At 42.7% G+C, this 71,864-nt stretch overlaps 4 protein-coding genes across 5 annotated transcripts in view; 3 read left to right on the forward strand and 1 right to left on the reverse strand.

Annotated features, from left to right (window-relative positions):
• LOC108786902 (glyoxylate/hydroxypyruvate reductase B-like) overlaps nucleotides 1–3,726 on the forward strand; it is a 10,072-nt gene extending 6,346 nt beyond the window's left edge. Inside the window, exons 4-5 of the mRNA XM_018556300.1 lie at nucleotides 609–705; nucleotides 3,560–3,726. Of these exons, the coding sequence (XP_018411802.1) occupies nucleotides 609–705; nucleotides 3,560–3,716 (254 nt within the window). The 3' untranslated portion in view covers nucleotides 3,717–3,726. The remainder of the gene's footprint in view (nucleotides 1–608; nucleotides 706–3,559) is intronic.
• Nucleotides 3,727–9,989: 6,263 nt separating this feature from the next.
• Nucleotides 9,990–22,933, forward strand: LOC108786899 (glyoxylate/hydroxypyruvate reductase B-like). Its single transcript, XM_018556297.1, has 6 exons — nucleotides 9,990–10,071; nucleotides 11,741–12,121; nucleotides 15,441–15,612; nucleotides 15,893–16,071; nucleotides 19,551–19,647; nucleotides 22,777–22,933. Exons 2-6 carry the CDS (start codon nucleotides 11,746–11,748, stop codon nucleotides 22,931–22,933), a joined length of 981 nt encoding a protein of 326 aa, XP_018411799.1. The 5' UTR covers nucleotides 9,990–10,071; nucleotides 11,741–11,745.
• A 1,932-nt stretch (nucleotides 22,934–24,865) lies between these two features.
• LOC108786905 (probable 2-ketogluconate reductase) lies at nucleotides 24,866–44,590 on the reverse strand. 2 transcript variants are annotated; one of them, XM_018556302.1, is made up of 6 exons: nucleotides 44,503–44,590; nucleotides 39,793–40,184; nucleotides 39,065–39,239; nucleotides 34,966–35,141; nucleotides 33,409–33,505; nucleotides 24,866–25,089 (listed from the first exon to the last, which is right to left on the reverse strand). In XM_018556302.1, the coding sequence occupies exons 2-6, from the start codon at nucleotides 40,175–40,177 to the stop codon at nucleotides 24,933–24,935; spliced, it is 990 nt and encodes a 329-aa protein (XP_018411804.1). In that variant the 5' UTR covers nucleotides 40,178–40,184; nucleotides 44,503–44,590; the 3' UTR covers nucleotides 24,866–24,932. The 2 variants fall into 2 exon arrangements, with proteins under 2 accessions (XP_018411804.1, XP_018411805.1); XM_018556303.1 differs by lacking the exon at nucleotides 24,866–25,089 and adding an exon at nucleotides 28,832–29,013.
• A 1,051-nt stretch (nucleotides 44,591–45,641) lies between these two features.
• On the forward strand, nucleotides 45,642–55,187 carry TXNL4A (thioredoxin like 4A). Its single transcript, XM_018556309.1, has 4 exons — nucleotides 45,642–45,669; nucleotides 48,672–48,845; nucleotides 52,696–52,799; nucleotides 54,944–55,187. Exons 2-4 carry the CDS (start codon nucleotides 48,693–48,695, stop codon nucleotides 55,113–55,115), a joined length of 429 nt encoding a protein of 142 aa, XP_018411811.1. The 5' UTR covers nucleotides 45,642–45,669; nucleotides 48,672–48,692; the 3' UTR covers nucleotides 55,116–55,187.
• Nucleotides 55,188–71,864: the final 16,677 nt, after the last annotated feature.

The raw sequence follows: 71,864 nt of genomic DNA on the forward strand, positions 1-71,864 counted from the left end.
CATCCCAGCCCAAGCATATAGACTGGACACGTGTGTATGTTCTTAGTGTTCATCTAAAGTTTATCTGAATCTCTGTATAAAGTTCATGTGTGTCTATATACAGCTGCTTAACTTCTCGGACTAAATAACTCTAACTATTACATAATAATAATGTACTGTATATGCTAATATCAGCAACATGAAGTGTATGAGTTAATGTCAAAATTCCACTACAGCAGTGGGATCGAACATATGCAAATTTAATATAGAAATACATATTAATTTTTCTTTTTTGGCCAATGATACCATTTAATGTGTTACAGGTGCATTTTGGGTGTTTCACATGTGGTTTAATGCACAGCGCTTCTAAAGGAAAATACATTCCTGTTTTATTAAAGTCTTTGTTTAATACCATTTAGTGTTTTTTTCCTGATAATGGGCACTTCAAATGCTGTAAACAACATTTGTACAAACCACATTGCACTTAAAGATGGGCATGGCTCCATTCAGAAGAATGGTACAGAACTCACCATACATGTTTAACGTGTTAAAACATATGAAATTGTGCAGGTGTGATTGCACCTTATTGGATTATTAGTATGTACTAGAAAATCATATGTTTATTTCAGGCCAAGTCGTTGACCAGGATGCTTTGGTAGATGCCTTGAAATGTGGAGTTATCAAATCTGCAGCTTTAGATGTCACGTATCCACAACCTCTACCAAGGTGAGGTACCGGAATGTTACATTAAATGCAGTTATTATTTCAGCGCCCATTTACACCAATTGTGGTGCGTTCCAGAGCCCCCTCCCTACCCCAGAACAAAGGGGAACGTTTTGTGAGCGATTGCTTTGCGTTCCAGCAGCTGCTACTCTGGAAGTACCCGAGTTGGTGTGAATGGGTACCCACAAGTGGCTTCCTCTGGCTACATTTTAGGCTGGGTTCACATTTTATGCTAGTTTTTTAAGCCCGTTTTAAGCACATTTTTTTGTTCACTGAAACGTGCGTTCGACTCTCTGGCTCCATTGATTTTCTGATAGAAGGATGCTGGATAGAAGGATGTCTACGTGGGTACCTACTGTGTGAACTTCAGCCGTTTCATCAAGAACCGTCCGAAATTCACACAGTGTATGGCCAGCTTTAGATTGTTCCCTAACCAGGATTTCCCCTCTATACCCTAAGGGGCTTTGGATTAAACGTGGAGGTAAGGAAGAAAAAAAAGGAGCAACAAAAGATCTAATAAATTGTGTAGTTAGATGCAAATAATTGTCTTTTATGATCTTCTTATTCAACTGATAACAAAAGACAATCATTTAAATCTAAATGAATATAAAAAATTCTGCGCTATGGAAGCTGTCTCAAAGTGATAAATATAAAATATAAAAGATGAAAAGCTGCCATGCTAAACATATAAATAAATTAGATCAAACAGATGCACTGTGCTAATCAATAATCATAATACGTGAATAATAAAGTGCTAAATATCAAATAAATCACATATAACCAATCTAATTAATAAATACTCATAAATAGTAACATGTGTCTCTCATTGTAGAGATTAGGTGCACATTGGGAATTATAAAGTCCACCATAAATTGATGCAAAAAAGAACAATTGTGACAAAGTGCCAAGATGTAAATAACCATGAGTGCTAAGTCCTTCTTAAGGTGCCCATACACTTTACAACCCTCGCAAGACTTTTGTCTTGCGAGGGTTGTAAAGTACTTAAAAAAACGTACGATCTGCCCATCTTGGACAGGCAGATCGTACTTGCGATGACTGCAATGAGGGGCGGGCTTGCAAGGACGGCAAACGGGCAGTGTGCGCGTGCGCACACCGGCCCCTTTCGTCAGTTGTCGAACAAGCAGGCCACAAACTCGTACGAATCGTACGATTCCCGGCGGGTTTTCCAGCCTGCTTGTTCGATGGAAGACGTGCGACCGTAGAGTAGAAACGGTCGCACGCCTTCCATACACTGTACGATTCTCTTACGATCGCGGGATTTCCCGCGATTCTCGTACGAGAATCGTACAGTGTATGGGCACCTTTATAGCTGTAGTGGGCAAACTCCCGGTGCCTGTGAAACACACCGCACTCACCAGACTTCCATATTCAAAGAGGCATAACAATCCCGGATCGCAATCACAGTGAACGTTTGCTCCTCCACTCGCAATAGGAACTTCCTCCTCCACTCTGTGCTCTTTCACTAGAAAGTTTCAGGTTCAGGTGTGGTCGTTTAAAAAACGTATCCGTTCCCCAGAGAGGATAATAAACACATAGTGTAATATGCCAAAACAGGTTTTTATTTAAAAAACATTTAAAAACACTTACAAGATTCCCAGAAAAAATCGCTTTTTCAAAAAATATTCAATTCGTCATGAACAAGCCAGTCGAATAATCACACAATTAAAATCCTTCCAACTCAGCGTGTCCCAACCTCAGAGCGTGTCCTCTTCTTTCTTAGAAATAATATTTTTTGAAAAAGCGATTGTTTATGGGAATCACCTGTCAGTGTGTTCTGCTCGTGCACGCGTGAGGGGACAGCGGAGCCCGGAATAGAAGGTACCAGTGGTGGAGGGGGGGGTGCACACTGCAGGGCAGCACATACAAGCGGTTGGACGGCTATAGAGCCGCCGATCGCTTGTATGTGCAACAGCCATTACCGGCTGTTTACACCTGCTAGTGTGGTCTGCTCGTGCGTGCGTGACTGGAAAATAAAAAGCCGTGTATTTACATCGCCCCGCCGGAAGGAGCTTGCTGTCCGTCCGTTTTTTTTCAATGGCGGACGGCAAGTGGGTAAGAACAGTGATGCTAAGTAAAGTGAGGCAATGGTGGCTCTTTTATAACAAAGCTGACAGATTGTACATAGTTCTGAAGCACAACAGGGTACAAATACTTTACAGCAAATAACTGCCTCCCCCAGTGTCCACCCAAAACAAAAACTAAAATAGTTTTAGGTTGACCCACATCTGACCCTTTAATGTGCCCTCTTGTCACAGTGTATGAAGCAGTGAGCACTCCATTTAACAAGTCCACCTTGTTGTAAGATATAGATAGCTGTAGCTGCACAGTGCGTCCACACATAGTGAGCCATCCCCTCGCTGTTGCTATCATTATTTGGGAACTCCTAGTACCTTGGAACTAGTAATTGGAAGTGAAGCTGATTGAGGCAGCACCTGCCATTTCCTGATATTTCTCGCCATTTCACTGTACACTCCGCAGCTACACCCACCCACCCACCTCACAGACAGCAGGCACGTCACCACTGCCTATACCATTGATGGCGAACGTTTTTGAACCCAAGTGCCCATACTGCGACGCAAAATCAATTTATTTATCTCAAAGTGCCAGCGGTGAAAATAAGTATAGTATTGTATTGCAGCTTGGGCGCTGGGCTTTAAAAACATTCAACATCACTGCCTTAGGCAAAACTGAATAGCGCTGTGTATGTTTTATTATGTCTTTTATTAATATGGTTATTATTACTACAACAACTGCTGCTATTAAAAAGTATTAACCCCATCATTACATTACTGCTAGTTGCTATTAAATAATTCTTACTATTTTTATTTGTCTGCAGAGATCATCCTTTGCTAAAGATGAAGAATCTAACTCTGACACCACATATAGGAATTGCAACAGATAAGACAAAAAGACGAGTAGCTGAAAAGGTTGTACTGAGTGCAATAGGCATCATAAAAGGTCTGCCTGTAACCGACATAGTGGATGTCCTGTAACAGCCTTTCATTTTTACAGAATACACTCAGAAAATAAAAAAATGGTGAATACTTCCCACTGTTGTGTAAAATTCTTAAAGCGGACCTTTACCCATATCTTTAAAATAACAACAAACACACCTTTAGAACTGTTTAGTAATGACAATATACAACTTCTATACTTCTAGATAATAGCAGGCTTTGTAGATAATTGCCGGCTTTGTATTCTTTGCATACCTTATTTCTCTTTTCTTCCCCAGTCTTCTGGCAGTGCCCATGTTTACTAAGGGCAGATTACCTCCATTTACCTCCTGGATTTCCAGCACATGTGATTAGGACATGTGACCATGCACATCATCTCAGGGGAGGAAAATGCTTTTTCCCGAGATCTCCTGAGATTACAGATGAGATTTCCGAGCAATGATCTGCTGATGACACAGCAATCCGAGTGTGCATTGCTTTGACAATCTGAAGTAATTTTGCCCTTATAAAACAGGAAGTGAATGCTCTGCAAGTGTAAGTATTTCAAAATCACAGCATTTTACACCTGACATGTCTATGTTATTATTAATCATCATACATAAAGGGATGCATTGGTAGAATTGGATTTTTGGAGTGTAAAGGTCCGCTTTAAAAGGAAACACGTACTAATAGAGGCTCCTAGTGCTGATCACGCTTATGAAAATATTGGTTCTATGGTCATGTTGATCCAGTGGCTTAATACTTTCTAATACACAGAATATATGTGCAGAAAAGTGCTCTGACTTAACTTTCTTGTTTTCTTTGCTTGTTTTGGGTCAGTGACACAGAAAATATGAAAGCCAGTAGGGTTTTTGAAGAGGTTCCCATACTGTAGTATCTGTACTCCAGGGGTATTTCTGCTTATGGAATGAACCACTTTGTTACCAGAGCATTTTTTGGGTAGAAAAAAAACAGTTATTTTTTTTCTGAAAGCAGAAGTTCTGTAGATATATATGTCGTGCAATATTTACACAAATTGATATTTTTAGGAAAACAAATACACTAAAATGAACTTTAGTGCACAAAATCACAATTTACTACCCAATTTTTTATAAAATGTAAAAGAGGGTTGTGGTGGGTAAACGGATACCAAAGTGCTGGTGTCCATTCTTCTACTTATGTTTCAAGGCAGTAGCCATCCGTCGACAACCGTTGCACCCACCAATGCAACAGCAGCTCTGAGTGCGGTGGGTATATGGACTGTAGCCTAATGGAAATGACAACTCCTTTTTATGAAGACATTGGGGGTTATTGTCCCTAGTGTCAGCTATGAATCCCACTGAAGCTGATGAATCACATAGCATGCTTCAACTGCTTCTTCTCTGGCCACAGCAGCCGGAAGAATGACAGCCCGAAACCAGAAGACAAAATCATCGTTGCTTCTGGGTTCATTCACTGGAGGTGCCACAGAAAGCACCAAGAATGTCTGAGCCAAGTCCAAACTGCATTGTTGCCAAACATGGACAGGAATCTAGATCCAATTTCCTTGAGTGCCCAAATGCTCAGGAAAATGCGTAGGTTTAAACTACCCTTAACCACTTTGGGGCCGCAATACGTCTATAGACGGCGGCCTGCAGAAGTGGTTAAAACAAGCCAATGATGTCTGTTAAAGTACAAGCGATCCGGCGTCTGTACAGCTGCCGGATCGTTTGTACCGAACGCCGCTGTCCCCTCTCCAGACCCACGCCGGGGCCCGCCGCTGGCTTCCCCGGGACCGGCTCTGCGGATCTCCCTGCAATGATCGGAGAAAGATCCAGCGGCTTCTAGCTGCTGATCTCTCCTCCGATTACTGGACCCAGAAGTGATGCGTATTACATTACTTCCGGTGTCACTATTTACATTCTCCTCCTTCTTAGAGTCAGGAGAAGAAGCTGGGGAAGTAGATCTCTGCTTCCTCAGCTTCTTTGGGGTCCCTTGGTGACATTAGGGGTCTTATAGACCCCTGAATTCTCCATAAAGGGGACCGGTCACACCCTATCTGCTATTACATAGGGTGCTTGTTAGCTCCCTATGTGATAGCAATAGGAAGCTAACAATCACTTACATTTTTTTTGAGTCCCCACATACACACGCAAACACGCATCGGTGCGCATACGTGCGAAACCGACAATTGTGGTACACGTTACATATCGCCGCGAACGTCGGAGTTCTAGCCCTGTCAATCACTGTTAGCACTAAACTGATGAGTGGTTAAAGTGTTTAAAGTGTTGCCTATGGGAAATTTTGGGTATTGAAGTTTTTTGCGGCTTCACGGGCGAACGCAGTTTTAACCTTCCTGGCGGTATTCCCTGGTGTGGTTTGGGGTTGATTTTCAGTACCAAGAGCGGTAACCCCGAGCCACACTCGGGATTGCGCAAAAGTGTCACTTACCTTGTCCCTGCGAGCCCGCGGTGTCCCCTGCTGGGTGCGCCCGGCCGATGCCGGCTTTCAGTTTCGTTTTCAGGTGTCACAAAATACACAGAATACAATGTGATCTGCCAAAATTACATATATGTATCAAACTATTTCACTTAAATTTTGCCCCTAGAGCTTTGTCCAGTGCCCTGCCTGCACTTTTACTGTACTCTATTGACTGAGGTATGGATCAGGCAGCGCCCCCAGAATTATTTGGCATGCTAAAATCCTGCATAATCATACCGCCCGGGAGGTTAAGGCTTGACATGTTTGGTATCTAATTACCCTACATGATCCCATCTTTCATATTTTACCAAAAAATTGGGTATTATATTCTGTTTCTATGCACTAACTTTTTATTTAGTTTATTTTATCCTAAAAATATTGGTTTGATAAACATTTGCGCAAATACCGTGCGACATAAAAAAATTCAACTAGCATCTTTTTATTCTACATGGCCTTGGCTTTCAGAAAATATATAATTGTTTTGGAGTCTGGAGCTGTTTTCTAGCCAAAAATGTATATTGTTTCATGTGTGCGCAAGTAGTAAGAAATTGCTCCAGACAGCAAGTGGTTAATAATCTGCAACATAGCTTTTGCTGCCTCATAAAATGTTTTTGAACATTGATCTTCTATATATTTAAAAATACATTTTCGTGCTGGAAAAAATATGAGAGCATGAGATATGTCAAAACATAGAAAGGTAACAGAATTGGCCACCAGTAGTCAGAACAATTTGATATTTTATGAAAAATTACATAAATCACAAAGGCTTTAAGCACTAAAAATATATATTGTACAAAGTAGGTATGCACCGATACCAAGTACCGTAATCGGTACAAGTATAGACACTTTTCCAGCTCCAAGACTAGACTAGAGACAAATTCAACAGTTAGTAGGCAGCTGTCATTTGTAAGGAGCACACGGAGCTCCTGGGATTTGTACATCTCTGTTTTAAAATGTAATATTGTGTATATATAAATATAGGGATGCACCGATACCATTTTTCCAAGTACAAGTACTAATACTAGCCCAAGTATTTACAGATACAAGTACTGATACATTTTTGTTTATTGTGACACTTTCTCTAAAACAATACAGACTAATGATTTCAGGACAGTGGTGGAGTGCCAGAGCCAGAGCTGCAACCTCTGCAACCCCGGTAGTTCTCGTGAAAATGCCAAGTATCGGCACTGGTATCTGAACATCCATATCCTGTATATTAATAATATGTAAATGTTTTGTAAGAGTTAATAAAATACACACACATTTTAGATTTATCAGGCATCACACATCTGGACCCCATGCCTTGTACTCACACCGAGACAAAATGAAAAGTCACACAAGAGCAATGAGTTTACAGCTTCATACAATAAGTGTAAATATGGGAGCACTGTCGTGAATCACTTTTGCTGATCTAAACTGGTCATAGTTACTGATTCTATGCTGAATGCAGAACTTGTCTCACATGAGAAGGTTTGTCAAAGGACAGAAGGATGTACTCAGAGCCAGGAGGCTGCAGGCCGTATTGCTGAAAACAGAACTTTAAACAGCGCCCCCTAGTGGTAGCCAGGAGAAGCTTGTGCATAGCAAAGACAGATTCACTTACTCGGCAAGGCCATACTGCGGGAAACTGCATTCATTATTATACAGAATGTACTATAGTGCCAACAGTTTGCGTAGCGCTTTACAATATAAGGAAGACATTACAATCACAATACAATTCAAGACAAGATGGTAAGGAGGGCCCTGCCCTTGAGAGCTTACAATGTAAAATTCTGTAAAGGGTAGCCCATTACATTGCCATTGTTTTATTGGCTGCACGACTACAAAAAAATGTTTTTTTGAAAAACTGTACAGTGGCTGTGCTTTAAAAAGGAAATAAAGCTAAACCTTTTATTTGGCTTTAATTCTCTTTTGGGTCACAGGTGTAGATTCACTAATGTACTCCTATGACCCAAACTCAGCATATAGTGGCCTACTGCACGCTATATGCTGACAGCGCAGAGCCACAGTGCAGCCGGGAAGGATCCTGACAATATTGTCGGGATCCACATGGCTGCCTGATTGACAGCTGGCTCTGCCTCTTTAGAGCCAGAGCCAGCTGTGCCCACCCCTTCCCTGTCTGTATCTCCAATGAGCGCTGGAGGAACAGAGAGGGAAGGAGGGAATCTCTCCGAGGAGTGATGACTGACAGTGACTGCTCCCATCATAGAAGAGACAGCGAGCCGAGTGATTATCAGTTACATGACCGCTCAGATCTCAGTATAAAGAGCCAACGTGTGACTGCAATGTCCTATGCCAATACTTTTTTAATATTTATCTACTGTTTAACACTCTTGTGCACCCCACAATTGCAGAGTAACAGCATACCTTTACTATTCCACCACCTGCAATAACAGGAAAGGACTAATTTCGGTGTATGTAGGAAGTACTGAGAGTCCCAAAGTCAGTATGCGGTGGCATAGAGAGACTTCCCTATCAGTCTCATCCCTCTCCATACACTGCCCCATTGTTCACTTATCAGTACAGGTGATGGAACAATAAAAATGTGCTGGCTATAGGATGCGGTAAGAGAACACTTTATTTTCATTATATATTAGCACTTTTGTCTACAAATCTATTCAACTAGTGGCCATGTTTACTGATTTTAGTTAAAAAGTGGGAGTCGGCAACCCTACTTACTCATCACAAAGTCCGAGGCCTTCTCCTAGGTCCATAAGCATGCACTCTACCATGAAGAAAACCTCCACCAGCCCCGAAATGTTTCTTGCAATCCAGGCAGGCTGCCCCATAACAGACAATGGATGTCACTGCATAAAACATAAAAAACAAAAACACCGGGCGCCTTTCCTATCATAAAATAATCATTTTATTGTGCAAAAAGAAATGTGTAAAATGATTGTACTCACAATGGAGGCAGGTTAAAAACGTATTGGACATCAAATCCTAGAAGGCATTCCAAGTGGGGAAATCAAAGAAGCAGTTCGAAGGCAATCCAAACGCTCTGCTTGAACCAGCAGGAACAAGCTGACACAGCTGAATGCGTTTTCGGAGACAACCCTTCTTCAGAGCTGGACCAGCCTGTGGCTAGCAGAGTCTTGCAATGCCTCGTGGGTCTTGTAGTTCCACAACAGCTGGAGTGTCAAGGTTGCCTATCCCTGCCCTTGAGACATGATCCCTTGAAGTACCTTCACAGATAGCACTTAAAGAGACCCCGCTGGCAGACTATTCATTTAATTAAAATATTTCCAATACACTCATATGGACATTTACTGTATTTTTGGGGATGTTATTTATTATCTTTAAAAGCCTCCCTTGTGGAGACTTCTGTTTGTTGCCGCCATCTTGGATGTGATGTCAGCAGGCCCAACAACCATACACTGGGTACATGCTGTGCGTGCATAATTCCACCCACTAGATGGAGCAGAGGAGCATATTCCAGTGCTCCTCAGCTCCATCTAGTGGCAAGAATGCTGTGCTGGGCTGAAGAATTTCAAATTGGTCCCCAAGAGTCAGGAATACATTCCTATTCTCCCCACTCCCAGCCGTGTAATACACGAGTGACCTGCAGGTGGCGATGTGCTCACTTGTTTTTAGAAGAGAACTTATGCATATATATATATAAAATAAGAGAGCGCCAAAATGATGATTCAATAAGGTGGTTAGGTGCAAAAGATTGTCTGTTATTATCCTGTATTCAAATTATAATAAAAGACAATCATTTCGATCCAAATATCCTATAGATTAATCTTTGGCCTTATCTTTTCTTCTTCAGCTCAATCATTGAACTACATGCAGTTTAGCACATTTATTGAACTGTGAACATCTTGATATCAGTACATGCGTGTTTGCAAAATGTCTCAGTAAAGAAACTTATATAGCCGGTTAAGTAACTAATTAACTCCTTTTGCTTCTTCAGCAAAGTCTTAGTGTGTCAGATGAGAGAACTGTGGCTGAGGTATGTGTGGCTGAATTTCTCTCTTTGCCAAGCTTTTCTTTTATATTTATAGCTGCACATTTTATTGATTTATTCAAATATATGAATTACATTTTCAAGTCATATTACCATTTATTTATAAGGTGTTAGGCGCGCTACAGCTAGGCAGAATTATGTGTGTGGCCGCTGGCCAGGCAGGGAGGTGCCTAGCTACCCTTCAATGAGACCCTGAGACTCCGCATAACACATGGCTGACACAGATTGCATCAGAAACCCTGTATTTTAATCCCTCATTGGAGGATTTTATTACAGGATGATTTTATTCCCAGCGTGAGCACAGCTACAACCACAACACTTACTTGTACCAGGCTATTTATGGACAGTCTTTGGTGTGCCTCCCACTATTCTTGTGTTAGGTGTTGGCCCCCTTTTACTGCAATGGTAAAGCTGTATTGTAGTTAAAAACGGCTTTTTGTGTGCAAATCCTGATACAGTGGTGGATCTTTAGGGCCCACTCAGACACCCTGCGGTACCACACACTTTAGCGCAGAGTACCACAATGAGCTGTGTATATATTTATTTGACTTGCACCCCCACAATTTGTAACAAAGTAAAAACCCGGTTCAGAGGGGCATATACAATATACTTTTCTGGCTAACAAATGTAATAGCCTTGCAATACTTTTTTTGACCGGTTTGATTTAAGGCTGCTAAGGATGCTTTCCTATAGGCTACAATAACAGCAATCTGGTCCAGGCTCCACAGTGTATTCTTCTTTTTTTTTGTTTTCCTTTCTCTCTAATCTTCTTCTCTCTCTCCCACTCATGGCATTCTTCCTGTGCTCCTTTTATAGGAGCAGAGGATAAATACTACATGAAATGAAATGGATCTAAGAGAAATAGACTTGAATAAAGGATAAAAGCATGTGGGAAGATATGTATTTAAATATAGTCTATTAGAAGTGTAAGATTATGGTGATCTCTTATGGATGGAGTGTTTGGGGAAAAGAGGAAGTGAAAATAATAAGTATTATGTAATTGAATGAATGTATATGTTTAAGGAAACTACTTTTTATGTATTTAAATGTATATGTATATTTGTATATATGTTATTTGGAAAAATGTAATAAATATATATTGAATGGAAAAAAAAAACGGCTTTTTGTGTGCAAATCATGATTCAGTGTTGGATCTTTAGAGCTCACTCAGACACCCTGTGGTACCACACACTTTACCACAGAGCACCACAATGAGCTATGTATACATAACTTGCATCCCAACACATATCCAGTGTATCATAGATCATGAGCTAGTTCTTTATTGTGTTAGAGCCTACTTAAAAAAGTTCCTTGCTTTACCAAGGGCTCAACTTCCTTGATATTGGGGCTAAGCCTGCCCTATTGGATAGGTTGGGGTAAGGCCCAAAAGCAATGCAGTCAAGCCTTTGTAACAAAGTGAACCCGTTTCAGAGGGGCATATACAATATACTTTTCTGGCTAACAAATGTAATAGCCTTGCAATACTTTCTTTTAGGAAGAGACTTTAACATGCCTGACAGGTTCGCTTTAAGGCTAAGGTTGCCTTTCTGTAGGCTACAATAACAGCAATCTGGTCCAGGCTCTACTGTGTATTCTGTTTTCCGTGTTAAAACATACATATGACATACATTGTTTTTTTACATACATTTTGTAGAAGAAATGGAAGAACTTCCCTACGCACTGTTATCCCACAGCGGTGGATCACGTGGTCTTCCAAAACATTATGAAAGCATTGTAAAACAGCACTTCCATATTGTATACCTGGATGAGTTTAACAACAACAAGGAGCTATATGCCCCAAAGGTCCAGGCTCTCTTGTTGTGGTGGCACCTGCCTGTAGTGACGAAAGAACTTCTAGAGTCTTTTCCCAATCTTAAAGTGGTCTCAAGCTCTGGAGCAGGAGTGGATCACATGGATCTGAAGCTGATATCAAGTTATGGAATAAAAGTCACCAATACACCCGGTGTGGGAAATGATGCCACTGCCGATATGGGGATGGCTCTTATGCTTGCGTCTGCCAAAAATGTAGTAGAAGGTAAGATATCCATGTTGTGTCATGTTCAAGTTTATATTTTATTTTCAATTTTCTTACCCCAAGGTGATCTGTTAGCAAACTTTCTAATGGAGTATCTGCACTGCCTGTATATTTATCAGTTGAATGTCTTCATAATTAAATGTACTGTGCTGTCTTAGTTGGGATGGATACAGGGAAGACTGCCTACCTGCTCAGCAGGGCCATAGGAAGGCACTCGCCTCGGGCTCAGCTGCAAGGGGGCGCAGCCAGGGCCGGCCTTTGGGGTGTGTGAGCACAGGGCGCCATGACAACAGGGGCACCAAGCAGCCAACACAGCCTCGGCATTGGGGCAGCAGGGAGCAGAGGGGCGGCACACTCTGCAGATGCCTTACATCACTTCCCGTTCATTCATTAGTTTCTGAATAGGTAGAAGCACTCAGTATAGAGGATTCTACCCATTCATAACTGGATCATAGTAAATATTTTACTATTTCCAGTTTGTGAATGAATGGAAAGCCTCTGTACTGAGTGCTCTCCATTCACACAGATAAATGAACGGAAACTAAAAACGCTTTAATTAGTTTCGTCAAGCGAAAAAAAAATTATGCTATTTCGGATTCGGCCACCGGCACGTTCTGCTCATGCACGCTACCATCCTGGTGGTGGGGTGCATGACTTCACATGATCCCAAGAATGCACGGCGTCAGGTGACATCACACCATTTTCTGTTCTTGCCTCGGGCGCAAAAGGAGCTAGCTACGGCTCTGTTGCTCAGTACTTCAGTTTGTCTAGTACACAAATTGTATTGTTTTTAACAAGGAAGGTATAAATAGTAAATTACTAGGCTGTACAGGAAAGCAAAACAACATTAACAACTAAAATGCAGAGTTAAATCTTAAAAATGCCTGTCCTTCCTTCTGGAGGGTGGCTACTTTTGTTCCCCATGGTCCCTGTGTGTGTTGTAAAGTAGCCACCGATTTAAGCTCACTTCCATGATGGACTACAATCTCAATACAAATGAATAAACTAAACATGTGAGATTGTAGACCATCACAGGAGTGAGCTTGGAGGAGCTTTTACATGTATGACCTGTGACATGAAACGGTCTTCCACAACCTCACCTTAGTAGCAGAGTGTGGCTGTTCTTCATCCAGTTGTTTCTGTTTCAGTTAATGACTGTGTTTCAACTTACATATGCAATTGATGATCGTTAGCACATGCTTGGTATAACTGGTTGACAATATGACAATACAAATACAAATGTAAATCTAAGAGTGGCATTACTCACACAGGGCTTGGCGAACAAATTGCCTGGGAGCTAAGTGGCGTAAAAAATTTGGATTTGAACTGTTTGGGATATATTGAGTGCTTGATTTTTTGAATACTTGTTGTCTCCCTTCCTTTTTAGACCCTTTTTTAGTATTTAAAAACTCTTTTTCCTTTACCTAAAGTTTACTACACCCTCCAGAGAAAAGCTTTCAGTATGAAACTTTATGAGATTACATAGCTGCAGCTGGTCTCAAACGAAATCCTTCCTGTAAATACACACAAGTAGATAAGGAATGTTGGAAATCTGATAAGTAAGGGAAGACAGATAAGGAAAGAAATATTGTCTCAGTAGACAGTTTGAAGGTCTGATCAGTGCAGACAGAAACCAATCATATCAACTGTGTGTTTTTTTTCTATAACGATAGTGTACCTTCAGTAAGTCGAACATTTATTGTAACATAACATTAACCTGAAAGTAATTTAGACATAACTTACACAACTTACTTACTTGCTTGCTCCAATATTCAACATTATTTATGTTAAAGCATATGTAAACTTTTGAAATAAAATAGTTTTCACGGTTTTCCATTCTTTGTTACACCTCATTGCCGCTGATGATCTCCTGCAGCCTCTTTGTAGCCACGTCCTGTCTACATGCACGCACTCCAGCAATGGCAGATTTCCTGAGACTGCCAACAGAATACGGCAGGGGAGAATTTATCAGAACTGGAGCAGACATTATCTGGAGCAGTTGTCCATAGTAGCCCATCAGCTTCTCTCTTCAGTTTGTTCAGTTAAGCTTTATAAATGAAGGAGAGAAAATGATTGGTTGAGATGGGCAACTGCTCCAGATTCTGTCTCCTTGACGTTTCATAAATTCCCCTCAATGTCTGCATAATATGTGTTAAATCAGCCACTTGTAGTCTCCATCGGATGACCTGGTGACAGGAAAACAACCCAAGAGCAGAACTGGGAGACTGGGACAGACAGCTTCGTGGCAAGATCACCAAATTATTTTTTTATTCAAGCTGCGGATTTAAAAATAGTAAAATAACTCAGGAAGTTTTTTTTTTGTTTCAATTAGGTAACATTTCTATAAAATTTCATGCATAGAAGAACAGAACAAAACAAACAAGATGGAACAAGCTGGTGAATTTACAAATCATGGTGAACATCCAATAACACTGGATACAATAAAATAAATATCACAAGAAAAATTCACAAGATCAATGCGCAAAAATGGTACTGGCTGTCAGTGGCGGCTGTGAGGAGGAACACGTCGCTGTCCAGATCACTGACACCCTGCCAGTGATCTGTGCAGCTGAGCGTTCCTCCTCACTGCCGCTGCTGAGTCAGTGAGAGCCAGCAGCTGCGGTGGAGGAGGCCGGGACCCGGCAGCAGAGGAGGAGGAGGCGAGGCCCGCCGGCGACCGAGGAGGAGGGGCCCGGCGGTGGAGAAGGCTGGCAGTGGATCGGGGGTGAGAGGTGTGCAGGGATGTGACCAACCCACCCGGGACCTTGCAGAGCCCACCATAGAGAGTCTAAGGTGGGCTCTGCAGGGTCACTCTCAGTTGGGCTGTGTTGTATCTCAGGTGGGCTCTGTAAGTGACATAACTAGAAATCAAAGGGCTCCATACAAAATTTTGCTATGGTGCCCTGTGATTTCTAGTTACACGCTTGGCCTTGATCCAGGGATCCCAAAACGTATCAAATTTGGCAGGGCAGTCACAACCCATATAGGTAAGTTTATAAAATGGAAGGGCCTTATTAACTTCAGCCTTCCACATAGCAAGTGTCAGGGCTATGTCCATCTCAATAATATAGCTTGCATGGCATAATATAGAGTATAAAACATACACAATTTTTAATGGAAAGTGGCATCGAGCAGGTCCGTCAATCCCAGGAGTGTCTGAGGTCCATTCCTTTATGTGATTTTAGTTGGATTTACATACCATTGTAATCATGTAAAAAAAGGTTGCGATGTCCTTTTTAATCACAGTACTTGAGAATAGTGTTGTTGGGCTTGGTAAAGTGTATTCCCTATTTACCCAGATCCTATTTTATTTTTACAGGTCACGGAATTTCATGTTCACCTGACACAAAAGACTTTGATTTTAACTGGGTGGGCGATGACATTACAGAAGCAACATTGGGCATTATTGGAATGGGCAGTATTGGCTACAGCATTGCTCAGCGGTCTAAAGCGTTTAGAATGAGAATTCTTTATTATAACAGGAACAGAAGGTGAGATGGCGTTTCTCATAGCTAGAGAAACAAATATCATGTTTAGCTTCTAATAGCAGAAATGTTTTAATATTTATATGTAACTCTTGTTGACTTAACTGCTGACAATCCTTATGGGAGTCTTTTTAACAATTACCACCAAAATAAATAAAAAAATAGATCAAAAGACATGACCAGATACAGTTTTAAAACTGAAAAAACATAACTTAATTCTGAATGCTGCAGTTTAATTAAATTAATCACACAAATAATATTCTTGCTGATATTATCCTTAACACAGGCCTGTGGAGGAAGAATTGGCCGTGGGTGCCGAGTACTGCAATACTATGGCCGACTTGCTCCAGCAAAGTGACTTTGTGATGGTGGTCGTCAAGCTGACTCCAGAAACTCACAATTTGATTGGACGTGAGCAACTTCAACTGATGAAGTCCACAGCAACCCTTATCAACATCAGTCGAGGTACCCCAGTACATTTTCGTCATACAGATGAATATTTTTACTGACTAAAATGAATTTTATCTTCATAACGAATTATTTTAGAAAAATATAGGTGTAAAAATATATATTTGTGTAGCGAATATGAGTGTATTCACAACTGTGCGGGTGAAAATACTGCCTGTAAGTTTCTAGTGCATTCTCGATTTCTCAAAACTACATAGCAAGCAAGCAATGATGATGTAACATTGTTCAGACACTGAGTTGTAGTTCACAAGTCAGGCATTGTGAGAGCTGTGACACAAGAAAGTCCATATTCACAGGCTTGACTAAAAGTGTGTCAGTGCATTGAGAGAGTACATCCTACTTCAATAAGTAGGTTTATAAACTTCAAGATCGATATGGTTATTTGGAGTGAAGTTGAATAGCAAAGGATAGGACCAGGCAGAAGTTTCATTTAGCAGGTTTATAGCTGTAGCTGGGAACAAGCAAAAAGCAGTTCAAAGAACAGAGGCTCACAGGCCCCTTTTTATAATAAACTTTACAGTACAAACCATATGAGCTACAATATCACTGGCTGCTAATGCCTACGTAATTGCAACTAACCATAAATCTGACATTCCTGAGACAGTATGTCTCTTAAGTTGTTCTAGAGCAGGGGTAGTGAATTAGAATTCAAGGAGGTCCCAAAACAAGGTTATGGTTTTTGTCTGGGCAACGAAATTACCTAGAATTCCTAGATCTACAATGTTCATTCACAAACGGGAGGGAGGCCTCGGCCTTCCCAACTTTCACAAATATTACCAAGCAGCGCAAATAGCCCCACTGCTGTGGCTCTTCCAAACCTCACAAGGGCCACTATGGGTCGACCTGGAGGCCTTATCCTGTCCTGAGACCTCCATACGCTCCCTGCCATGGTTACCCGCCAGACTCCGACCTTCTACTGTGAGTCCCTTTCTAACCCACACCCTTTCACTATGGGACACTACCAAATACTGCAGCAAACTACAATCCCCTCATCGGCCATTACTCACCATCCTGGGCAACCCGTTGTTCCCACCGGGCCTTGAATCACCCTTTGCATTTAACTGGTGGTCTTCACATGGCCTGACTTACTTATGCGACCTGTGGTGGAAAGTTCAGTCCGTAGTTGGGAATACTATAAAGATGAAATGCAAGCCCCAACGTCCAAGTACTTCCGGTACTTACAACTCCGACACTGGGCTGCTTCGCTCCTCCCATCATCCCTACCCCGGACTGGCATGACCATGTTCGAGCAGGTATGCAGACGTAACCCTACCGCCCCCAAATTGATATCACTAGTCTACTCCCATCTGAACTCATTAACCTCCCCCTCACAACACAACTACATCTCTAAGCGGGAGCGTGACCTTGGGGCAGCCCGATGCCAGAGGCCTAGCACCAGATCTGTTCTTCTATGGCTACATGTACTATTAATGTGACCTCACTGGAGACTGCTTTCAAATCTCTTACTGGATGGTACCTGGTACCTTCCAGACTAGCTCATCTGCACCCGACACACTCGGCCACCTGCCTGATTTTGGACTAAAATATTCCGACTATTGAGCAACATATTCTCTATACCAATTGCACGGGACCCCTGGTTGGCTCTTTTGCATCTCAAACCCTCGAACCTCACCAGAAACCAACACCGCTTGGCCACCTATGTAGTGCTGGCTGCCAAGCAGGCGATCGCCTCGGCTTGGAAAAAGCAATTTGTGCCATTTGAAGAAGTCAAGTGGCGGATGGACTTCTTTTCCTAAACGAAAAATTGACGAGTATTTTTCTGGATACCAATTAACAGTTTGCGAAGATCTGGCAACCATGGATTGACTATGCACATCCTACAATGTCCCCAGACAGTCTAACGTCTCTCTAGACTCTGGACCTCTCTCTGCTAATTTTAGAACCTCAATGCCTCCCCCTCGACTCCTCTACATCCTTCCTCCCCCAGATTTACTGGACTCTTCTTCTTTCCTCCATTTCTCAGCTCCTTCTGTGAGCGGCTCTCTTTCTTTTTTCAATGCAGTTTACAGATTATGCAAGTGTATACCTAAACTGATGCATCTCATGACATTCCGATACATGTTTATGCCTTATACGTGTACACAATTATGTCTTTTCTACTGTAAGCTGCTTGATGATTGTATTGGAAAATTCTAATAAAAAGTTTGAAATAAAGAAAAAAATTCAAGGAAGCCCGGTGGGTGAAATTTTCACCAAGTAGAGATCCAAATCACGGTCCGGACAGAAGATCACTCCGTTCATGTCCATACCGCGGTCCACCCTTTAGGCTGCATTCACATCAGTTGCTGCACTACATCGCACAGCTGCCAGTGTGTGTTCCAAGGCACAGTGCTGATGTGCCGATCTCGATGCATCGCACTGTTTGTTTTTTTTAGACATTTTTAGAACTCCCTCCTTCCTGTTTACATACACGAGCATTAGAATGTTCATTCTAATCAAATGGCAGGGGTGGCAGGGTTGTTTAAAAAAAAATAAAAAAATATATATATATATATGTGACAGCCATTGGAGGTGACAGGTTCTCTTTATAGGGAGAGCAGGGGTCTATCACAACTCTCAAACAGGAAGCGCTGTGAGTACAGTGCTTTCTGCTTCAATCAGCACAGAGCAGATTGGGGAATGGACATTCCCCAGTCTGCTCCTGCTCTCCATCCTGATACCCTCTGCCTTGGTCCCGAAGACTGTACCCTCCCTATAGGCTGCCCTGCCTAATGTAATTGTTTGCTAGGGAGCCAGTGGTCCTAGCAACCAATGACGGAAGTGGAGGGGGGCCTGCGCTGGGTTATAGCTGGCAGTGCAGGTCGGCAATTGCGACACCATTTAGTGATGATTCTACCCCAACCCAAGTACATAGACTGGACACGGGCCGAGTGTGTATGTTCTTAGTGTTCATCTAAAGTTTATCTGAATCTCTGTATAAAGCTCATGTATGTCTATATACAGCTGCTTAACTTCTAGGACTAAATAACTTTAACTATTACATAATAATAATGTACTGTATATGCTAATTAATATCAGCAACATGAAGTGTATGAGTTAATGTCAAAATTCCACTACAGGCGTGGGATAGAACATATGGAAATGTAATATAGAAATACATATTAATTTTTCGTTTTTGACCATAGATACCATTTAATGTGTTACAGGTGCATTTTGGGTGTTTCACATGTGGTTTAATGCACAGCGCTTCTAAAGGAAAATACATTCCTGTTTTATTAAAGTCTTTGTTTAATACCATTTAGTGTTTTTTTCCTGATAATGGGCACTTCAAATGCTGTAAACAACATTTGTACAAACCACATTGCACTTAAAGATGGGCATGGCTCCATTCAGAAGAATGGTACAGAACTCACCATACATGTTTAACGTGTTAAAACATATGAAATTGTGCAGGTGTGATTGCACCTTATTGGATTATTATTAGTAGGTACTAGAAAATCATATGTTTATTTCAGGCCAAGTCATTGACCAGGATGCTTTGGTAGATGCCTTGAAATGTGGAGTTATCAAATCTGCAGCTCTAGATGTCACGCATCCAGAACCCCTACCAAGGTGAGGTACCGGAATGTTACATTTAATGCAGTTATTATTTCAGGGCCCATTCACACCAACTGTGGTGCGTTCCAGAGCAGCAGCTGCTGGAATGCACATCAGTCGCTCACAAAGCTTCCCCCTTCGTTCTGGGTCGAGAGGGGGGTGTGTCAGTGCATTGAAGTCAATGGCACCGCAAACTACGCCCCCTGGCCGCAGTGCAATTGCATGCAGTGCCATTGACTTCAGTGCACCGCCATGGCTCCTCCCACCCCAGAACGAAGGGGGAAGTTTTGTGACCGATTGCTGTGCATTCCAGCAGCTGCCACTCTGGAACGCACCCCAATTGGTGTGACTGGGCCCTCACAAGTGGCTGCCTCTGGCTACAATTTGGAACAGTGACAGCAGCTGATTGGCTTCCATCACTGTTTGCCTGAAAATCTTTCATCCGGGTCCATTGATTTTCTGATCAAAGGATGCTGGATGGAAGGATGCCAACGGGGGTACTCACTGTGTGAACTTCAGCCGGTTCATCAAGAACTCTCCGAAATTCACACAGTGTATGGCCAGCTTTAAATTGCTCCCAAACCAGGACTTCCCTCTATCCACTAAAGGTCTTTAGATAAAACTTGGAGAGTGAAGAAGAAAGCAGTAGTGACTCGGGTGTGGGCGGTAGGGTTGCCACCTGTCCAGGATTCACCCGGACAGTTCGGGTTTTGAATGCTGTGTCCGGGTTTCATGGCAGCTGAAACCCGGACACAAGATGTCAGGCAGACAGGGGCAACCAAAAGTGAGATAGGGGCTACTGGCCTCCCCACTGAAAATAGTGTGAACTGTGATATTTACATATTAATGGGTGATTCTATATACATACGAATAAGAGCAGCTCATTCTCCCAAAAACATTTCTGTGCGTCACTAGAGTGTTCGGGTTTCGATGGAAGAAAAGGTGGCAACCCTAGTGGGCGGGTCGGTGGGCGTCGGGTTCTTTTTCTTCTTATTTCGACGAATCGTCGTTGTTGGCAACGCTGGACATCGTGATTGACCTTTAGATTACGTCGTTGAAATATTTTTTTTTCATTTTGGGGAATTTTATCTTTTTATTAAAAGGACATGTCAAAAACATTTTTCTTTAATTAAAGGATTTTTTCGTGAAGTGTAGGCTCTTTATTTACTTTTTACTTTAACCCTATAGTTAATTATTTATTTATTAAAGGGGGTACCCCAATGCAAATAAGCTCCCCTGCCCACAGACCCCCACAACGACCGGGTTAAAGTTGTGGCGGAAGAGGCCCTTGTCCTCATCGGCATGGAGACAAGAAGGTTAAGGGTCTGGTTGGGAATTTTAGGGGGAACCTCACATGTTTTTTTCACCATTTTGTGGGGGTGGAGTTCCTGGTATGAATTTTGGGGGGAACCCCACACACATTTTTTTTGTTTTTAACTTGGGGTCCCTCCTAACTTTCCTACCAGACCTAAAGGGTCTGGTATGGTTTGGGATGGGGACTCCATGCTGTTTTGTTTTTCTGTTTAAACTTTTTTATTTAATTTATTTTTTTATTACAATTGCACGCGCCCATGAAACTGCAAAAAAATACAATAACCAAAGTTGCCCATAGGCGACAATATAAAAGCTTTTACCGCTCATCAGTTTAGTGTTATCAGTGATTGATGGCCCGAGAATGATTGCTCTCACTGTAACGTTCATGGTGATATGTAACATGTGCAGCACAATGTTTTGTATTTTTTATATGTGACATTTTTTTTTTACACCTAATGTTACTGATAACACATAGGGGGCTTACAATCCCCCTATGTGATAGCACAGGCACACTGACAGGTCCTCCAAGACCCCTAATGTCACCTGGGGATCCTGAAAGAAGCTGATGAAGCAGAGATCTACTTCACCAACTTCTTCTCTGGCTATAGCAGCCGGAGAAATGACAGGTGGATGCGGAAGTGATGTAATACACAACACTTCCGCATTCAGAAATCGGAGAGGAGTTCAGCAAGTAGAAAAATGCTGATCTCCCTCCGATCTTCCTGCTGAGAGCCACTGAGCGGGGCCCGCAAAGGGGACAGCAGAGCCCGGGATAGAAGGTACCAGCGGTGGAGGGGGGCACCGCTGAAGGAGGGAGGGCGCACACTGCAGGGCAGCATATACAAGCGGTCGGATGGCTATAGAGCTGCCGATCACTTGTATGTGCAACAGCCGTTACCGGCTGTTTACACCTGCTAGTGTGGTCTGCTCGTGCGTGCGCGAGCGGAAAATAAAGAAGCCGTGTATTTACATCGCCCCGCCGACTGTGCGTCCATTCTTTTTTTCAACGGCGGACGGCAAGTGGGTAAGAACAATGATGCAAAATGAGGCAATGGTGGCTCTTTTATAACAAAGTTGACAGATTGTACATAGTTCTGAAGCACAACAGGGTACAAATACTTTACAGCAAATAACTGCCTCGCAGTGTCCACCCAAAACAAAAACTAAAATAGTTTTAGTTGTGCCCACATCTGACCCTTGAATGTGCCCTCTTGTCAAAGTGTATGAAGCAGTGAGCACTCCATTTAACAAGTCCACCTTGTTGTAAGATATAAATAGCTGTAGCTGCACAGTGCACACACACAGTCAGCCAGCCATCTCCTCGCTGTTGCTATCATTATTATTTGGGAATTACTAGCACCTTGGATTGGAACTTACGATTGATTGAGGCATCACCTGCCATTTCATTGTTCACATTACACTCCGCAGCTCCTCTCACCCACCTCACAGACAGCAGGCACGTCACCACTGCCTGGACTGTACCACCCACTCCTACCTAGGGACACAGATTGTGAGCATCCATGCAGTTGGGTAACTTAGCTGTTCTTTATGCAATGATGGGATCAGGACACTGTGGAGGGGGGATGGTGGGGGTTGAACTCCCCCATCCCCACCTTATCTACGCCCCTGGCTATGTTGCCCTAGATTGTTCACTTCTCCTGCCTTCTCCAAACTCTTCACCCTTTTGTGAATAGCCCTGTATATGTTTCATTATGTCTTTTATTAATATGGTTATTATTATTACTTTTTATATTATGCTGTTATTATTACTACAACAACTGCTACTATTAAAAAGTTAAATAACGCTTACTATTTTGTTTTTGTCTGCAGAGATCATCCTTTGCTAAAGATGAAGAATCTAACTCTGACACCACATATAGGAATTGCAACAGATAAGACAAGAAGAAGAGTACTTGAAAAGGTTGTACTGGGTGCAATAGGCATCATAAAAGGTCTGCCTGTAACTGGCATGGTGGATGTTCTGTAACAGCCTTTAATTTTTACAAAATACACTCAGAAATTAAGAAAATCGTGAATACTTCCCACTGTTGTGTAAAATTCTTAAAGCTGACCTTTACCCATATCTTTAACCATTTGACATCCGCGGTGTTAAACCCCCTTCCCATCCAGGCCATTTTTCAGTATTCAGCGCTGCGGTACTTTGACTGACATTTATTCCGTCATGCAGCGCTGTACTGAAATTAATTTTATACCCTTTTTTGGGGACAGATAGAGCTTTCTTTTGGTGGTATTTATTCACCACTGACTGGGCTCTGCCCACCATAGACCCCGTAGAGCTCACCACAAATCCTGCTAAATCCCCCTGAGACCACAGCTTTCCTGCTATGCTAATATCGGAACATGTCAAAAGCTGGATACAGTGTTTGCACTGTATACAGCGACTGAAAGGTCACGCAATAAGTATTAAACAGGAAGGGGTGGGGTAAATTTAGTGGGGGCGCCCGTGTTTTGCCTTGCCTAGGGCAGCCCCAAACCAGAATACACCACTGCGTTCAGGGACCACCAATGAAATAGATCCGACTGACCCGGCTTCCAAATAAACAGGTAGGTTAGACGGCTGCTTCCTCCTCGCTAGGACCCCGGGAGGCCCCCGCAAGCGGCCGTCTAATCTGCCTGTTTAGAGGTCACCACTGCTGCCTGATTGTGACCGGCCCGACTACAGAGGCGATCCGGGACGTTCAGGTCCCCCGTGAGAGCCATACAAAGCTGTTAGGCAGTGATGTTGAACGTTTCTTAAACCCGAGCTCCCAAACTGCAATACCAAACTTATTTTCAACGCTGGCACTTTGAGATAAATTGATTTTGCGTCGCAGTTTGGGCACTCGGGTTCAAAAAGGTTCGCCATCACTGTCCTAGATTATTCACTTCTCCTGACTTCTCCAAACTCTTCACCTTTTGTGAATAACCCTGCTTGTCTTCTGGTTTCGGGCTGTCATTCTTCCGGCTGCTGTGGCCAGAGAAGAAGCATTTGAAGCATGATATGTGCTTCATCAGCTTCAGTGGGATTCATAGCTGACACTAGGGGTCAATAAACCTCCAATGTCTTCATAAAAAAGGAGTTGTTACTTCCATTAGGCTACAGTCCATATACCCACGGAACTCAGGGCCACTGTTCCATTGGTGGCTGCAACGGTTGTCGACGGATGGCTACTGTCTTGAAAACATAAGTAGAAGAATGGACACGGTCTTCTCCAAACTCTTCACCTCTTTTGTGAATAACCCTGAAAATCATCATGGCTTCTGGGTTCATTCACTGGGTGGCGCTGAACGCGCCACAGGAAGCACCAAGAATGTCTAATCTAAGTCCAAACTGCTTTGTTGCCAAACATGGACAAGAATCTAGATCCAATTTCCTTGAATGCGTAGGTTTAAACTATCCTTAATAATCTGCAACATAGCTTTTACTGCCTCATAAAATGTTTTTGAAGATTGATCTTCTTTATATTTAAAACATACAAAAAAAATGTGAGCATGAGCTATAGAAAGGTAACAGCATTGGCCACCAGTAGTCATAACAATTTTATATTTTATTAAAAATGACAACAATCACAAAGGCTTCAAGCACCAAAAATATATATTATATACAATGATTTAAAGAGATCATACTAGATGTCTGCTTTACACATAATTCATATTTAAGAGGTGCATTATGTGAAACTGCAATTTCAAGAGAGCATCAAATAAATTTTACTTCTAACTGGAGTGGAAGATAATTATTTAGTTTTCCGCTTCAAATGAAAGAAGGTTCCTAGTGCAGGTTGGGGGTTCTTTTGTTTGCCAAAAATATGTGGAAGGGCATTAGTGGAAACAAACCCTTAATACAACAAAAAAAAGTAAAATGAAATTAAAAAACAGCAACTTTGCTTGCCAAACCTAGAGTGTTAGCTGTCAGAATGACTCATGTTTAGATGGTGGAGTGCAGAAAGGAAGATATATGTAAGAGACTGTCGAAAGGATCCTTCATGTCACTTGGCAGAAACTTCATTGGACACAGGAAGGCCATTTATACCATCGATCAAACTTTGAACCATGTCTTCCATCATGATGCGTCTGATTTTGTGAGTTGCGCTGCCCATGTGTGGTGTTATAATAACATTGCTCAGTTTTAATAGTAGATGATTTCTAAAAGACAAGTATATGAATTGAGTTAAAAATGGGAACAGTCTTCTAAAAAGAAACAATGGCATTGCCTAGTATTAAATATCTTTAGACAGTCTAAGGCGTGTACTCATAAAAACGTTCACAGAGCGAACATCAGAATTTTAGATTTGCAGCACATTAAGGCTACTAGATGGAGCAGAGGAGCATAAAATTGTCATATGCTTCTCACACCCCATGCTGGGTGAACATTTTATAAACACATCCCTATGTGTCTGTTTTCTATGTGCCCAGAGCAGCCAGAGCCTTTGTTTTTTTCAGTCCAGATCTGCAGAAATTTGATAAGTAGTATAGGCAAGATGACATTTTTGATATTACACTATTCATTAGGGATGGAGCGATACCAGTTTTTCGGTATCGAGTACTGATATTTTTTTTTTTTTTCAGTACTCGCCAATACCGGCATCCTGGGGTACTGTGGGTCTGGCTTCCTGATTGCCTGGGATACCAGTGTTCTATTGAAAGAACACCGGCTTCACGTTCCGAGGCAGCCTAGCTCCCTGACCAATCAGGAAGCTGGGTGGCACATCATGACCCGCCTACCGGCTTTCTGATTGGCTAGGAAACCAGCTTCACTTGTTGTCAGGTAGCTTGGCTCCATGACCAATCAGGAAGTCGGGCAGCGGCTCATGATGTGCCGCCCCGCTTCCTAATTGGCCCGGAAGCCAGGCTGCCTAGCAACAAGTGAAGCCGTCTTCCTAGCAAATCAGGAAGCTGGGAGGTGGGTCATGACGTTCCGCCGGGTTTCCTGATTGGCCGGGAAGCTGGCTCCATGCTCCCTCACAGGATTGCCGGTCAGAGGGAGAATTCCTCTGACCAGAAGTTCCGGTATCGGAGTAAGTATCAGAGCACTCGCCCAAATACTCAGTATCGGCACCAATACTAGTATCGGTGCATACCTACTTTTCATACATCAGGTTCTAAAAACAAAAAGGCACTGTGTTAAAAAAAAAAGTACACTGGTTATCACACAAGTTTGCAAGCCACCTTACTAAGATTCCGCTAGACTTTCTGGGAACTTCCAATAGTGGTGGCAAGCTCTTTCAGGAGCAGTTTTAGACTTTCCATCACACCTGTTATGGAAATTTGCTTGGTTCAACGCACAAATCCATGCCGCATTAAACTGCTCCAAAGTATGCCAAACACAAAGAATTTCCCCCGTGCTTAAAAGCACAGTTGTATTACGCTCTTTTGTGCAAGGACTGGAAGTACCTCTGTAGAGTCATGTAGAGTTAGGACACAGGAGACAGGTGTTGCTTTCTTGCTGGTTCCATTCTTAGAGACCCTCAGCACAGGTATTTGTTTATTTTTATAGCTGCCCAACAGGAAGTGATGTCAGACAGGAAGTGATGTCTCACACAGCAAACTAGGAAGTGATTTCAAATAGGAAGTGATGTCAACAACCAGGAAGTGATGTTAACAACCAACATCACTTCCTCAATACATGGCCAGTCAAAAAAGCACATGTAGTAGAAGCGGTGTGCACATAATTAAACCTGTGTGCACAGCCGCATGTTTTCCTAGCCACCATCTTTCCAGACCCACAAACCATTAGCACTGGAGCGAACCTTATTCAGCACAGCTCAGTCAGCAATGCCCAATAACGTAACTATGATTCTCATGCGTGCTTATTTACAGGGACAACGTCATTATCTCCAGCGGTTGATCAGGCGCACTAGAGACAACAAACGCACGGTCCTTTCATATACTGAGTTCAAAACAAATGCATCCACGCAAGCCAATAAATCTGCGCACCGCGCAGGGGCCCTAGCCAGCGTCCCTACATTCGCCAAGAAGACACTGCTCCGCCACGCATAAGATATCTACTCCAATGGTTTACTCTTAGTGGGGATTTAAACCGGGTCACGCTCCAATTGGGCGTGACGCAGCAAACCCTGACACGGAGAGACATAATGACAAAATATTACAATACACTAAAAACACATCCTAATAAAATTTCCACAACACACCCTTATAAATTCTTCCAATCAGTTTGCTTTTTCCAACTGCTTGTTGACATTGGTGGTACCATTTCTGCGTTAGATTATATCACCAATATAATCTAACCTCCTTGTTTTCTGCACAGTGAAGTGCTCTGACTACCCAACACAAAGGCTTGGGTGAGCAGCAATTGGGGGTATTTTTGACATAAGAATGCACAGGTCACTTATAAATGGAGTTCTAGCTGTACTGCCCGACAAACCTTTGTAATCCCTGTACATCATTACACAGAAAAAGGATTGCCCCTAATTTCATGACCCAACCCTGTACAAGGAGCAAGATCATCAGTGATGTCAGGTTTATAATCCAATGTACCAGGTATGTTCTGAACAAACAAATTCTTTTTTTTTCTCTAACATTTTGCTTTGATAAAGCAAAAAATACTGCATACCTTAGTTTTGCACTGTGAATCTAGTAAACCACAAAAATGACACACAGACTTATCTACACCATTAGGAATACTCTGTTAATAGTGCACTGGCTCTTTCTACCTTATAGTGTGCCTAGCAAGAGTTTAAACATTTAAAAGGAATTTCTTCGTAAGCATGGACAACATAGGATGTCTTGTGTTAGCTTTCGGTTATGTCTGATATGAACCTTGTTTGCCAGAAAAGACTCCTTTATGTGGCTCTTTTAAACTAGTTTTACTTTGCTATTTAGGCATGACTTCAGGACTAAACCCTGCCAAATGCCATCCCAATGTCCAATAAAAGTGCCTCAGCAATCAACAGCAACTCTATTAGAGCACAGGATGATGAAATTAGTTTTAGAGAGGCTAACAAAAGGTAACTGAAAGTATAAGGTGGCATCTGCTCTTAGGCAGGGCTTTTACTTCTATACATTTAAAATGGATAACAAGTTTGTTATGATAAGGAAATCAAAAACCTCTGCTCACGTTGACAGTTTTCAAAAGTTTATTCAGAGAAGTGTTACAAATCAAAATGTAAGGCTTAGAAAGTAGTGATTAGCATACAGGAAGATCCCTAGACAAATAATATCCAAGGATCTGATCAACTCACAGACTTAAAGTGACACTAAACTCAGGAGTTAAATCATAAACATACATTTAAGTGCCTTAACCATTAACAATACTGTATCTTGTGTATCACTTGGCTGCAGATCTTCAAATCATCTCTGAATTGGTGATGACACGGTCCTTCCTTCTGGAGGGTGACTACTTTTGTTCCCCATGGTCCCTGTGTGTGTTGTAAAGTACACCGCTCCAAGCTTACTCCCATAATGGACTACAATCTCACATTTAACTTACTAATTTGTATTGAGATTGTAGTCCACCACAGGAGCGAGCTTGGAGCGGTGGCTTCTTTACAACATACACAGGGACCATGGGGAACAAAAGTAGTCACCCTCCAGAAGGAAGGACCGTGTCATCACCAATTCAGAGATGATTTGAGTTTCTACAGCCGAGTGATACACAAATAACATACATTTTTGTTAATAGTTCAGGTACTTGAATGCATTTTTAAGATTTAATACCGGAGTTTAGTTCACTTTAAGTTTGAATCCTGGACAGTTGAAATGTAGGATGCTTCCAAACATAAAACAAATGCACATATCAATCACACCCTTAAGAATATGCACAAGCAGCACATCATTGTGTAAGAGACATTCATTTCTGCTATCTCAAAACACCTTATCTGGTTTGACTGAATATGTTAAATGGGCGCTGCACTAAGTTAGGAATAAAATACCAAAAATGTTTAACTCTTGAGTTAGATGTCAGTGACTTCATAGGAAATCGAGTGACCCTTAACAGCATCCATTATACTCTGTACCATATCTTCCATCATAGCACGTAGAGCATCGCATGTTGCAGTGCCCATGTGAGGAGTTATAATAACATTGCTCAATTTAAGCAGTGGGTGATCTCTGAAAAAAATGTGAATTTAATAGTAAGTAAGATATCAAAATACATTAAACAAACTGTTTAACAAAGTCCTCCATTTAGCAAGCCAAAGAGTAAAATGTATAGTGCGATTAAAAATGTGGTTATCCATGAGTCACATTAAATTGTTAAAATGTATAGCTTATCTGTGCTCCTTCCATAAAGACCTTAGTGTTAAACGTATTGGTTTTGCTTCTACATACCAAAATGCTACTTCCCGGTCTCAAGCAACTCAGACATAACACGACAATCTCCACATCAGGCCTTTTTCAAGAGTACCATTCTCATGTCTTGCCACATACCTGATCAGAGACAGAGTGGTGAGTGTAGCCACTCTTACCTCTTTGGCCCTGGTGACCCGGTAGTGGCAACAGATGACACAGGGGCAACAGAGGAGCAGAAGCTGTAGCATCTGATCTCATGGCGAGACAGTGTTACAGATCAGGTAAAAGGCAGGTAACAGCTGGAGGCGTGAAGGGGCATAGCCTTATAAAGCCCATTTAGCAGCAATACTGGACATGTGCAAATGCCCAAGGATGCACGGAAACATGTGCCATGAAGTACGCAATCATATGCCCAAGCCCATATGTAGAGGTGAATGCCTGGCCACAGTGTGGAGAATAATGGCCTTATAAGCAACCTCCAAGCGCCTCTCAGGACATGTTTCTCAGGGTGTTTCTGGAAGAAAACTTGTAGAAGGCTTGGAGTATGCACATTGACAATTTCAAGGAATTTTCCTCTGGGCTAAACCTTTTACACTTGATAAGATATTGTGTTTGACCTCCTTTTTCTGCAAATGAGGATAACTTCTTCCTCAAAATATTCACTCCCTTCCACTATTACAGGACTTTCAAGAAAAGGATCATAGATAGATAGTTTGAGGATTGAGACATGGGAGGCGATTTACTAAAGACAAAATAGGCTGTCCACTTTGTAAGGGAATTGTCTCTTAGCTCAGTGAATGTGGTGAAAATTCACTTTGCAAAGAATACCCAATCACATGCAAGGAAATAAACAAAACAGTATGTTTGCTTGCACATGATTGGATTATGTAAAGTCAGCAAAGCTACACCTCATTTACTAAGCTAAGGGAACATTTCCTTGCATAGTGTACAGCCTGTTTTCCTTTAGTAAATCAACCCTATGGAATGGATCCTATATGTTTTAGGCAACAGATGCTCATAAGCAACATAGGCCAATGAGGGGCCAATAAACTTGGGTTCCAGTGTTCTGGAGGGGCAGGCAAGTTTTAGATTAGTTGTAGATAGCTATACCATTTCCCCCGGTTTGAGCTTCACTTCGTCTCTCCTAATTTTGTCTGAATACAGACTCCTATAGAATACAATTTTTAGAGGTAAAAAAAAATGGCACCCTTTCTTGTACTGCAGGTATAGAGTATTCCAGAATTCTATCAGGGAGAAGAGAAGTATGGAACCCATAGTAAATAAAAAACAAAAAGAAAAAAAATGGGGATTGGTGACGGAGTGGACTAAATTAGTACATGAAAACTGCCAATGATGGAAGCAGTTTTGCCCAGTCATCTTATAAGAAGGAAGAGAATACAACATAAGTATTACTCTAGAGTTTAATTCGTGCATTCCCCTTGTCCATTGCTTTGTGGATGATATGCTGAAGAAAGGCAATACTTTGCAAAGCTGTTTCCATAATTTTGAGGTGAAATATACCCTCAATCCAAAACAATTATTTTGGGGTACTCAAACAAAAATGGCAGCAGTTTCAATTGCAGAGGGGGGTCCCTTCCATGGCAAGCAAGGTGCCATTATGGATAAGCAATCCACTACTAAGAAAATAGCGCAATTTTCTGATGGAGGTAGTTCAAAAATGAAGTCGACAGACAGCACTGTCCATAGTCTATCTGGCAAAGGTAGAGATTTTAGGGCTTGTTCACACCAAATCCAGACCAGATCTGCATGAGTTTTTGCACAAGCAGTGCAGTGTGTTTTGCCGCCTTTCTGATGCATTCCTGGACAATTTCTTTATTTTTAGCCTAAAATGGGCTTTCAGTGTGTTTCAGGGCGTTTGCATGCGTTTTTTATGTGTTTGCATGTGTTTTGGTGTGTTCCAGAGCAGAAAAAATAGGGCATGCTGCAGTTTTTCCACATGCTCTGGAACTTTTTTGGTCTGCCCAATGGGCAAGAATAAAACCGACAGATCTTCTAAGCCTCAAGGGAGCTCCCGCCAGCCCACTCTGTTTCCACTGGGCATTAAAACTTCCTTTGGACCGCAAGACTTTCCTGAGCCGCCTCAGTACACCAATACGGTGCCAGACCAAGTGTCTACCTCGGACTCTCGCTCCGAGTCAACAGTTGCCACTGATGGAGCCTACTCACCGAGCCACTCTCCTGACAGCTGCTCCTCCGAATACCCTCCACCAGCTACAGGCGAGCCGGCCTATATACAACAGCCTACACACGATACTGGCAGGCCCGCAAGTAAGCTGCATAAGCCAGCAAGCTTCCCCGCCTACCACAGCTCCTCTGCACTGCATCAGGCCTCCCAGCAATCAGACAATGACCTCTGCTGCCATCCTACTCGACGGTCACCATTCAAACCCTGCTCCTGGGACCCCTCCCCTGGCTGCTCTATCTTCCTCAGCCCCCAGACCTCAACGAGCTCCTAGATCACGGGACCCTAGTGTGCAGCCCTTGTTAAGCCCAAACGCAGCCCTTGTGGGACCACACATAGCCTTATAGAATTGCTCTATAATCATAGATTGATGGGATCTGTAATCTTCTATTGCTGGATGTCATTCTCCATTGCTGAATAATCATGGTTTCAGTTACAGTTCTTCATAATTATAAAGAAACTGAACTAAAATCATTAGTCTGTATTGTTTTAGAAAAAATTTCACCTGCCCCTTTAAGAAAAAGTATCGGTAATTGGTATCGGTAAGTACCTGAGGGAAGTACTCTTGATCTCCCACACTGTAGTTTCAGCAACACCAAGTTTCCTAGACAAGAAGTGGGGAATCAGTAATACAGTCCATGGGAAAATGGTGCCATGGTTCCCCGGGAATGGGTAAAAGTAGAAGGGGGCTTCCAGTGTTGGTGACTTGGTTTGGGCACAAATTGCTTGAGTTTTTTTGGACATCAGGGTGTCCAGAGAGCTTAGAGTCCTGGGCTCAAAGTAGGATTTTAGTTCTCAGTTCTGATGGCACTAGAGTACTGCCAGGGGGAATAGCAGATTCCTGAGTAGAAGTCAGGGTCATGATACAAGTGGTTGAAATAATGAGGTCTGGCTCCGCAGGGGGCCTTGGGTTCCTAGGACTCATAGGAGCGAGAGAGAGAGCATCAGTTCTGGTATTGGTAGTCCGGGTTAGAATGTGATCACAAACTCAAAGCGAGAGAAGAACAAGGGCAGTTTGTAAACACTGGAGGTTTTTATGGTTCTTGTAAATGGTGATTTGATGAGGCGTACCTTCTAGGAGATATCACGATTAACTTATATGTGGCGAATGTTTAGTGAATGTCAAATTCACTACTTTATAAATATGCCCATATGTTTTAATAATACTTGTATATTTATTTGTACAACAAATATTGTATTCAAGAAATGAAAAAGTATAAAAGACATCAAATATCAGTTTCTCTTTCAAGTATTCCTGGACTCAATCTGTTAGGCCACTTCTTTTGTAAAAGAATGATTCTATATTATTCTATATAGTAATTCTAAACATTTAAAGACTGTAAAAGCCCCACTGTTCTACACAGGCAACATTCTTACTGTACTGCTGAAATACACATAACAACCAATCAATTTGTGACCTAGTCTAGTGAGTTCTTAAAAGGAGAATTATTAAGTGAGTGATTTTCACTCAGCCTCATAATCTGAGCCGACCTGTGACAATGAAACTGTCACAGGTCGGCTCAGTAAATCGCGAAGTGAGCGAACACATACCAGCGCTCGCTCACTTCTCGATGGGAGGACTCTAGTTTGAGTCCCCCCGTTACCCTTAGGAGAACTATGGGGAAAAGCCCTGACCCCATAGTTCTCCTTTAAATGTGTATAAACCACAAGGCAGCAGAAGTACTTTATTTGATCTACTTTTAATGTTTCTCTAAGCATGGCCTAATTATGATACTCTTTATGGCACTCTTTTTTGAATCTTCACTCTGCAGCAAGCTATGCCACCTTAAGAACCTTCACATCTGACAGACTTCTAAATGAGTTGGATACCTGTGTCCCCCGTCAGATTGTGTGGTTCCTCTCACTTGCCCCCATGCCACTGCTGTGTTGTGCTCTGCATTATTAAATATAATTTAAATAAGCAAGTCACTTAGTGTTCACAAGCTAAAGCTCTGATGAAAAAAAAAAAAGGTAAGGATGCAGGTTTAAAATGTTCAGTCCTAAGAAGTTACCTAGGCAAGGGTTCTGGATATGTAACATCTAGCGCAGCAGCTTTAATTTCTCCCTCTTTTAAAGCGTCCACCAAAGCATCCTGATCAACGACTGGACCTATGAGCAGAGAGTAGACACGGGTTAACATTTAGACCTTTGTGCAAACAATGTGCACAGTGTAAACAGTTCTTAAGTGTTCAGAGAAACAATACACTTTGTTGAAACACAAGCCAAAATGTTTTTTCTAGTTTTTGAATGAGGAATGATTAGAACTCCCAGCAGGTTTTTACTGCAATCCAAAGCTTCAAACTGCATTAAACCATCTCATACGGCGTCCAGCCATCCTCGCTCTAGGTAGATGCAGGAATATGGGCAGGCAGTGGGGAGCCGCAGCTATGTACGCAGAGCCAATCTGACTGGCTGATCACAGCTGTACATTAAAAGAGAACTATGGGGTAACCTTTTTTCCCCATAGTTCTCTTTAGGTTCACGGGAGGACATATACTAACGTGCTCCCGTGACCCAAAACTCAGTATATAGTGGGCTATTGCCCAATATACAGTATGCTGAGAGCGCTGAAGCCAGAACAAATCCCGACAATACTGTCGATATCCACCCCACTGGCCGATTGACAGCGGGCTCTGCCTATCTAGGGGCAGAGCCAGATATGCCCGCCCTCTCCCCCGTCTGTCCCTCCAGTCATCGCTGGAGGATCGGAATCCCTGTGGGGAGCGGTGACTGACAGTCATCACTCTCTGCAGGGAGACAATCAGGATGTTTCCACTCACTTCCCGATCAATAGAGCTGACTTGACAGTTTCAATGTCACACCGCGGCTCTAACTATGGGGGTTAAGTGTAATTCACTCACCCCATAGTTATCCTTTAACCCCTTCACCCCCTCCTCCCTTTGTCTATGACTTGTACATTTATTTTATCTTCTGCAATATTACCAAGTTCCAGGTTTTAACCCCTTCAATACCGGCATGCTTCTTCATTTCCAAAAAATTGCAGAGAAGAAATTAGATCACCTTGGAGTGTTTACTTTCCAAAATTGGGTCATTTTGAGGGTTTTCGCATTTTCCGGACAAACGGAAGTAAGAGAAACAGGCTTTTTAAAATAAATGATGTGGTCTTTTTTACTTTATATAGTAAACAATAAAACAAAAGTTAAATACCACACAAAAAAAAAAACTTAAAAAAAAAAGAAATATATATAAAGAATTTGGTTACAGTGTTGCGTAACAAGGAATTCTCTGTCAAACTTGAAAACTGGCTTGGCTGAAAACTGGCCTGTCAATAAAGGAGGTAACATGCTGCTACTGAAGTAATTGGGGAAAAATACATTTTTCTAATTTAACATGCCTGCAACTAGTTGGTACTTTTATGCACTAGTGGTCTTCCAAGATTCAGTGGGAGATGCAAGGATCTACCAGCCTTGTGTGTGTAACTCCTACATTTCCTATTAAAGAACTGTGATTAGGCAACACAGGGAAACACATATAGTTAGAAGATGAAAGACAATAGGTCTATTTCGTTTCTACCACACAAAGGCCAGAAATAGCAGACTTATACAAACCTCTGCTAACATTAATCAAAGTTGCTGAGGGCTTCATTAGTTTAAATTCTCTTCTCCCAATCAGTTTTTCTGTCTGTGGACTTAGGTTCACAACCAGCATTACATAATCTGATTGCTGGAGCAAATCTGCCAGATTTTCACAGTATGTGGCCCCAACTGACATTTCCTCTTCCGGCCTGCAAGAAATGTTCACATGATTAAATAATAATATACAGTGTTGTAAGACAGAAGAGTGTTGTACATCCCACTCTATGATCTTGCCGTACATCACTGAAGCAGAGAGCAGGGTGCTGGACAGGTAAGGCCCCTTTCACTCAGTCAGCAGATCCTCTCCTAATCAAAGCAGTGTGGAGCAGATGTCACCTCTGTAACATCCGTGTCTGTACGGTTCTTTCCTCCATCTTGCAATGGAGGAACAAAAATTAAACCCTGCCGGAACCCATATGTGTCTATGGGGAATCAGAAGTAAACAGACATGTGCCAGTTTACTTCAGATTACCCCCGGTCTGGCACGATCCGATGAAACAGATCTCTTGATTCCTTTGTTGTTTCGGACCTAGACAGACCGGGTGTTAATGGACACATAGAGCAGCCCATCGTGTCTGGCTGAAAAACTGACAGGTGGACCTAAGTGAAAGAGGCCTAAGGGTATCTTGGGAGGTCTGCCAGATTAAAAGACTGCCATTCAATAAAGAAATAACATATTGCAACAAATATATCAGAAACTGTTTTTCGTATTTTTTTCATTACTTTACATATGCCTAAAATGTACTTATTGTCAGTAAATATTACATTTCATTAATGCAACCACAGAAGAGTAGACACTATTAGGTACCATCAGATTAATACGGCTATCCCACACCTAACTGTTATGTCCCTATTATTTCCTCGTGGGTGCTGTATTAACAAGCGGATGGCGCTTCACAGATACAAAGTAAAAAGCGAGTCACCCGCACATCTTCATCATCAAGAACCTTTATTGATGTTAAGCGATCATGATATTACAATATAATATTGCAACGTTTTGAGTCCATGCAGGGTGCCCTCATCAGGCAATGTGATGATCATCACATTATTTTAAACATTCCTGCATGGCTCAGGTATTAATCAGTTGAGGGATTAGTCCCTAGGCAGATACTAATAGATATTAGGGACAGCTTCTTTTCGGATGTTCCTGGTCAATTCAGTTATTGCGGTCAAGGTTCAAGCCATTTCTGCCATCTCCCTTGGTTAAATAATGATCAGTATGACTAATGATTACCAAAGATTGAACTTGACTACAATGTCATTGCAGAGAGAAGTCCAGGCATATTGGACCCAGTATAGAAACTGTAGGCAACACAGACATTCTTTTTTTTGCTGAGTTTTATGTTTTGAGTGTTTTATACAAGATACAACAGGGTTCTTCAAGGTGTTAATTACACTTTTTTTTGTCAATTCTATCCTTAATGAACGTGGGGGAAATCATAATAAGGGCAATGTACAGCAATTTCATGTGAAAAAAAGGACTTTTAAAATGTACCCACATAAACATTAAAATTACACATTTTATTCAATGTTCACAAGTAAAAATTGTCATAAGACCACTGCAGCATAACCAATTCACTTGCTTAAAGCAAAACTTCCAGCCATATAACCCCATCTACCCCTACTATGGTAATTATATAGAATACCCAAACATGAATTAACTGCAGAATCTATGCGTTTCATATAGGGCTGCAGCTAACGTATATTTTCATAACCGATTAGTTAGCCGATTAATCGATTAGTTGGATTTTAACAAATCTAATTTAAAATAAAATACGCGGCGATACCTGACATGTGTAGCGCAATCGTTGTTTTTCTATGTAGGTGCAACCGACTTGTGTTTCTGTTAGTATACGCGCGTTTGCAGGGTTGGGGGACTTTCAAGCAGCTGAATGTAAATACAGCAGGCAGTGTCTGTGAGTAATAGCCAGCCTGCTATTGGATATTTTAAATTGCAAAAGCAAGCTGGCTATTGTACCCGCCCACTGCCTGCTGTCAATCAGCAGAGGAGGGAACAGAAGGAGAAAGTATTATTTGTTTAATAATGCACTTACCAGATGTACCCAGAAGTTTTCGCTCTCAATCAAAGAAGGGAAGGTCCGTTCTGTATGTTCACGGGGGAGGAGAGGAGAGGAGAGAAGCCGTACATCTTGACCTTCCCTTCTTTGATTAAGAGCGTAAACTTCTGGGTACGTCTGGTGAGCACATTATTAAACAAATAAGGAGCACAGACAGCTGACACTTTGAGATAAACAACCAAATGGAAACAGTTTAATCAAGTGGAAAAGGAGCGGACACTTGTAGCACTGTGAAATGTCTTAACAGATGGACGGACGGAGGAGCAGCAGCAGCAGAGGTACAAGGGGGTGGCAGCGCGGGATTTCAGAGTCATCGGCAGTCTCTTCTCCCCTCTCGTGCCAGCTACAGCGGTCTGTGAAAGAGACACTGACCGCTGCAGCCAGCACCAGCAGGGAGAAGACACGGCGGCCGGTGACTCGGAAATCCCCCGCTGCTCCCCCCTCCGCTGCCAGCAACTAATCGAAAATCAACTAATCGATGATGGGAATAGTTGCCAACTATTCTCATCATCGATTTTAATCGATTAGTTGTTGCAGCTCTAGTTTCAGATAAATCTATTCACACAGTAATAAAGTAGGTGGCAATATGGAGAAGACATTATGCATTTTGCAGCTATAGAAATTGCTTCTCTAATAGTGGATAATGGAGGTATTTAATGCATATACAAATAGTTGCACCAAAATACCAAATGGCAAGCGCAGGGGAACACCTAGAGAGACCAAACAGGGGCTCCAGAGATGATGATATCTCTTTAAATTGGACAACACACTTAACGCTTTTGAATATCCCTAAGTATGGGCAAAGGTGGTCTCATGAATACAGCCAGAATACAGCCAGTTGGTTGCAAACACATGTTCACATATACACGCTTTGGGCTTAGCAGTGCAGCACAGTGCTTAGCTTTTACTATCTCTCTATCGATATCCCTCTGCAGGTCACTAAATTAAAGCTTCCCATGCAGGATTAGTTTTTTTTTTTTCCCTGAAGCCTATGGGGATGAACGACAGAAATCTAACAGATTCCTCGTGGATGGAGGAATGTCTCCCCCAGAATGATGGCTAGAGAGTCACCTGCCCATCCTCTGTAGCACTGGGACCCACTGTTGCTTCTCAGGTAACAGACAGAAACAGTTCATATTTGATTATACTCCTCTCTTCTCATTGACTTCGGGAAGGATTGCCCTCCTTACAAAGTAGGTAAGGAAGAATAAAAGACACAGGTCCATCTAGTTCAACCTATGTATGTATATTCTTGGCTCTAGTAGTTCCCATATACCTGTATATTTAAAAGAGAACTATGGGGTAAGTATTTTTCCCGACAGTTCTCTTAAGGGTCACGGGAGGACATATACTAGCTTCCTCTCGTGACCCAAAGCTTAGTATATCGTGAGCTACAGCTAATGGTATACGGAGACCACCGCAGCCGGGACGGATCCCGACAATGCTGTCGAGATCCACCAGCTGGCTCTGCCTATCTAGAGGCAGAGCCAGCTGTGCCCGCCCCCTCCCTTATCCGTTCCTCCAGTCAGCGCTGCGGAAATCCCTGCAGGGACATGATCAAGAAATGAGCGACGGTATGCGCTCGCTCACTTCCCGATCTATTGAGCTGACGTGTGACAGTTTCATTGTCACACGTTGGCTCGAACTATGAGGGTGAGTGATTTTCACTCACCTCATAGTTTTCCTTTAAGGATTCAAGAAACTCAACTAAATGTTTCTTGAATTTATCAATGCTATCAGCAGATACTACGGACTGTGGAAGAGAATTCTACATTTTTGTCACCCCTAGCCTGTATCTGATTTTCTTTTAGCAGTCTATGTTGGTTATAGTGTAGACAGTGACATACAGATAGTTATTAGAAAGAAAACCTACATGTCTGATTCTGAAATGAGAAGGAATATGTGGCAAATCAAGCAGGTAAAAGTTAATCAATAAAGTCTTTACAATAATAACCCTAATAAATAGTCCCTGAAAAGTATTCAAACGTTCCCACCTTTGATGTCTGTTGTGATACAAAATCTTCATTCCAAATGGCTTTGCTCTTTGTGCAATTTTATATCCAATCCTTCCCATTCCAACAATGCCAAGAGTGGCCCCTGTTATATCCCCTATTGATACCCAGTTAGCCTTGAAATGATCAGTTTCTGGAGACACTGCAATCTTGCAACCTGTTCGAAAGGAAGATATTATTTTTTTATAAAATTAGAGAAAGTGCAATGTACCATGCACATTACCACTGCTGCGGATATTACTGAATAAACCCTTATACAGAAAAATATAGCTTTCTTTTAAAAATTTCTGTCTGACTGGACTGGCTTTTAAAAGGGAGACATGCATGGTATATGTTTTGTTTAAAATAAAAAATGTTTTCAAAAAGTACCCTTAAAGTAAATATTACAAAATGATCATGGAAATGTATTGCTCAACAATCATTTAATGTAGCTCCCTCTTTCATTTTCCTATTTTACATTCCCCTATTCCATAACAAAAGAATCTCCAGAAGTATGCAGTACTTGCTTTGTAGCCAGGTGGAGTCCTACTTTTCAGATATCATACCTACGGCATTTCACAAATTCCATGTTGTTACTTGCCTATACATTCTCACATCACATTCTAACCTCACATACTAAACATTGTCATCATTATTATCATCATCATTTAGTGCTAGGAGACATCGAATAAAACATAAGTGCAGATAATAAAAGCCTTCATTGACATTACCTTCCAGAAAACTCCTGGCGGACACAAGAAGCAGTGTCATGGCCAAGTCGGCTGTAGAATCGGTCACAGCGTTAGGCGTGTTGGCTGCTTTCACCCCAAAGCTGGATATCATCTTTAGGTCTAAATGATCAACTCCTGCTCCTGCACTTGCAATCACTTTCAGTCGGGGAAGACATTGCAAGAGTTCTCTGTTAACATCAGGCTTGTTTGCCCAATTAAAGATGCATACTATCTTTTCTGCTACCTGTTCCTTCTTCTCCTTTAACTCTTTCATAGTGATCAATGTAAATCGCTCCTTCAAGTAGTCCAGATGCTCTTCCATGACACCATAGGATCCTCCTATTTCCTCCACCAGTACCCAAGGCAGTTCCTTACTGGTCTCCATCTTGCAACTGAAACAAAGAGATGAACAAGGTAGAGGTGACTAAATTAACCTAATTCATGGACAGTAAGCTATGCTTTACATATATCCAGCCCTACCTTTACTCTTTCATCTGTACTGAAAATGCGCAATCTGATTTCACAGCACAATGTGCGTTAAAAGCTGGAGTATGTCAGATAGAGCCAGCCTCATTTCCTGGCCAGATTAGTTCAGCAGTACCTCTTTCTCCGGGTGAGGCATTCCCCAGCCCTGCTCCGCCTGCCAGGGCCACACCCCTGTCAGTCGAAGCCCCACCCCCGACCTAGTGTAAAGGAGGAGACAGGGAGGAGCCTCCCTGTTCCTCACTTGCTCCTCACTGCTGAGGCGCTCCGTCCATGATAGGTTACACAGCGGGGAGGATTTCCCTGCAGTGTAAACTGTTAGATGCCGATCTGAATGGAGAAAAAGCGGTCAGCTTCAGGCATGATTCTAGGCGAGGCCCTGCCTCCCCTGCCCGCAGGTCCCTGGTGTCCAACCACTTTTAGCTCTTTCCTTCCCAGCCCAATTGATTCCAGTTCTTTCGATCATGGATGCCCTTAGCATTACATATGGGTGTTACCTAGGGTGGTCTGCCATTTCCAGAAAGCAATGTACTGCCCCTCCCGCCAGCCATGGTCTGCCTGCATTACAAAGAGACCAAGTGATAACATCACTGGATCGAAATAAAGTAGGTAATGAAAACAGAAAGGTTTTATTGACATGTCATTAGCACGTTGATAAGGGAAAATATAATATGATTTCTGAGATTTAAAATGACTTTCTGTGCTACACTGTGATCTTTCCTATAATATGCAGGATCCCACAAATATTTAACTTCCCAATCTTAAAAGGTGTACTCTGAACAGCTAAATACGCAGTGGAAACACATATATGTGAACTGTCTTACCTGACAAAGTATGTGTAACTCTATTCCGCCAGACCTAGCAAGATCCTTGAAATTCAGTGCAGCTAGCTATTATAGTTAAAGGAGAACTATGGGGTCAGTGTTTTTCCCCATAGTTCTCTTTAGGGTAACGGGAGGACACAAACTAGCGTCCTCCCGTTACCCTAAGCTCAGTATACCGCGAGCTACTGCTCGCGGTATACTGAGACGCTGCAGCCGGAGCGGATCCCGACTAAGATGACGGGATCCGCCCAGCTGCGTGAGTGACAGCTGGCTCTGCCTATCTAGAGGCAGAGCCAGCTGTACCCGCCCCCTCCCCCGTCCGTTCCGCCAGTCAGCGCTGGCAGACCGGAGCGGGGAATCCAGCCCCTCCCCTGTCACGGCAGAGAGCCGTGACAGGATCGAGAGGTGAGCGAACCCGGTATGTGTTCCCTCACCTCCCGATCTACTGAGCCGACCTGTGACAGTCTCCTTGTCACAGGTCGGCTAGAACTATGAGGTGAGTGAAAAGCACTCACCTCATAGTTCTCCTTTAAGAACCTTCCCCACTTACTGAATGGACGATGAAAGAACAGCACTTCATATATAAGGCCACCTATGTACCCACTGTCTGTAAGCATGTTCACAGTGCAGAACACCTTTGTGCAAAGCAACAGAGCCCTAACCAGTTCAAAGTTCTCCCAGTGATATTATACAGGTATTTACATTAAAGGGACACTAAACTCAGCAGATACATTTTAAAAATACATTCAAGTACCTTAACTAATAACAAAAATGTAACCTATTTGTGTATCACTCGGCTGTAGATCCTCAAATCATCTCTGAATTGGTGCTGACACTGTCCTTCCTTCTGGAGGGTGGCTACTTTTGTTCCCCATGGTCCCTGTGTGTGTTGTAAAGAAGCCACCGCTCCAAGCTCACTCCTGTGGTGGACTACAATCTCATGTTTAGTTTACTAATTTGTATTAAGATTGTAGTCCATCACGGGAGCGAGCTTGGAGTGGTGGCTACTTTACAACACACACAGGGACCTTGGGGAACAAAAGTAGCCACCCTTGTCAATTAGAATAAACCTAGCTTTGCATTATTCTTTCATTGATTCCATACGCAATAAAAAGAAACCGACCTGGACAACATTTCTAAAGAAGAACTCCGGGGGAAAAAAATTTATTAACCCTTCCAGTGCAGGGGTAGCTTGTTTTTGTCTAGGTGCTATTAAAAAAAAGGTATACTCACCGGAACTGCCGAGCCGACTCCCTGCTTCTCCGGTGTCTGAAGCCTGCCTCCTCCTCCGCTACAGCTCTGGGGACCGGTCTAAGAACATGCCAGCTTGAATGATCTGGTGAGTATAACTTTTTTTTAGCACCTAGACACAAAGAAGCAGTTAACCCTTGCAGTGCCCTACTGCAATGGTTGATCAAATGTTTCCCTGGAGTTCTTCTTTAAGGGCTTTCCAACTAAATCAGTCGACTCAATGATGGTATTCCCCATGGTCCCTGTGTGTGTTGTAAAGAAGCCACCGCTCCAAGCTCACTCCTGTGGTGGACTACAATCTCATGTTTAGTTTACTAATTTGTATTAAGATTGTAGTCCATCACGGGAGCGAGCTTGGAGTGGTGGCTACTTTACAACACACACAGGGACCTTGGGGAACAAAAGTAGCCACCCTTGTCAATTAGAATAAACCTAGCTTTGCATTATTCTTTCATTGATTCCATACGCAATAAAAAGAAACCGACCTGGACAACATTTCTAAAGAAGAACTCCGGGGGAAAAAAATTTATTAACCCTTCCAGTGCAGGGGTAGCTTGTTTTTGTCTAGGTGCTATTAAAAAAAAGGTATACTCACCGGAACTGCCGAGCCGACTCCCTGCTTCTCCGGTGTCTGAAGCCTGCCTCCTCCTCCGCTACAGCTCTGGGGACCGGTCTAAGAACATGCCAGCTTGAATGATCTGGTGAGTATAACTTTTTTTTAGCACCTAGACACAAAGAAGCAGTTAACCCTTGCAGTGCCCTACTGCAATGGTTGATCAAATGTTTCCCTGGAGTTCTTCTTTAAGGGCTTTCCAACTAAATCAGTCGACTCAATGATGGTAGCATTGAATGCTGTGGCTAACAGTTTCTCAGAATTCCATAGGAATGTTTGAACACAATTCTAACCGTGTATGGCCAGCTGAAAGGAGACTTGGGGGAAGAGTGGTAATAGTTTGATTTATTACCCTGCTATAGAATATTTTAAGGCCCCATTCACACTTGCGAATGGAGCCGGATTGCAGGCTCACAAATTCCTCCACAATCAGCTTTGGGGGGGGCGGCTCTGTACAACAGAATGACAGCTGTCACCACCCACAGATGTTTGCATATAATCTCACAGGCAGTGATTACCTGCAGATGATCGCACCTGGACATAAACAGTCAGCATGCACAGTTACATGCAAATGGCCTGCAAACAGATGCGGGTGGTGGTAGCAGTCTTTATATTGTACAGAGCCCCCCACAGCTGATTGCACAAGTCGCATGGAGGAATTTGTGAGACTTGCGTATTTACCTGTCTGAATGGGGCCTAAACATAGCATTTCACAAACATTCACAAGGGAATGCAATATCACACTTGCACCAGAGTTGTAGTACTAATACAGCCTAAAGCTGGCCACACACCTATAGATTATCTGCAGATTTTCTATGGTCAGATGGAAAAAGTGCAACAGATTCCTCCATCTACACTAAACTGTGTGGATGGAGGAATCTACCGCTGGCCAAGCTTCTGTATCTTGCTAATCAGCTCCGCTGGCTCTCAAAACACCTGAACAATCTGATTGGATGCAGGAATTGTTGAGGTGATTTGAAAGCCAGCGGAGCAGACTAGCAAGATACTGAAGCTCGGCCCAGCGGGAGATTCCTACATCCACACAGTTTAGCGTAGATGGAGGAATCTGTTGCACTTTTTCCATCTGACCATATCAAATCTGCCCATGTGGTTTGAGTCGCGCGATATTGCGCAACACACAGATTCGCATTGAAGTCAATAGGAGGCTGTTACCACCTTTGCGGTTTGTAGCGTGAAAAGGCGCAGGAGCTATTTTCGGACGGTTGTCGCACGGGTTTAGGTTCCATAGACATCTCTATGCATTGAAAACCATGCGACAATCGCGCAGTTTACAATGAACAGTTGCACAATCGAAAACACGCGACAACCGCGTGAAAACAAAGCTCAGCCTCTGAATCGCCTAGGTGTGAACCTAGCCTTATACAAACATATATTTTAAACTAACTCACAGATTTTGATGTAACAAAAAGCCAGCTAGAGATGTACAGCTGACACACACAAAGGAGGGTATCTGCCACCCAGAAATCTGTCATTTTATCAAATAAAACTCCGTAAAGCGTTAATCAGAAAATACTGAACCTGCTTAGCCGGGCGCTGTGGAACAATCTGCTGTGACTGCCTCAATATCAGCTTCTTGCCAAATCAGCACATGCCATGGTTCACTTATTTTACACACATGACTGATCGGATTGCCCGCCTCTACCCACCAAACATCTATACTGTACAGCAATACATTTCCAGAACATCAACCTTCTGGTGTCATAGATCATGGCCAGGCACTCTCAGAAAGTGGGTTCCATTAGCCTGACAGTAAAGGGGCATCAGCCAGAGGTTGTCCTCTCCATACCTGCCCATGATGTGCCCCCCTGGATTGTCATTGATTCTCTAACACTGCAATAGCTGTGACAAGCTCTGTATAGGAAGTATATTAGTTACCAGCTTTGTAGACAAATGTCTTCTGCTCCCTGCAGACTGGGATATGTAAAAGGACAATGCTATGCCTAGCCACACTGAGCATGCGCACAGCTTGCCTCGCCTTAGATACCATAGTGCTGTATATTTAAACGGCTTGTGTGCGCTAAATAGACCCGATCAGGGTGTATACATTTGCAAGTGGCCACTTAGGAGCGAACGTACATAATTGTCCGTGTGAAGGACAGCTACATATAGTGTCTATTACATGCTGGGGCGTCCTGCCTGGGACTAATATGAACCCTTGCTTTGGCCAACACACTGTCCTCACCCTGTAAGGGACCACTATTTCGGGGAACGCAATTTCTTACTTCGGACGAGTCCCATACTTTCTCAGAACAGGATTTAATCAGCCCCGCTCCATTGAGTCCATTCAGAACACAATAGCACATTCCTATTGGTTGTCTGATATTATGTCACGCCAAAGCTGCCGAATCAAATTGCCCGGTTAAAATGGAACTTCGCCGCAGTGGAATCTGCAGCCGCCATCTTTTATTTGGGCATGACTGGCGTAAGAATACTGGTTGTCCTCAAGAAGGTCTATTTAAATATATGTCGGTGACGATCAATTGCATTCAGTAATTTACCTTTGCCAATGACTGTTATTTTTTTCTTAATTGCAATGACAAGACGTTGGGGCATTTGCCCTTTTGCAAAATGGCAACAGAGGATTCCGGTCTGGAAATTTCCAGCGAATTCGTGTGCAACGCTGTGAGATCATCAGCACAGTTCATTGCTGGTCTGGTAGCTGCCGGAGATTCATGTGGAGTGAGGGTAGGTGATAGTTTGATGACTCTTGGGCGATATTGGGGATATAAAGGAGATTGTTTGTTTTTTACTGTGTTATCAACACAAACCATATGGGGTAGGTGATCCTGTGATGAGGTGACTCTAGGGCCATAAAGGATATTGTTGCTGCTCTTGTATGTTTCTTTCTTCTTGTATGTTTGTCTTCTGTTCTCACATTTTTTTTCCCCTCTCTTACTTTTTTTTTTTTATTTTGATGGGTTATCAACAAATAACATAGCCCCATGCCCAGTGAGTCCGCTATTGTTCTGTAGGGATCCATCACTCCGCTGCTACTTGCCAGCGCCACACCATCATTATCTTCTTTGACGTCATCAGAAGACGGCTGACGCTTCGAGTTCTTGTAGTCGGCCACTTGATGATACACATGCTTGTCGCTGTGTCAATAGGGGGGCATCTGCAAGAACCAGGACGAGGCAGCCAGCCCCCTGATGTGGAGCTGCAGCACATGAAGTGTAGATGACTCTGTTTACATTATTATTATACAGGATTTATATAGCGCCAACAGTTTGCGCAGCGCTTTACAATCTAAGTAAGACATTACAATACAAGACAAGATGGTAAGGAGGGCCCTGCCCATGAGGGCTTACAATCTAAAGGGTGGGGGAAGTGATACATGAGGAGGTAGCTGTGTGGGGATGAATTGTTTGAGAATGTGATAGCTCAGTGGTCAGGTTGAGGTGGGATAGGCTTCCTTGAAGAGATGAGTCTTAGGCCTTGTTCACACCAAATGCAGAGCAGATCTGCATGGGTTTCTGCACACGCAGTGCATTGGGTTGTGCTGCATTGTTGCAGTATTTTTGATGCGTTTGCATGCGTTCCAGAGCAGGTAAAATAGGGCCTGCTGCAGTTTTTTTACCTGCTCTGGAACTGAACTCTGCGAAGCGAACTGGAGCTAGAAATACCATTGCAATACATTGGATGCAGTTTTGCCCCAGTCTGTAGCTGCTCTGCACCTGCTCCGCGCTTGGTGTGAACAAGGCCTTAACCCTTTCGCTGCCAAGCCCTCCGGAACATTTTTCAAATCAGCTGGCCAAGCCATTTTTGAATTTTCTGCAATTTTTTCCTATTGATTTGATTTTCAACTGCTGCGTTGCTAGCGTTTGTAAAAGACCCCCCAAACCATATATTTTCTGAAAGCGCAGGCCCGGTAGAATAAAAAGATGGTGATACTAAATTTGTAGGCCCTGCGATAATTGCGCAAATGTTTCTCAAATTAATATTAAACCGATAAAAATACACAATTCAATTGTTAAAACACACCAAAATCAGTATCCGTGCACAAAAAAAAATATTTTTTGACTAAATCTAAAAGATAAAACTGTATTGAGTTAATAAATAACAAATATTAGCAAATTTGTAATTGCGCCTTTTTGCGAAAAGGTAAAAAAATGAAGGTATGCAAAACTGTAAATCATCGACTTATGTAAAAAATTGTTTTGGTGTTTGTGTTGTGATAAAAACATTCAGAACACAATAGCACATTCCTATTGGTTGTCTGATATTATGTCACGCCAAAGCTGCCGAATCAAATTGCCCGGTTAAAATGGAACTTCGCCGCAGTGGAATCTGCAGCCGCCATCTTTTATTTGGGCATGACTGGCGTAAGAATACTGGTTGTCCTCAAGAAGGTCTATTTAAATATATGTCGGTGACGATCAATTGCATTCAGTAATTTACCTTTGCCAATGACTGTTATTTTTTTCTTAATTGCAATGACAAGACGTTGGGGCATTTGCCCTTTTGCAAAATGGCAACAGAGGATTCCGGTCTGGAAATTTCCAGCGAATTCGTGTGCAACGCTGTGAGATCATCAGCACAGTTCATTGCTGGTCTGGTAGCTGCCGGAGATTCATGTGGAGTGAGGGTAGGTGATAGTTTGATGACTCTTGGGCGATATTGGGGATATAAAGGAGATTGTTTGTTTTTTACTGTGTTATCAACACAAACCATATGGGGTAGGTGATCCTGTGATGAGGTGACTCTAGGGCCATAAAGGATATTGTTGCTGCTCTTGTATGTTTCTTTCTTCTTGTATGTTTGTCTTCTGTTCTCACATTTTTTTTCCCCTCTCTTACTTTTTTTTTTTTATTTTGATGGGTTATCAACAAATAACATAGCCCCATGCCCAGTGAGTCCGCTATTGTTCTGTAGGGATCCATCACTCCGCTGCTACTTGCCAGCGCCACACCATCATTATCTTCTTTGACGTCATCAGAAGACGGCTGACGCTTCGAGTTCTTGTAGTCGGCCACTTGATGATACACATGCTTGTCGCTGTGTCAATAGGGGGGCATCTGCAAGAACCAGGACGAGGCAGCCAGCCCCCTGATGTGGAGCTGCAGCACATGAAGTGTAGATGACTCTGTTTACATTATTATTATACAGGATTTATATAGCGCCAACAGTTTGCGCAGCGCTTTACAATCTAAGTAAGACATTACAATACAAGACAAGATGGTAAGGAGGGCCCTGCCCATGAGGGCTTACAATCTAAAGGGTGGGGGAAGTGATACATGAGGAGGTAGCTGTGTGGGGATGAATTGTTTGAGAATGTGATAGCTCAGTGGTCAGGTTGAGGTGGGATAGGCTTCCTTGAAGAGATGAGTCTTAGGCCTTGTTCACACCAAATGCAGAGCAGATCTGCATGGGTTTCTGCACACGCAGTGCATTGGGTTGTGCTGCATTGTTGCAGTATTTTTGATGCGTTTGCATGCGTTCCAGAGCAGGTAAAATAGGGCCTGCTGCAGTTTTTTTACCTGCTCTGGAACTGAACTCTGCGAAGCGAACTGGAGCTAGAAATACCATTGCAATACATTGGATGCAGTTTTGCCCCAGTCTGTAGCTGCTCTGCACCTGCTCCGCGCTTGGTGTGAACAAGGCCTAGCTCTAGTTACATCCACATACACCAAATAGTAAATGACATTTTACATCTCACATTTACTACTTTTTCTCATTTCTTTTTCCAGGACTAAAGATAATTTGTCAACATGTCGTACATGCTTCCTCATTTACACAATGGCTGGCAGGTTGATCAAGCCATCCTTTCCGAGGAAGACCGTGCACTAGTAATTCGTTTTGGGCATGACTGGGATCCAACATGTATGAAGATGGACGAAGTTTTGTATAGTATAGCTGAGAAGGTAAGCAGGGCATAACCAACAAGAAGGGTGTCCCATTGCACTCCTGACTGGAATGAAAATCCAACGTAGTGACAGCAGATGTCTCTGCAAAAGCATGCAAAAATCGAATGGAAAGTCACTCGCACTCCAGATAAATACCAAGTCAGTCTCTTTATTGACTGTAGTGGTGTCACATATCAAAGCAATGTTTCGGAACCAAATGGTCCCTTCTTCAGGCAAACAGAAAAACATTTCTGTTTGCCTAAAGAAGGGACCACTTGGTTCTGAAACGTCGCTTTGATATGTGACACCACTACAATCAAAAAGAGACTGACTTGGTATTTATCTGGAGTGCGAGTGACTTTCCATTCGATTTGTGGGCTTAAACAACAGACTGCTGCATTCAAATGGAAGGTTTCTGTATCTGAAAGAACTCCAGGAACAAAAACAGCTCTAAGATTGTTCCCATGTGTTTGTTTGATGGTTTCACTAATGCCAGGAAGTATAGCCATCACTCTGCAACAGCAGAGCTGTGGCTCTCATACACAGAAGCTGTACTGTCATTTGTCCACCCCTCCTCTCCCCTTGCCAATTTGCAGAACGTTTTGTATGCTGTGAACCATTTACAAAATACAAAGCATTCTTTGAATGGACACGGGAAGATGAGGGGAGGACAGTGCGACTTCAGAGTATGAGAGCCGAAGCTCTGGACACATAGCGATAGCTTTACTATCTGACATAATTCAAAATAAATAGAAACACCAGTGACCCTGGCAGTGGCAAACACCTCATGAGACTTAACTAGTTGATACCCAGCACATTTTAAGCATTTTTTTTGACTGGAGATCTTCTTGAAACCAAGGGTGCGGACTTTGAAGATGCCAGGCTGTCCTTTTAGACTATAGTAGTTACCTCTGGGTAGCAACATGCTAATTACTAGAGCCTCCCCACGTTCCCCATGGGAGCCACAAACTTAGCGTTGCATACAAATATTGACCAGAACTTAGTGGGCTGGGTTGTAGACAAAGACCTCTTGCCTCTTTATTGCCAAGTAAGGCTGCCTATTGCATTTAGTAAGTAGGGAGATGTGGGGACTGTCAAGGTTTGGGCCAGAGAGTGATCTTTAGAGCTCTGGTTATAGTTTTGGGGAAAGTTCTTTAGTAAGAAAGACCCACCATCTGTTTAATTTATTATTAATATGCAGGATTTATATAGCGCCAACAGTTTACAACATACGGGGAGAGAGTACAAATACAACACCATACAAAAGGATTAGAAGGACCCTGCTTGTGAAAGCCTACAATTTACATTTGATACTAGGTGCAGAAAAATGTTAGATAAAAGCCCAACTATAGAAATATAGTGAAGAAGAGTTATGACCTCTGGCAGGGTTTCCCATGGGTTGTTATGCCTTTGCACATCAGGGCAACAATAAGTGGTATATAGAAAAACAAAAAACAACCGGGCGCAGGTAAAAACGTTTTCTTCAATAAAAGAGTAAACAAAAATATACTCGCAAATAAGGCAGTATGTAAAAGCATCAAAATGGACTGACAGTCCTTGATTGAAAAGCTGCTGTGGATGTAACAGATGGAGAGATCGCGGAGACACTCGGGAGACTCAACCAATGAGTGGTGTTGCTAGGACAGGAAGGCACTTGCAGCAATAGTTCCAATTTTATTTTCACTCTTCTAAAAAAAAAAAAAAAGGGGGGGGGGGTTGTGTCATCTGCATTGCCATTGGAGAGATTTTCCACCACTTTGTGGCCCCGCCAAGAAAGGAAATGAGGGCAAATCTTCTCAGTGGAGACGGACAGCAATAAAACAAACCTGACAGAGGTTCTATCTTGTCTGCAGTATAGTCACACTTCAAAAGTTCTTTGGCTAGACTTGGGCATTAAAGCTTTGAGAAGGATTTGCTTCACAACTCCATGTTATATGAACTGAGGGCAAAAGAATGCTTCCATCTTTGTTCAGTCGAATGCATGTCCGTGCAGCCATCTCATATTTTCGAAAATTAAAAAATGGAGGATAGAGATGGGAAATTCTAATACAGGTACTGAATGTGCTGTGCACTTCACTTTTGTGTGTATTATACCTTATGGGCAATCTGTCCCCAAGATAAGAGCACCTTGACACGGAGCAGCTCATTATTGTTTTTTTTTTTTCTTCAAGCTGATTTGTGTCTGGATTATTTTTATGATGCAATAGAAAATCCAATATGAGTATGACCATATAGAACAATTTCGTCCAGGGACTAGGTGCAATGCAGTTATTAAAGCTGGCCATACACCTATAGATTATCTGCAGATTTTCTATGGTCAGATGGAAAAAGTGCAACAGATTCCTCCGTCCACGTAAACTGTGCGGATGGAGGAATCTCCCACTGGGCCAAGCTTCAGGATCTTGCTAGTCGGCCCCGCTTTCTCTCAAAATACCTGAACACTCTCATTGAATGCAGGCATTGTTCAGGTATTTTGAGAGCCAGCATAGCCGACTAGCAAGATCCTGAAGCTTGGCCCAGTGGGAGATTCCTACATCCACACAGTTTTTAGCGTAGATGGAGGAATCTGTTGCACTTTTTCCATCTGACCATAGAAAATCTGCACATCATCTATAGGTGTATGGCCAGCTTTAAGCTCCTAACCCCATGTACCTTCTGATATAGTGTCAGAGAGTTCAAGTGTGTGTACAGACAAAACATATTTTTTTAGATAGAGTAGGTAAGGGTAAAACCCCTGCCAGGCTATTTTATTTATTTAGAGATTTACTTCACTTTTGGTTTTAGAGAGGCAACAGGAAATCTCCCTTAGAGAGGGCAATTACTCAGGAATTCGCTTAAAAAAGCCCAAATCACTTTTGGCGCGATATAAATCCTGTATAATAATAATAATGTGTATCCCATGCTCATGTACTGAGATAGATATTCACACGTCTAGTATTTACTATGGGGCACATTAAAGGAGAACTATGAGGCGAGTGAAAATCACTCAGCCTCATAGTTCTAGCCGACCTGTGACAATGAGACTGTCACAGGTCGGCTCAATAGATCGGGAAGTGAGCGAACACATACCGTCGCTCGCTCACTTCTCGATCCTGTCCCTGCAGAGAGCTGTGACTGTCACTCACGGCTCCCTGCAGGGATTCCCCCCTCCCTTGTCCGATCCTCCAGCGCTGACTGGTGGAACCGGACGGAGGAGAGGGCGGGTACAGCTGGCTCTGCCTCCAGACAGGCAGAGCCAGCTGTCACTCACGCAGCTGGGTGGATCCAGACAGTAATGTCTCGGCTGCGGCTTCTCAGTATACCGCGAGCTGTAGCTTGCGGTATACTGAGCTTTGGGTGACGGGAGGACGCTAGTTTGTGTCCTCCCGTTACCCTTAGGAGAACTATGGGGAAAAGCCCTGACCCCATAGTTCTCCTTTTAATTAAGCAGTAAAACTAACATTCAGCAAACGTTCAGTGCAGGTAACTCTTCCTGGTGCATGTGTTTTCTATAGTGTTTCACCACCAGTGAATGTTTGGTAAAAGCCACATTCACTGCTTTATTAAAATGTCCCTATGACTGTGCCCAATGCATTTGCACTAGCTGAAGTATGAGTTTTAGGAGAAAAAAGTTACCACAAAAAAACTGCGTGGTATTGTGTAAACCAGACCACTGAAAGTGCCTTTAGTCTACATCTGAGGTTTGTTATTTCATTTACAGTTGGGATGGTGGGATGCCTGAGAGGATATCATTAATATTATGGTATCTACAGCAAAATGGCAGTATACGTTTTGGTGGAAGACATATAAAAGATTTATGTGTTAATCCTATTCACTTTGCTGTGTCGTGTTTTTGTCTTACATTCTTATATTTTTTTCTTTGCTCCAGGTAAAAAACTTTGCAGTGATGTATCTTGTGGATATAACCGAAGTACCCGATTTCAACAAGATGTACGAGTTGTATGATCCATGTACAGTCATGTTCTTCTTCAGGTAGGTACTCCAGAATTGCCTATATGTTAGATAGTTACATGCATGTTCAGATTATATAAGACAGAAGTGACTGACTGACGCAACTCCAGCATAAATTAAACACCATCCCGTCCCTCTATCACCCGCTTCCCCACACATACACAAAAAAAAAAAATCCTTTAGGTCGCAGTCATGTCATCATCCAGCGCTGAGTCCTTCTCTCCGTTTACTTCCTGCTCCGATCCTTCTGGGTGTCCATGCCACTGCCTGCATGACGTGGGCAATTCCCTTTGGCTGTCAACTGGAAGGGTCCTCTCAGAATTCATAAGACTACTGATGTTGGCCTAAGGGGTGTCAATGGAACCAGTCAGAGAGGGTCACACTGCAGTACATGGCATCAGTGAGGGACCTGCATGGAATAAGTATTTATAAGAAAGTCAAGAAAATCAGCCTGGGGGAAGGAATTTGTCCTGCACTAGGGCTAAGCAACAGGTTCACTTTAATGCCGATCCCCACAGCTGCTTTTACTTGCCTTCCCTTTGCTTTTTGCAATAAACACATTTATTTTATATGTATACAGTATATTCAGTGGATGATTATTAAAAAAAACAATGGGCTGTAAGAAATATTGGAGTTGTCCAGGTTAACCAGTGGATGCTCGCTTTTATTTTAAACCAGCAAAATTGAAGAAAGCATGTTACTAATGTCCTTTTTATTAAAGCTGAACTTTGGGGAAATTTCAGTGACCCTTGTAGTGGGTCTCTCCTTGCACTGCGAGGGCTAAATGCTTGTTCGTGTCTAGGGTACCATTTAAAAGCATTGTTGCATACCTTGTCCCTCGCTCCAGCAGCAGCTGGCACTTACCTCTCTAACGTTCCGGTTTGTGGGCAGCGGGCCCTTGCTGTCCTCACTTACAATTCAGGGCTGCTCATCCTGCATTATAAGTAGGGATGCACCCATACCGATATCTAATGCTCCCATACCCAAATGCTCCGTTACAGAAACTTCCGGTCAGCGGAAGGTTTCCTCTGACCGGCAGTGTTGTAGGGGAACATGGAGCCGGCTTACTGGCCATTCAAGAAGCCGGGAGGCAGGTCATTACCTGCCATCCAGCTTCCTGATTAGCGGGGAAGCCGGTTCGATGCCGATTGGCTGGGAAGCTGGTTTCCCGGCCAATCACAATCGAGCCGGCCGCACAACATGGAACCGGCTTCCTGGGCAATCAGGAAGCTGGAGGGCATGTCATTACCCGCCTCCCTTCTTCCTGATTGACTGGGAAGCCAGCTCCATTCCAGCGGAAGCACCGGTATCGGTACGCTGTATCTGTGAGTACCGCAACCAAAATATCAGTACTCCTACTCGATACTGAAAAACCGGTAACGGTGCATCCCTAATTATAAGTGATGATGTCAATGTGCAACCAACAAATGGAGCGCTGAAGAAAAGCGGCTTCAGGGGACCAGTTGCATGGAAAGGAAGAAGCCAGTGAGAGGGATAAGGTAAATAAAACTGTGTTTTAATATTGGTCTAGGCAAATGAGCATGTAACCCTTGCGGTGGTGGAGCCCCACTGCAAAAGTAGTTTTGGCTATTTCTGGAGTTCAGCTGTAAGGCCCCATTCACACTGAGCGATTTATCGTGCGATTTTTGCAGCGATATCGCTCATATTTCCATGCGATATCGCTCTATGTAGCTTCTCCAATCCATTTCAATGGAGCTGTTCACATCTCGCCGCTCAATATCGCTTGTAGCTTGTCGCTCCTGCATGACCCTTTTTTCTGCGGATTTCGAGCGATTTTGCTCCTGATTGCATACAGCCCAATAGGAAAAAGTCGCGCAATATCGCACATATAAAATCGCGCGGAAAATCGCACGATTTTCATGTCGTTCAGTGTGAATGGGGCCTAAGCTGCCCATATACCAGGAGATTTTGACACTTTTACATCGTAGTTGTATATGATCTGATCAGCAACAGATTTGTTGCAGAGGAGAGACGCAACGAACAAAGGTATAGCAATTCAGTGTTCATATTATGGTGGGAGCAATGGAAGAATTTGTACTGGAATCGCATAAATGTGCAGTTGATTGCATCTTCCATCCTGTCTTTTGATATCTGGATAGGTATCTGCTGTAGTTTTCATCTGATTGGTGTTTTTTTTACAACAGGAACAAGCACATCATGATTGACTTGGGAACTGGTAATAATAACAAGATAAACTGGGCAATGGAAGACAAGCAGGAGATGATTGACATTGTGGAAACGGTTTATCGTGGTGCTAGGAAAGGCAGAGGTCTGGTGGTGTCTCCTAAGGACTACTCAACAAAGTACAGATATTGACTTGCCTGTTTGTTAATAAGGCGCCTGGTTTTATTTTATTTTTTCTGGGACTAAAATGCATCTTATGCCATCTAAGCTAAGCATTTGTGCAGTTATTAGATCAGAAGGTGTGAGCAGTTTTACAGTTTATGCTTTTTGACAAGGAAAACCTCAAACTTTACAATCCACGATTCAGATGCCTGAGGGGCCGAAGCCTTAACTACCTTATTTATGTCAAAATGATCTTTTGTATATTGTAATGTGTTCTATTAAATGACATTTTTACTTTGGGAATGTTTTGTCTTTATACTTGTTTTTTTTGGACTCCAGATATAACAGTTTGATTTGTAGTCTTGTCATAAAGATTAAAGAGCGTCTAAAATAAATATAAGTACATAATATGCGGCCGGCACATTTTCATATTCCATTATTGAAGCATAATGAAAGTCCCACAAAAGAGCAACATTTTGGAGACACATACGACTCCTTCATCAAAGCAATGTCACTAATAAAGCTTGTGCACTTTGTCTCTGTTGCAAATTTGTTTTTTTAGTTTCCATTTTTTTCCTGGCCTTCTCTGTGGGCTATAAAACACCTACCCCCTATGTTAACCACTTGCTGTCTGGAGCAATTTCTTACATTTGCACACAAGATACAATCTGAATTTTTAGCTAGAAAATCGCTTCAAACCCCCAAACAATGATCTATTTTCTGAAAGCAGAGGCCCTGTAGAATAAAAAAAAATGCTAGTTGCAATTTTTTATGTCGCACGGTATTTGTGCAAATGTTTATCAAACCAATATTTTCTAGTATAAAATGCACTAAAATGAAATTTAGTGCACAGAAACAGAATATAATACCCAATTTTTTTGGTAAAATATAAAAGACAGGGTCACGCCAGGTAAATAGATACCAAACATGTCAAGCCTTAAAATTGCGTTCGCCTGTGAAGCCACATAAAACTTCAATACCCAAAATTTCCCATAGGGGACACTTTAAAAGCTTTTACCGCTCATTAGTTTAGTGCTAACAGTGATTGATGGCCCTAAAATGTTTGCTCTCACTTTGACCTTCGTGGCGATATGTAACACGTGTAGCTCAATTTTCGGTGTTTTTTTTTTGCACGTAGGTGCACTGACGCATGTTTGCCTATGTCTGTGCATGCACGTGGGGGACTTTAAAAAATGTTTTTGCATTTTTTACAAATTGTCACGTTAATTTTCTTTTCATTTTTTAAACACTTTTTACGCTAACCTTATTGCTATCACATAGGATAGGGTGTGACAGGTACGTTTTATGGAGACATCAGGGGTCTGTCAGACCCCCTAATGTCACTTAGGAACCCCAAAGAAGCTGAGGAATCAGAGATCTGCTTCACCAGCTTCTTCTCCTGGCTCTAGGAGCCGGAGACCGTGTACAGTGACACCGGAAGTGATGTAATACACATCACTTCCGGGTCCAGTGATCGGAGGAAAGATCAGCGGCTGGATGCCACTGGATCTCTCTGATCGTTTACCCGGAGGAGCTGTCGCAGTGGAGGGGGTGGGGTCAGCACATAGACGTCGGATCGCTTGTACTTGAACACCCATCACCAGCTGTTTTAAATGATTATGCAGCAGCAGCCGTGTTCTTGGTTTAAGCACTTCTGCGTGCCGCCGTATATGTACGTATTGCGGCTCAGAAGTGGTTAAGAGGAAAAAGGAAGGTGTTTTGTAGTTCCGTCCTACGGTCGCAACGCTGTTCCACCATAGATTATACTACAGTGAGTGAGCGTTGTCACCCTAAGACAGGACCTGTGTTACTGCCAAGATCAGTAGGGGGGGAGGGAAAAACACCTGGGGGGAAAAAAATGCAGTCATCACACCTAAGGATAGGTAAGCTGCAATAGATAATGTTTGTTCTTGGATTTGGAAACACTTTATTAAACATCATATTTTCAAGTTTTTCTTTATTTAAAGAAGAAATCTGGCCAAAACTTTTAATAACCCTCACACTGCTAAGGGTTAACTGGTCACTTTTGTCTATGTGCTAAAAAAAAAGTAAAATTCACCCGAACCATGAAGCCGGCTTGCTCTTAGACAGGTCTTTCCAGCCTCTCTCCCCCTCCACTGCAGCAGTCTAAGGTCCCTAAATCATTGCGTTCTATACACTGTGTGTATATGTGAGGACGACACTGAGGAACTCCAGTGCTGCAGCGTAGGAGGAGACAGGCTTTAGAGAGATGGGAGAAGCAGGTAGCCGGCTCAGCAGTTCGGGTGAGTGTAACTTTTTTTTTCCTTTTTTAGCATTTAGTATCTTTTCACAGCAGTGTAGATGATTTTACTCCCAAGATGCTGGAAGGAACAACAAGTGCTGCGGTGTGAATGTGTGTTACATGGCTGTAGGCCACACTAAGTGCATTTCTGATTTTAACAATTAAAGGATCACTACTGTAAAAATAGTACTCAACTGTATGTGGGTAATACAACTAATGATAGTATTTTATTTTTAATTTCAAATACCTTTTAATTATAATTTTTTTTTTTTTTGCACATGTACATGCAGATCAAGCTGACAAGTAGGGATGTGCTCAGGTTTGGACTGAAGCTGGTTCAAACCCCAGTCCCTCCTGAACAGAATCTCCTTCTGTGCTGCCCAATCAGCTGTGAGCAGGGAATTCCTGTAAGCAAAGGGCTGGGGTGCAGTGACATCACTGACCTTATATGGCTACATGCTTATATACCTAATATGGCTATGTGGCCATGTAAATGAGATCAGCACAAGCATCCCTCCCCTTTGTCTACATGCAGCTGTAGACGGGGAATGCCTGTCCCTCAGCCGATTGGGTGGAAGTGCCCATGGCACATCCTTGTTCAAGAGAGCTTGTGTTTGGACTGAGTTCTGAACCTGAGCTCATTCCTACTCGAAACCAAAAGTGACAGGGGCTGGGGCAACTATAAGGCCCCATTTCACACCGAGTGATCTGAGATTCCTGCATTCAAATGGGCCCGCTGTGCCCATTCAAGGTATTGACCGGTTGATATGCTGTTTGGAATAGATGACTGTAGCTGGGTGCATATGTCCTGTGTCCAGCGACAGCCATCTATGCCAAACCGCATGTATTTGTATCATATATATGAGCACATACGGATTGCCACTTACAGATGGGGCTGCTGCCACCCGGTTATTACCTTGAATGAGCACAGCGGCCACATATGAACTGGACGCCTGGGATTCCTGCCGCAGGAATCCGCCTAACACTAACAGGGTGCTTTAATGGTCACACTTTATTGATGAAGCTTAAGTGTTTCTCTTTTTTTACAATGTTATGGTACTGTTTGTCCCACTCCCTGTCACTATTACTCTGCTGGACAGATTCCCTGCATGCAAACATAGAGAAAAATATAAAGTCATGTTGAATTAAAAAACAAAATACTATCATCACAACTGCACACAGTATTCAGAATATAGTATTTTTCATGCCAGTGGTCCCTTTTACAGTATTTTCCAAATTGCAGTAGCGGTTTGATGGCTGGCTTGAATCTGCTGGAGTTGTTCTTTAAATAAAGAGACCTGACACTTGTTGATATAAATATTTTATGTAGAAAACACCATTGCATAAAACAGCTGCATTTCAGATCCTCGCAAAGGTCCACAGTTAGTGCTGAAAGAAATAAGAAAAGAACTTGGTTAGGTTGTAAAGTGAAATCACGTGAGAATCATTTGATTTATTATATTAATAACAGCAATACTTTGGACTACTGTATATGTTTGCAACTTTTACATGTGAAAAAATAACTACTCTGAATTCATTATGAAAAGCAGTGCCTTGTTTGTTTGCTTGCCGTGACCCCCTCTCCCCCTCATATGCTCATTTATTCCTCGAGGATGGGCTAGCACAAGCAATCAGTAATGGATCGTGTTTTAGAGCATGGTGAAGAAGCGGCTTCCCTGCGTTCAGGAGGTGATACTGTGTTCTCTTCAATGCAGCTTTTTAAAATCCCGATAGGGATTTTCTATTGAAATATGGCACCGCAACTGCATACCTTCCGAGGGGCAGTAAAGCCGCAATCAAACTGCAGCTCAACCACCTGGTTTTACAGCCCTCTTGCCATCCATGTGAAGGAGGTCTTATATTCACCTTCCTCCCCACCTGTGCAATAATCCAATGTGAAACTTTGCCTCTGTGCAGGAGCTTCCTGTAATAAAGACCGGTCACTGCTGCCTTCTCTCCTTGTGCAGGGTGACAGGTCTTTTATCCGCCCCCCTCCTGTAGATTTCCTGTGGTGGGTGGCAGCCTGTGGTGAAGCAGGTCCCTCCTACTTCTCTGCTCTCAGTGCAGCTTATGTACAGCACAGTGACGTCACTGCTATATTTATAAGGTAATATCTGGGGTTACAAAGACATTTGATGCACACAAAGTAGATTGATATCCTTTGTGGCTATTTAAGAATATATTTAGATTAAGGTTTTTGGGCCCAGAGTTCAGCTTTAAAAGCAGTTTTTACAAATAAATATCTCTGTAAACCTTTTAAATCTATATTGTTCAATCTATTAGACGATTGACATAACAAGTCCGCAACAGTGCCACAAATTATAGTGTAACCCATAGGGGTCATGTGACAGAAGTCATGTAGCACACGACCACCACAATATACATTTTATTGGTTTCAACAAATATTTGCTCCTGTGTGCAATAGTATATATTAAACCAAAAAGTAGATATTTACCAAAACATCATCTCTGTCTTCTATGCCTGCTTGTGTCATCAGGTCAGCTATGTCTTTTTGGAGCTCATCGATGTTGGAACCCATTTCTTCCAGTAAAATATTAAGGAAAATGACATGTTTGGCATTGTGACAGTTGTATTCTGTGATGAATAGGCAATGCACACCATGTACATTCAGCTGTAATACCAACTTCATCAATGTCATGTGAAAGTGGAACACTAAGGTCCTGTTCACACAGGGCTTTAGGCTGCGGCTGGGGATTCCTATGGCAAGAACCTACGGATGCTGGTGACAGGAATCTCGGGTGTGTCTGTCCATATTATGCTGATGGCAGCGACTGCATTTGTCAGCAGCAATCTGCATGTAAACGTATATGGTACGATTGCCTGCGGTTCTAGATATACGATTGTCCCTGGATGCAGCGCACCTAACGTGCATCACCTTGGGCTAGGTGCATTGTTACACCTTTCATTTGACTAGTGCCCCAACGCACCTCTCAGTGTTGCACTGACCACCAATACCATTATTACTGTTCAAAAAGTAGTGCAACATGTGGCCGCCTGGAAGTGTGTTGGGGTGCCATCTAAATGAATAGCAATGCAACGCATCTAGCACATGGTTACGAATGCTAGGTGCTCTGTGCAATAGCATGCAGTAAACGAACAGTATCGTGCGATTAATGCTACGCTATGGCAATAATCACAGCTATCACAGTTTCTCTGCTCCCCGCTGGGACACACAGCAGCGCCCAGCGGGGAGGAAAGAAAGAATGGATGCGCCGATGTATTGGCAGGAAAATAGCACTTTCAGCAATATGCCCAAAGTGCCATTTTCGGCGGCCGATATATCGGTGCATCCCTAGTAAAAATGCAAAAAAAACACGAGAAAGCTCACACTTGAGTGTGGGCTTAGATAGTTAAAGAAAAACTGCGGGGAAAAAAAATAAAATAAATCAGAAACCCACGCTTGCAGCCACGAGTGTTAGGCACTCTTTTGGCTAGGTGACATTATTAAAGCTGTATTACTCACCACAGCCTCCTAGCTGCTAGACTGGTCCCGCAGCCTCTGCTCTGGGCTTCGGACCACTGACGTCATCATGTCTTATGCAAGTCTATTGACTGGCATTAGACGCAAGGACACTGAGAGACATTCCACCGCTGGAGCGGAGGGAGAAAGAGGTGAGCTGACCACTGCAGGACTGAGAATGGGGTGAGTAATACAGCTTTATTTGAGCCCCCTAGGCAAAACAAGCACTTAACACTTGCAGGGGGGGGGGGGGTTAACCCCACTGCAAAGGTATGTTTTTCTTCCCCCAGAGTTTTTCTTTAATTATCTGTTATATGCCCCTTCCTTTTAATTACATACAATTTTTTAGAAGCTAAAAGGATAAAAGCAGATCGCCAAAACAAAACTTTTTCCTATTATAGTGATATAATGATATAGATATAGTGAGCCCATCAGTGATACTTCATATAATAAAATGTCCTCTATGAAAGAAAATACATTTTCACTAGTTCCCCAGCTAAGTAGAAAGGATATTCCTCTGTGTTAACTGATCTGACAGAGTCTGGAATTTATCCTGGAGGTTACTCAAAAGACTTTCAGCCTGCAAGAGAAACAAACATCACATTATCAAGGAATGTAAAGCTGGTCATAGAGTGTTAGCTCACAGCATAGACAGAGAAATGCCCTCTGACAGTGGCACGCATGCTGCTGTCAGAATACCCGAACAGTGACTGCGCCTGATGGGCTGCAGTCACTGTCTTGCTGAGATTTTTAAAACCGTCTCCTTCAGGGAGTCCCAAAGGGGCCAAACACTGCTTGAATTTCAGCCAAGTCAGCAGGACAGGGCTGAAACTGAACCAGTGTATGGAAAGCTTAATGCCTACTTTAGCTGAATTTGACTTATACATCTTCTATAATATATATTCATTATACCTTTTCTCTGCCTAAAGGAGTCATGCCTGCATCTGACCCCATATTATTTTTACCACAACTTTCTTTTATCACTATGATTGATATAATAAACAACCGTATCATCATATGGCTGATGTATAAACTGGGTGAATGCCATTCCCAATTACGGCCACTAGATGGAGCCAAGGAGCATAGGCATATCCTATGCTCCATCATGTGGCAGTAATGGTGTGCGATGCAATTCGCCCAGCTATACACTGGAAAGAAGTTTTATAAATCAGCCCTTATGTGTATTCCATCAAAATGAAAAGCGCTAAAGGTATTAAATAATGTGTATAAAAAGTGGAAGATAGGTTTTCAGGCGGGTCGGCCTGGAGCCTATTAATGTGTATGAAATGTGATTAATAAACCAATACAAAATTGCTGTGATAAAGATAAAACATAAAAACCAATCAAATTGTCCAATAAAGTCATATAAAAATCCTGTGAAACATCAAAAAGTGTTCCTTATGTGTATTCACTAGCAATAGACATGCATAATTAAAGTGTATGTATAGTCAAAACATTTTTTTAGTTTGGATAGAGTAGGGAAGGATTAAAAACCCTACCTACCTCTGATCCATCGCATTTAGGTCCAAAGAAAGTTTATAAACCTTTTACATTTTTTATTTTTCGGACCTAGATGGACTTGGATAATTGGTTGTAAATGAACATGTTCGTTTACTTCTGCCTACTCATGGACTAACATTGAGCTTCCGAAAACTGACAGATCGAAAAAGCCGTATGAAAGGGGCTGAACCCTTCCCAAGTCTATCCAAAACTTGGGCTGTACATACACTTTAACACATTTTCAGTAAAGTTCCGTTCACCTCTGTACGTTCGTGCGTGGACGTGTTTTGACGTGGTTGATGCACTGCACCAAAACGCTTGTCACTTTGCATGATGCTCTGTGGTGCCATTCAGTGTTAAAGAAGAGCTCTAGGAATTTTTTTTAATGAATTGGGGCTACCCCTGCACTGCAAGGGTTAAGCGCTTGTTTATGTCCTGGTGCTAAAAAAACAAAGTTATACTCACCCAAAGCTCTGAGCCAGCCAGCTGCCACAGCGTTCTCTCCAGTTTGTCTCCCCCTCCCTGCAGCATTGGAAACTTCTTATACACAGTGGGGGGAATTTATCAAAACTGGAGCAAACAGAATCTGGAGCAGTTGCCCATGGCAACCAATCAGCATCTCTCTTCTGTTGCTCGTGTAAGATTTAAAAATGAGACCGAGAAGCTGATTGGTTGCAATGCAAATCTGCTCCAGATTTAGGCTTCTCCAGTTTTGATAAATTCCCCCCAGTGTATATCTGTGATGATTCACGAGACTTTGGACCGCTGCAGAGGAGGGGGAGAGATGTTGGAAGGACCGATCTAAAAGGTTCCCATACACCTTACAATTTATCTGCAGATGTTCTGTGGTCAGATGGAAAAAGTGCCAACAGATTGGCCCAGGTGGAGATTACTCCATCCACACAGTTAAGTGTAGATGGAGGAATCTGTTGCACCTTTTCCATCTGACCACAGAAAATCTGCAGATAATTGTAAGGTGTTTGGCCAGCTTAAGAAGCCGGCTTTTAGCTTTGGGGGAGTAACCCCCCCCCCCCCCTTAGACAGAAACAAGCAGTGCAGGGGTAGCCCCACTGCAAGGGTTAATAAAAACATTTCTGGCGTTCTTCTTTAAAGCAAACATTTAATAACCCTTGCAGTGGGGCTACCCCTGCGCTGCAAGGGTAAAATGCTCGATTTTGGCTAAGTTATACTGACCCAATTCTCCAATCCAGCTTGCTCTTACACTGCTTCCTGGAGCCTCTCTCCTCTACACTGCAGTGGTTTTAAGGTCCCTGAGTAATCCCGTTCTATACACAGGGTATAGGATGTGAGGACACCGAGGGACATACCATCGCTGCAGTGTAGAAGGAGACAGGCTGGAGGGAGTGATGTCAGAACCGCCAGGCTCAGAGAATAACGTTGTTATTTTTAACCCTAGGCAAGCACTCAACCCTTGCAGTGCAGGGGTAGCCCAACTGAAAGGGTTAAAAATCTTTTCACCCGGAGCTGTTCTTTAATGGCATCCCAGCGCACCTCAAAGCACAATGCACTTTCATGTGCATGAGATCTCAGCACAACTTATGGTAAAAAAGTACTTTTTTGGTGCGCTTGTCATGAGTGCACAGCCCATTAGAATACATGACGCACAAAAAACGCACCTACATGTAGGCTCATAGTGTAAACGCCGGCTTACACAGCAAGGAATAGATGACAGGTAAAACGATTGAGCATTATGCATTCACAATGATCAGGTTACATTAAAGCAGGAACACTCAGTTACCTATTGTTTACAAACACAGGAAGATGTTCTAAAACATTTAAAACAAGACGATCACACTTACAAAATCAGAGAGGTCTTGGGGAGTCTTGGGATCGTTGTCTGTCATGGCTGATCACTGTGTCACTGGCTGTCAAAAGCAGCAGCAGCGCTCCTGTCCTTAGCTGCAGCGCTAGGAAGGGCAGAGTCTATAAACACAAGACACAAAAGCTTCTCCAACTGCCATAGAAACGTCTCCACCAATCAGACGTGAGCTGATGGAGACAACCCTGACCTGCCAGAGGCAGTCACACCCCACGGAAGGACAAAAGGAATCACTGTGGAATGTCAGATTTCCTACAGTTACATTGTCTCCATTATAACGGCTTCTGTATTGCTGCCCTGGCAACATTTATGTTTACAAGAGTGGAAACTCATAGAAGGGGAATTTATCAAGACTGGAGCAGGCAAAATCTAGAGCAGCTGTGCCGGGCAAACCAATCAGCTACTCTCTTTCATTTCCAAGTCTTAACCACTTGCTGACCGGGGTGTTTATACCCCCCTTCCTGTCCAGGCCATTCTTCAGTATTCAGCGCTGCGGTACTTTGACTGACGTTTATTCCGTCATGCAACGCTGTACTGAAATTAATTTTATACCATTTTTTGGGGACAGATAGAGCTTTCTTTTGGTGGTATTTAATCACCACTACAGGTTGTTGTTTTTTTACTGTATAATAAAAAAAGCACCAAAATTTTTTTAAAAAACTTGTTCTCCCTACGTTATGTTATACAACATTTATTATTACCCAATTTTTTGGTAAAATATAAAAGACGGGGTCACGTCGGGTAAATAGACACCAAACATGTCAAGCTTTAAAATTGCGTGCACCCGTTAAATCGCAAAAAACTACCATACTCAAAATTGACCATAGCCGATGCTTTAAAAGCTTTTACCGCTCATCAGTTTAGTGTTATCAGTGATTGATGGCCCTAGAATTATTGCTCTCATTCCGACGTTCGCGGCGATATGCAACATGTGCGGCGCAATGGATGTAATCTGCGTTTTCGCACGTAGTTGGGCTTGACGCATGTTTGCGTGTGGGGGCGGGGGACTTTAATTTTTTTTTATTGCTTTGATATGCGATTTTTAATTTGTTTTATTTACCTAGGGACCCCCAGAGAAGCTGATGAAGCAGAGACCTGCTTCACCAGCTTCTCTCCGGTTTCTGTACCGGAGAGTGACACTGAATGCAGGCAGTGATGTAATACACATCATTGCCTTCATTCAGAAGCAAAAAAAAAAAAACATTTTTTTTTTTTTTTAACTGGAACTCATGTGAACAGGCCCTGAAACCAAAACTTTTTTTTAAGCTTTGTATAAAGTTGGGTATACACAGGTAGATTTTTGCGCAAATGTTCGCAGAAAAAAATCCTTTTGGATCGATCGATAACACCATCAGAGGCTTGGTGATTATTATTCGAAATTTCGTTTGACTTTCATTGTTAGTTAGCATTCGATTTTGGAATAAATGAAGTTTTCTCGAAAGAAAACCACATTCACTTTTCGAATTTCGTTCGATTTAAATAATTTTTCCAACATGTTGCTTCAAATTTTTTCATCACTGTGGTTGAAAATCGATTATCATCACTTTCACCACATCAACACTTAGAAAGTCAAGCAAACGTTCCAAAATCGATTTAATTTGTTCAAAATTCTGTGTTCCCAACTTAAAGAAGGTTTATAATACCTGGGCAGCTTTTTTTTTGTGCTATCCATGTCCCACTAGGGAGATTTCCATTTACTTCCTGTCCAATAGCCACAAAAGGAAGTGATAAGAAATCCCTCCAGCGAGAGGAACATCTCTGATGCCAGCAGGACCACCAGAACTAGTGTCGCCATTGGATGTTTTCTCATCTATTTCTGTTCTGATGACAACCCAAAATGTGGGATTTTCCTTCACTTTCAGTGATAACAGTCACCAGGACACATAGGGAGAGCGAAGTCCCTGTTCACACTACGCTATGCAGGAACGTACACAAAAGCAATTTTGTGCACGTTTTGTCCTGCATTTGCTGCGCGTCACCATTGATTTCCATGGGTCCCGCACATGTGACAAACACAGCACAGTAGGTCATGCAGAATTTTCAGCTGCAAGTGTCCCACCTTTTTTTTTAAAGTTTGTGTGCATTTTACGTGCGTCCACGTGTGGGGAAAAAAAATATTTTACCAGCCACATTTGGGGTGCCATTAAGGAATGGCACCGCAAAGGCGATGAACATTTTGAACATATTGCGTGAACGCACGTCAAAGCACATGCTTTGGCGTGTGTTTATGCAACACGCAGGTGTGAATTCTCAGTTCACCCATATGCACCACAGTTTCAGGCATTTTTTTTCATTGTTTTATGTGTGTCGACATGCATTTATGAAGCCTCATGCACGACAAATGTGCAACAAAACACATAGAAATGCTAGTGTCGCTTGTCTACAGACATTTCCATTAAAGTTTATGGGGCCAAAGGTGCAGACATTTGCAGAAAAGTAGCTCATGTACTTTTTGCAGTAACAGTTGTTTTGTTATATGAGACAGGACGCTCAGATACGAATAGGGACCATTGATAGCAATGGAATTCCATTGGTTGAGCCCTTCGAGCTACAAACCACCGGCATGTGAACTCATGGGGACACAGACAGCATGAAAATCTGACAGACTTTCTGATCCCTGTCCACTCTATCCAAAACTAAAACAAGTTTACAAAAGTAAAAACAAAGTGAATATAACTTGATTTATTTTAGTACCTAGAGCACTGAACCCTTGCAGGGGGGGGGCTGGAGGGGCGGAGTGTCAAGCCCCTCTATAACGGTAAAGGTGCCCATACACTGCCCGATTCTCGTACGAGAATCGTGGGAAATCGTACGAGAATCGTGCAGTGTGAATGAAGACGTGCAACCGTTTCTACTGTACGGTCGCACGTCTTTTGTCTAAGGTGCATGCTAGAAAACCAGCCGAGAATCTTACGATTTTCGGCTGGTTTGAACGGTGCTCGGGAGACAAATGCCGAACAGGCCAGTGTGCGCACACGCACACTGCCCATTCAGCATTGCAGTCATCGGAAGCCCGCCCCTCGGGGGGGCGGTCTTGCGATGATCGCAAGTACGATCTGCCTGTCCAAGATTTTTTAAATTACTTTACAACCATCGCAAGACTAAGGTCTTGCGATGGTTGTAAAGTGTATGGCCACCTTTAGGCTGCATTCACACCTAGGTGTCAGCATTTTTGTGTGCGGTTTTACCTAGCGTACATTGCTAGTTTTTTGCGCATTTGTTGCACATTTTAATGTGCGTTAGACGCGAACATAAGAACATGCACGTCTTGACTAGCAGATCAGACATTGCGGTCAATGGGGTATGTGCATTTTTCTGGTTTTTCCATTGCAGTCTATGGGACCAAATGCACGCAAAAACGCCCCAAACTTCAGGAACTTTTTTGAGTGACAGGTGTGAATGGGGCCTTGGGAAAATTTCTCCCCAGAGAACTTCTTTTACCAGACCACACTGGATCAACGCAGGTCACTGCAAGGACACAGAAAACAATTTTTTCCCTTGTGTCCCATTAACACCACAGCGATCGGTGCGCTGCACTTGAATGCAAACTTGCTACATTTTATCGCGGCACACTGCATGCCATCGCTCTTGTGCAGGGACCTGAACGGAGTGCACACATTGTACACTTCACATAAAATGTTTAAAAAGACAAAAATTAAACAGTGACAGCTCCAGCCAAGGCACACTGTCCGAGCAGCCACAACATACAAACCTGCGTTTTAGTGGATGGGCTAGTGTGAATGGGTCCTAAGGGATGACCTCACTGACCACTTGTGAGATGTGAAAGGACCAGGTCCAAACTCTCAATAGCAGAAGCTGATTCAAATTTGCAATATACAGCGTGCTTCAAGTGACTCTGTCATGAGAGTATGGCGGCTGCTATTGCAGACTTCCTGCTGAAGATGCTAGATGCCTGGCTCTGTCTGACATCAGTGTGTATTAGTCACAGTCCCTGAACAAGCATGTTGTAGATAAGTGTCAGAACCACTTGTCTCGATACTTGTTCCAGGTCAGCGACTCACTGAATTCAAAGAATCAGAATGATAGCCACTGAAATAGCATTGTCAAAGGAGAGTTCAGTAATGGCAGCCTCCATTCATTTCTCATGTCCTTGTCCCTCTAACCTCTCATTTACTAAGCAGAATTCCTGTGTCAGAAAGTATTGCAGCCATTTTCCATCCACAGTACACTAGTTTTAGGACAACTCCTCAGTAAATAGGTTTAGCATTACTGCTCCACAATTAGTATACCGTCGGGTAATGACCATTTCCATCAGAGCCTTCTCATGCAGATGACTTACAAAACAGGTCACGGCCTTCATTTTTGATGTACTACATAAACACTGCTATGTCTGACATTCATATCAAAACACACCTAATTAAAGCAGGAACAACCTGAATCTTCTGGGCCTATTAACTATGTTATTCATATATGAGAAGTGTGCTGGGATAGGTCTGTGTTTCGTAATATGCATATGATACACTATTCAACCTTGTTAATTATAGCACTGCATAAATAGGAGTCTGTTTGTGATCTACTACATTGGCCTTTCTAATCTTATGACTCCGAACTGGCTAGAAGGAAATGAACAAAGTACCTGTTACCTAGTGAAAAAGTAAACATATTTTCTGGTTTGGTAGAATGTTTCAAGTCTGGTGCATTTCAGGAAGAGTAGCAAGGCTGAGCAGACCATACTGGCTACTTACTGGACACTATTATCACACTCGATCTTGAGCTCCACCAGCACACACCCTGCTTCTCTTGCCCTATAACCCCAACAGCTTAATGCATGACTCTTCTCTCCAAACCTCTGAACAATGTGAAAGAGATGAGTAATGCTTATAATTGGGTACTGTGTGCGACAGCAGAAGCCTAAAAGTGCATCAGAATTGTTCATTATCACACAGTTTTCAACTTATGGAATATGGGGAAGAACCTAAACACTCCTTCCTCAGCTCCTAAAGCTGGCCATACACCAATAGATTATCTGCAGATTTTCTATGGTCAGATGGAAAAAGTGCAACAGATTCCTCCATCTACACTAAACGGTGTGGATGGAGGAATCTCCCACTGGGCCAAACTTTAGTATCTTGCTAGTCGGCCCCGATGGCTGTCAAAATACCTGAACAATGTGATTGGATGCAGGAATTGTTCAGGTGTTTCGAGAGCCTGCAGGGCTGACTAGCAAGATCCTGAAGCTTGGCCCAGTGGGAGATTCCTCCATCCACACAGTTTAGCATATATGGAGGAATCTGTTGCACTTTTTCTATCTGACCATAGAAAATCTATAGGTGTATGGCCAGCTTAAGGAAAATTCCATCCTCTTCTTGCCAAGGCAATGCAGAAGTCCTGCTTGTAGAATTTTTCCTTCACCTAACTGGGTCCTGCAGCTAATCCTTGGTAAAATAAAAGTGCTGATTTAAACATCTCACTGATCAGCTGGTGACAAACTAATAGATCAAGGGTACAGGGGCCCTAGTCACCATAATTTCTCTGATAAACATGAAGGGAAAAATAAACACCATGAAAAGGGCAATCCTGTCCCAAAACAGGAGCGACCTCACCCCTAAGGGCCTGTTCACACGACGTCCGTTTTCTGTGCTGACCTGATCCGTACGCTCCTGCACTAAAAATGCATCCCAATGTATCCCTATGTGTTTTATGGGCTCCAGTTCTCACGTGCGCAGTCCGTTCAGCTTACGACAGAAAAAATACTGCATGTCACATTTTGTCCGGTCAGGAAATGCAAAACGCGTAAAAAATGCACTGCAGCTAACATACTGACAGCCCCACTACAGCATCAAACTGGATGCATTTAACTGTAACGCATCAAAAACACGGTCAAAACACACTGGATCAGTAGCACCGCGTCTGCATCTGAAACGCAGACTTCTTATCCCCCCAGGCTTGCTCACATTTTTTCATTTGGTGCGGATGTGCATGGCTTCGTCCACACAGCCGCACCATTCATTCACAGATCATGATCTGTGAATAGAGAAACTGCAAGTCCCATCAGCAGAACAGAGATTACAAGTCTCATCTACAGACACAGATAGGAGGAAGAGCCTGCAGCAGCCAGAACATTGCACCCACAATCCACTGATTATGTTTGCAATTCTTTACTGGCTCCAATACCAAAAAATTAACCTCTTGCCGTCCGCTCGTTGAGAAAAAATGGACGGACAGCAGACTCACATATGCGGCTGCCGTTATCAGATGGCTTTTTTTTTTCTGCGCACGAACGTGCAGAAAAAACACGCCCGTTCTTTACAGCAGTTACCGGCTGTTTGATATACTGTACATATGATCGGTGGCTCTATAGCCTACCGATCGTATGTATATGCTGTCTTTGCGGGCCCCCCCCACCTTCAATCCCGGGATCCGCTAGCCCATCTGCGGCCCGGGAGGGTGTCAGGAGGAAGATCAGCATATTCCTCCTTGCTGAATTCCCTCTGAGGTCTGAATGCAGAAGTGATATGTATTACATCACTTCCGCATTCACCTGTCAGTCATCTGGCTGCTATAGCCAGAGAGAAGAAGCTGATGAAGCACAGCTTCTTTTGGGGTCCCCAGGTGACATTAGGGGTCTTGGAGACCCCTAATGTCTCCATAAAGAGGACCTGTCAGTGTACCTTTGCTATCACATAGGGAGATTGCTATCCCCCTATGTGATAGCAATAACAATAAGTGTAAAAAAAAACATTAAAAAAAAGTCACATATAAAAAAGTTTAAAAAAAACTTCCCAAACTTTGAAGTCCCCCACCCCCCCATTTACGCACATATAAATGTAAATATGCGTTCGATGTGCCAGCGTGCGAAAATTATAATTGTGCTACACGTTACATATCGTCGTGAACGTGATGGTGAGAGCAATAATTTTAGGGCCATCAATCACTGATAACACTAAACTGATGAGCAGTAAAAGCTTTTTAAAGTGTCGCCTATGGCCAATTTTGGATATTGTAGTTTTTTTTAGGTTTCGCGCATACGCGCAATTTTAAGGCTTGACATGTTTCGTGTCTATTTACCCTACGTGACCCCGTCTTTTATATTTTACCAACAAACTAGGTAATAATAAATGTTATATCATTTAATATAGGGGAAAGGTTTTTTTTTTTTGGTCATTTTTCCCTAATATAGTAAAAAATTATAATCATAATTAAAAAGTGGTGATTAAATACCACCAAAAGAAAGCCCTATCTGTCCCTAAAAAATGGCATAAAATTAATTTCAGTACAGCATTGCATGACGGAATAAATGTCAAAGTACTGCAGCGCTGAATACTGAAAAATTGCCTGGACAGGAAGGGGGTTTAACACCACAGACTTCAAGTGGTTAATAAATGCACATTTTTTTTCTTTTATGAAGAAGTGTGCATCTGCTTAGAAAGGTGCAGATTCCCTTTAAGCGAGAGAGCGAACAGTTGCCATTAACAATAAGAATGTTCTTTCTTCGCTCGCCCTCCCGAGTAAAGATTTCTCCGATGACCATGGTGTATAGGTTCCCCTCCACAGGCAGATTAGACAAGAAATCGCAGCTACTACAAATGACTGGTCGGCACTTCCAGCCACGTGTGATAAACGCAATCCCTGTAAATTACACTTGAACACTCTACTTCCTGTAAGGGCGCTTAGTGTGACGTCAGCCCTTGGCCACGCCTCTATACCCGAGGCTCCAATCAGACGTGCGGTAGA

This window comes from Nanorana parkeri, unplaced genomic scaffold (assembly GCF_000935625.1).
Source record: "Nanorana parkeri isolate BGI_ZX_2015 unplaced genomic scaffold, ASM93562v1 scaffold233, whole genome shotgun sequence".
NCBI classification, from domain to species: domain Eukaryota; kingdom Metazoa; phylum Chordata; class Amphibia; order Anura; family Dicroglossidae; genus Nanorana; species Nanorana parkeri.

Excerpts from the sequence above, each read along its gene's own strand:
- LOC108786899 (XM_018556297.1), top strand. The coding sequence starts at position 11,746 with ATGGAAGAACTTCCCTACGCACTGTTATCCCACAGCGGTGGATCACGT. Across the intron at positions 16,072-19,550 it reads CCTTATCAACATCAGTCGAG|GCCAAGTCATTGACCAGGAT; the intron begins GTACCCCAGTAC and ends TGTTTATTTCAG. Across the intron at positions 19,648-22,776 it reads CATCCAGAACCCCTACCAAG|AGATCATCCTTTGCTAAAGA; the intron begins GTGAGGTACCGG and ends TTTTGTCTGCAG.
- LOC108786905 (XM_018556302.1), bottom strand. The coding sequence starts at position 40,177 with ATGGAGACCAGTAAGGAACTGCCTTGGGTACTGGTGGAGGAAATAGGA. Across the intron at positions 39,240-39,792 it reads CGCCAGGAGTTTTCTGGAAG|GTTGCAAGATTGCAGTGTCT; the intron begins GTAATGTCAATG and ends CCTTTCGAACAG. Across the intron at positions 25,090-33,408 it reads TATCCAGAACCCTTGCCTAG|AAATCATCTACTATTAAAAC; the intron begins GTAACTTCTTAG and ends CTTGTCTTTTAG.
- TXNL4A (XM_018556309.1), top strand. The coding sequence starts at position 48,693 with ATGTCGTACATGCTTCCTCATTTACACAATGGCTGGCAGGTTGATCAA. Across the intron at positions 48,846-52,695 it reads TGTATAGTATAGCTGAGAAG|GTAAAAAACTTTGCAGTGAT; the intron begins GTAAGCAGGGCA and ends TCTTTGCTCCAG. Across the intron at positions 52,800-54,943 it reads ACAGTCATGTTCTTCTTCAG|GAACAAGCACATCATGATTG; the intron begins GTAGGTACTCCA and ends TTTTTACAACAG.